We start from the raw sequence: 72,089 nt of genomic DNA on the forward strand, positions 1-72,089 counted from the left end.
GTCTAATTATATCTTCATTTTCATTTTACATATTTTTAAATTATAATTTAATTATGACGTGGAAAATTGACGAAACTGTGTGCATTATCTATGTACTAGTGTTTTTCCCCGTGCGCTGCACGGTGAAGTTTGATATTATAATTTGGACATCAATCAATATTTTGATTGTGAAAATGTTGAGATATTAAGAATGAAAACAATCATAAGAAAGAAGATATTTTAAAAATATAAATTGTGAAACTCAATTATAGTGTTTTGTGAAACTTAAGTTGAGACACTCAATTATAAGATTGTGTACTTAGTTATTCTCAATAAGTTGATTCTATTCGCTAATTTCATTGAAAGAGATTCATGTATAGACGACACTAATTACATTGTGTTCCGATAAGAAACTCAAGGGATACCAAAAGCATGAAAATCTTAGAGAATAATAGAGTATTATTTTACTAGATGGAAGATCAGATACATGGAAGGGAGGAAGTCTCCCTTTTATAGTGGTTCGACCCCTAAATCCTAGATAAATCATTTATTACATTGTTGGTTGACTTGTAGACAAGTTGCACCAATCAAGGAGGAGGTCATGACTATTTTCCTCAACCGCGTTTGAGATTGACGAACAACTAGCTCTCTTGTTGACCTCTCAAGATTTCCCAAACACAGTGTGGGCTTCTAGCTAAGTTGCACAAGGCCCAATAATCCATGACTCATCCGACCGGCCTAGATTCATGATGGTCCACAGCCCCCCAAGGCTTGTGGCTAGGAACTAGGCACAAAAGCCTTTAGAATCGGGCATGTGTTACTTTAAGTATGTTGTCTTTTGTTTTTTCCACTTTAAACTTATTTGCATCGTATCGTACTTAACACTTGGCACAGGGTCAAGCAGTGAGGCTTGACGCGCGGCATAGGGTCGGGTGAGTGTTATAAACGCACTTAGCACGGGGCTAAGTAGCGAGGCTCGACGCGCGACACGGGGTCGAGCGGAGGTTATTAGCGCACTTGGCACGAGTGGTGAGGTTCGACGTGCGACACGGCGTCGGACGGTAGTTGTTAACGCAGGGTGTAACACCCCGATTTCGGTGGCGTCACTTTAGTAACCAAAAGTAAACTTAATGCGGAAAAACGTAAATATTTTTTTTTGATAATAACTAAGACAAGACTGAATTAAATAAAACCCAAATGCGAAAGGCAACAGAACTAATATACAATATATATAGCATCCCCCGCTGTAAATAGCGACCTCGTCACGAGTAACCTCCAATGACGGAAAGTAGAAAAGTGTAACGCCCGTAGGCAAAATGTACAATCCCAAAATGTTAGGTCAAGTGTCAGCAACACAAGCCCTCAAAAATAAGAATAAGTCAGAGCTAGGACACTAACACCCAACCTTAATAGACTCTAATCACCCATCCCCCATACTTCCATCATCGACTCCCATCTGGTCATGCATGAAGTCCGGGTCCACGTCGAAGGCTCAATAGTAGTCATTTTGCTCCGGGTCTTCCCCGAACGACGAGGAATCACGGAAGAATCCACCAACGACATCTGACAAAAAGGGCATACATAGCCCCCCAAACACAGGTAGCACGTGCAAGGGTCAACTTACGGAATATAGGATAGAGAATACAAGACACCAGATAAAGTATAAGGGGTATATATATATATGTTGTCTATATACATATAAGTTCTGCATTGTCTACCCTAAGGTTTAAACATAGCATGTTATCAAATCTCTAGTACAATTCAATCATCAAAGCACATACGATATTTATCAACATCTACTCATCCAAATCCCCAACGAATATAATTAGAGTGCATGATATGTCAATGCAACGTCAATCTCGACGATTCCGGAAAGAGTAGGCTGGGCACGTTTGAGTCGGTCCTAACACTGGCATTGTGTCGACCATAACTCCCGAGTGTCACTTACAACCTTGACATAGCCGGGTCAGTCCTAACCCTGCGGGTCGACTTTTCCCTCCGCTATGCCCGACAATCAACAGGTCGATCCTAACCTCACGGTCGATCATATCCCCCGTCGATGTCCGAATTACCCGAAGGTATAAACTGTACCCGAAGGCATAAACTGTACCCGAAGGCATAAACTGTACCCGAAGGCATAACTGTACCCGAAGGCATAAACTTAACTCATGATGATTCCTCGAATCATCCGACTCATCTCCATCCGATGGTCAAAACTGCTCAGCGAGCAAAGAGTATCGACATACTCGAAAACTATCAGTCTCCCGGCTTATCCCTCGGATAGCCCAACGACATAACTGCTCCCACAGCACAAGAGTATCAACATACTCAAAACTTCTCAACTTTCTCAACACTTGGATCCGACGACACTTCTCGTTTTCCAAAACTAAGATCATCATCCTAAGCTTCCTTTCGAGTTTATTATCATTATTTGAAGATTTTAGAGGTTATTTAATGTCTTATGAGTTTTCTTTACAAAATGAGATCCATTTAATCTTATCGCGAATCTTATAAGTTCCCGGGATCTCCAAATCCCAAATGACTCCAGAGAATGTCTCGATCCATAAACACCATAACAAGGCCCGAATCTCATTCGTCCTATCGAACTTTCTCAAAACTCTCAAAATAAAATCGGCATGACCTGCCCGCTATTCTCACTATTCAGAAACTCATATTTCATTGCTAAAGCATAAATAACTCAGCACCATCAATCAACATGTCATATATCAACATAATAAGCAATAACCACATAGCACTTAGCATATAAGGCATGCACCACACATCCTAGATTACCCACATAGCACATAGCATGTAAGTCAATCTCCAAAAACATTCAGTAGATGAATCATCCACATTGTCAGCCGAAGCCTCAGAAAACTTTTCCCAGTCAATCACAAACAAGTGCATAAACAATAAATCAAGTCGAATTCGTCGACACCTAAAGCATTAGCTAGTAAGGTAAGTTGCCCTTACCTCTAGTTATTCCAGCGTTCTCCTCAAACGTTCCTTCACAATGAGCTCCTTGATCTTCAGGAAATTCTTCAAAAGAACCTTTAAAGTAAAACCACAGAATTCTATCAAAATCTATCGGAAACTAAGCTATCAATGCTCACTAAGGTTACACGAAGTAGTTCATACTCCGAGGTACGATAATCTAGCGCGAAAGGACAAGTTTTCGGAAAAGGAATTTTCCCCCTCCTCCTCTATAGGGCTCGGCCACTTTTCACAATTGTGGGGCTCGATTTTTCTTCGATCAAACTTGGTTCCTATGCTTTCATTAGCCGTAACTAAGGGTATTCTGAACTCGGAAAAATTATCGGATCAAAAACTGTCGCAGGGGTATTTTGGTCATGATTTTTAACTTAGAAATTTCAAAACTGAAATCCCAAAAACCAAATTTTGCAGGGACGTTACTAACGACGTTTATGACAACTAATCCTACTAACACTAAGCTAAGGCGATAGTTTTTAGCCTAAAGGTTGAAGCTTTACCTCAAAAACTCCAAAAATGGGTATTTAAGGCTAAAATTGATTCCGGCGGAATTCCGGCGACATAACGGAAAATCTAACCCGGCAGAAGTGATCTTGGGCGCATAAGGAAGAGGTTTAGAATCAGAAATGAAAGATTCAGGATAGTTTTGCAAAAACCCATAAACTATCCGCTCAGAAAACTCTACAGAAAAGCTATGGAAAAAGCGATCAGAGGTAAGGATTAGCGACTATACCTCGAAGCCTTGAAGTAGCAACTGATTGATCGACGATCAAGCAAACGATGAAGAAAATCTTCTCTTCTCCCTCCCTTGTAGAACTCGCAGCCTTGATGAAGAAAATGGAGGAAAATTTGAGTTTTTCTTCCTTTCTTTGCTATATATAAAGGTTGGAAATTCGCGGGAAAATGAAAGTTTCGCGAATCTGATTTTTCCGGCGTCATTCTCCGTGAATTAATAGATATGTTTTGGCAAAAGAATTCCAAGACTATAAAGAGGTCTCCTTGTATTTTTTGGCAACTAATGCATAGTCGGTATAAAACTATTTTACCCGATAAGTTGCTTTTTGCATCGAATGTCGGAATAGAAAACTTCCTTCGGAAGAAAGATTGAAATCATCAAGAGAAATGGGTGTACGCGTGTAGAATATTCATTTGAAGCTCTGAATAGATAAAGTCTTCATTGTCGAGAAATTCTAGGGTTTTGAAATACCAGGGATTCGGTTTCGGCAAACTTCCGATGATTGGAATCGGACGTTCGTAGATCCTAGAGTTTCGCCTCGAAACGATTGTGATATATGGAAAAAGAGAAGTTCTAACATTCTCTGAAGATTTTTGGAATTAACTTCCGTCGTGCTTATAAATGAAAATTAGCTATATATTAGGGTTTCTGACCTAGGTTTAAGCGTATAACGATCGTGCTATAACTTTTATCGACTTCGATACGATCCTTTGACTTTTCCTGAACTTTCTCCTTCATAAATTTATTTCATTTGGCAAACTCTTGTTCAGGTTTCCTTTCACGATACATCAAGCCTAATCGTAAATGGAAATCTCTTCCACTTATTCTAAGCTTAAAATCTTGGGTCTTACACAGGGTCGGGTGGAGGTTTTAAACGCACTTGGCACGGGGCCAAGTGGTGAGACTCGACGCGCGACACGAGGTCGGGCGGAGGTTTTAAACGCACTTAGCATGGGGCCAAGTGTTTAGGCTCGACGCGCGACACGGGGTTGGGCGGAGGTTGTAAACGCACTTGGCACGGGGCCAAGTGGTCAGCCTCGACGCGCGACACGGGGTCGGGTGGAGGTTGTAAACGCACTTGGCACGAGGCCAAGTGTTGAGGCTCGACGCGCGACACGTGGTCGGGCGGAGGTTGTAAACGCACTTGGCACGGGGCCAAGTGTTTAGGCTCGACGCGCGACACGGGTTCGAGCGGAGTTGTAAACGCACTTGGTACGAGTCCAAGTGGTGAGGGTCGACGCGCGACACAGGGTCGAGCAGAGGTTGTAAACGCACTTGGCACGAGGCCAAGGGTGAGGCTCGACGCGCGACACGGGGTCCAGCAGAGGTTATAAACGCACTTGGCACGAGGCCAAGAGGTGAGATGTCCGGCATGGAGAGTTGTGAGCTAGCTCGGCAATCTTTATCCGACGTTGCACTTTTCTAGATCAGCTGAACTGTTTAATATTTGAATGTGACCATAACAATTAAATCAATATCAAATCACAGTTAGAAATCATTCAATGGTAATAAATGATATTAATGAGAAAAAACAGATAATTGATATTTTAGTTTCCAATAATATTGCCAGCAATCAAGTAATATTATTTTCCAATAATACTGCTAACAATTCAAACATTTGAAACGTGTATCTAATGCAATTTAATGTAATTTATTTCATTGATAAAGAATCATTCATATTCGTTACCATCCTGTCACTTGATTCACTCCTCGTCAGGGGGATTTGTCAATCCTCATTTATTCTCCATATTTCTCATTTCCTCTCTGTGGAATTAAGCTTTAATCACGAGCCACACCCAAAGATAAAATATGATCCCCCTTTTATTGTTTGTACTAAGAAGCACCTTGACTTGATCATATCAATTTGAGCTATATATGCTATTTGTTACAGGAGGTTCTGGAACGAAACTCACAAACCATTTTCGTCTGAATGTGATTTGTAATAAGAATGACTTCCCACCTAATCGATCCTTGATCATAAAAACTCAAAGATTAGCACAGATCAAGGAGAAAGCAAATCACAACAATAGTTATAAACAGTTGATGGTCAAAAGAATTTATATTCAAGTTTTCAAAATGAACTTCCCCTTGTCGCTCGAAAAGTGCCCAAGAGGACTAGAATCAGAGCGTCGTGGAAAGCTTGAGTCCTCAAATCTCTTCTTCAACCCCTCCAAATATTGTAAGCCTTCCATGGTTGAGGTGTCGGGTGTGTCACTACCGAATATTTGCATGGGCAGAGTGCACCGCCAGGCACTCTACCTCCTTGATGACTCCATCGTCGTTGTCAGGATAAGCCACCATTTTCTATCTCGACACCCTCACGAACCAATCTCATTTTAAAGCATAGATCCTACTAGGATGCCCGGAAGGTATTACTTAGATCATGAAAGATCAAAACTTGATCCAAGGGGAAAAGGTGGAATGCATAAGAAATCAAATGGAGAAAGGCTACGAAGGTTAGTTCACACAAAGGAATGATATGAAAGATCGGAAATTATTCAAGAGACAACATGAAACATGCGTGAAGAAAGGTCCAGGAAAGAACAAAAAAACTGCTTAGTTAAGGTGAGGCCAGGGAAAAGTTATACCGAGGCCCCACGGTGGGCGCCAATAGTCCGATAAGAAACTCAAGGGATACCGAAAGCATGAAAATCTTAGAGAATAATAGAGTATTATTTTACTGGATGGAAGATCAGATACATGGAAGGGAGGAAGTCTCCCTTTTATAGTGGTTCGACCCCTAAATCCTAGATAAAGCATTTATTACATTGTTGGTTGACTTGTAGACAAGTTGCACCAATCAAGGAGGAGGTCATGACTATTTTCCTCAACCGCGTCTGAGATTGACAAACAACTAGCTCTCTTGTTGACCTCTCAAGATTTCCCAAACACAGTGTGGGCTTCTAGCTAAGCTGCACAAGGCCCAATAACCCATGACTCATCCGACCGGCCTAGATTCATGATGGTCCACATTGGTTCTTTTTTGATACATCGGATAATGATTACACTGGTTCTAAAATAAATGACTAAATTTAAATTAACCCAGCTTTTCAATGTAAAAAGAAAAAGAAATACAACAATGGGTGATCTACCTCGTGCCATGAAATAACTACTCTAAACCGAATATTAATTTCAAATACTTCAAGTCTTTCCAACATTTGCCATGAAAGTCCATAGTCTTGAAGTCATTCTCTAGTTCATCAAGGCACATAACTGCTTATCTATTTAAACATTCATCATTGCAGCAAACCTAAAAAAACAATGAAAAGCAACATGGATATAAAGCATTGGGAAAAATTCATCTTTGGATAATTCTCCAAATATTTGACAGTGAAATCAAAATTGAAAGACACATGCCCTCACTGGTTAATCTTTCATTCAAACAATGGTTGACATAGTTATACTCTTATCCACAACCTAGGGTTGCAAAGCAATTGACCAATCAACATGAACTTAATACTTGGAAAGACAGACGGGAGAGCCGTATAAGACAATTTGCAAGCCATAGTAAACCTCAAATTAGCATATATATATATATATATATATTTTGAAATCAAAAAGAGTCATATTATTACTGATAAGAAGCAAACCATGAGAACAACCCTCTCATGAAGGCTAGAAGAAAAAAACCAACCCACACAAAAAAAGAAAAAATACAAAAAAAAAAAAAGAAACCCCCACCCCAGGTTGGCGAATTAGACACCGAGGTGGTGAAAACAACTTGAGTTAGAGCCTCATTAAAACCTTCCTAGGAAAAACCCAGTGGGGAAAACCTTAGGGAAGGAAAAAGAGTACTCAAAACCCAAGCTAGCCATCCCACTACCCAACCACCTACCAATACAAAACCTCCTGGAAAAGCAATCCAAGGAGTTAATTACCAAAGCACCCCCAGTGTTTTCCAGTATGCAAAAATCAAACATGCATTGGACCGCTAATTGCAAGGCACTTCACCAAAAGAAAAACACCTCCACCCACCATGAATTGTAAGAAAATTCTCCTCTGCTGGAGCTTATCATGGCACATCAGCATCACCACTGCCTAGCATCCTCAACTTGAGTGCCTCATGAATAAACCTGCAATCTATACTAGATACAAAACACAAGCCCTTTACAACGACAAAAATCCGACGTGGCCTTCTCTCAACATTTTGCCACGCGTCAGTTTAGCAGCCTTCATTCGATTACTCTTCTGGCAATGGAGTTATATGTTTTGTCCCACTGTAGATACATATGTGTTTCGATTTCGTAGTGTTTGCTAGCTGGGACGTAGTTATATGTTTTGTCCCACTTTTGAATCTCAGTATTATTCTTGCATATTCTTCTTGGTACTATAAATAACGATGTAATTCTCAGCAAAAATGCACACCCTTCCATCCTCATTCACTTGTGTTCCATATCTTGAGTTAACCTTTTTCCGTCGTGATCCGGTATGGAGTTTGTTTCCAGACCATTTCATTTTCATGCCCATTTAGTCTTCAGTTTAGCAGAACAAGTTAGCCTTCGATTTCCCCATTGCGTTGCCCACGGAATTGCTCACCTATCCATTCCGGTTTTCACCCATTTCAAATTTTTTGGCGCTACTCTCTGATCTTCCGTTCTATAAATTGGAACGAACCCATGCGTATCATTGGTATCAACCACCCTACTTCACTAGCAGAGCATTTCCTAAATCGATTCCTTTGATAGAAATGGATGTTGTTTTCAATGACGTGTCTGAGCTTCGCTGTGGAAAGGAACAGTGGAAGATCATGGTGAAGGCTATTCGTATTTGGTACAGCCAAGGCTTTGCCAGTTCGAAGTTACCCCTTTTGCTTCATTCTCCGTCCTCCTCCTCCAACGGAGCCCGCCACGGTGACGGAAGGGGCCACTCTGGGTTTTGGCCACGATTTCGACGGTGAAGGTTATGGGGATTCGAGGTAGTAGTGCCTGAACATAGTGGGCGGATTCCTTGAAAAGAGGTATGTTGTTCTATTTGCATAAAGGAACAAACTTTGAATTGAATTTCATTTGGGTCGATTCAATTTTCTTTCTTTATGTCGTGTTATTTGTGTTCATCATCAAGCATCATGTGTTCATATAAAACTGTGTTCTTTTATAAATACATTGGTTTGAATTTTTGACTACTGAATAGAAATTACTGTGAAGTAATTAATGCATTTGATATTGTTGTCTAGGGTGAGTTCACAGAACAATGGTGTTGAGATCGTTCATCACTTCATCCTGCAACCTAACTTCACATACTTGCTTCCAACATACAAATTGTGTGTCAAACCTTCTTTCCAGCATTCCCAGCAGAAGTAACTTTCACTGAAAATTAGTACAAGGGTGGGGGTTTTAGCAGCCATGGCTTCCTTTATTTTGGGTGGAGAGGGCATTTTTAGTACACAGAGTGCAAATGCATCTGCCTTTGTATTTATGGCCCCTGCTATGACAGTTGAAGAGGCACAGAATGGAGCCAGGGTTCATGCACAAGATTTGTTACAAGGCATGGAAAGCAACATAAAAGGCATTGAGATTTGAGACATTTGGTTCTAATTTATTTGATCTAGATAGATAATAGCTTGATGCAATTTACCCCTGGTTTTAGCCTTAGGAATTATTGGTCACCAATATTGTGATATGCTAAGGTTACTTGCTTTAGAATTTTGAAGTTAGAGATAGGAATGACACTCATATTTTTATTTTTTCAAAGAAAAAAGTACAGAGAAGAATGTTATTTTAGGCTTATGATTTGAGTTCCATTGGAGTTTCTGTATTCCATCATTCATCACCAATCAAAGGGTTTATCCAATTTGTTTTCACGTTATGGTTTACCTCTTTTTGTATCTTATATAGTTTTGACCAAATCCTCTAAGGATCTAATGCTGTCATGAAAAAACAGCACATCTTTTTTTTCTTTTTCTTTTTCTATGATTGAGCCACTGCCCACTGGTTTTTTGTTTTGTTTAAAGTTAATTTGGTTATAATGTGCTGTGATTTACATTAGATTTCATACTAAGATCTGGCTGTACTGATCCATTATGTTTGGGATTTACTATAGTTTCATGTAGGCTCTATTATTTGGACAATACTGGCTTTATAGAAGAGATAACATGGTCATTATTTATTCATGTACTTTCAATGCAACTAAAGTGCTTAGTTCCAAGAAACAAATGAAGGGAAATTGTTATAAGTTTTGTCTCAAAGTGGTGGTTTTCATTTTAGTCTTATTATTCTAATTGTTCTTTATAAAAAGATATGTTAGTGTGGCATTCATATCTTTTGGGTGTTTTCTGACAGGTCAAATAATAGCTTGATGGCACTTCTTTGTGAGTCTGAAATGAAGTTGGCAAATGAGGGGATAGAAACAATTATTGACAAGGTGAGTTCTAGACATTATAGAATACTATTTAGATATGAATAGTCATTTGTATTGTGAATATTGTAATTGTTAACTGATTTTGTGTTGTAACCTTTTTTGAATCTTAGAGGTCTTACTTAGATCTTCAACGCAGAAAGATGAGTCTGCCTTATTCTTCTCATATGTTTTCAATAATAACTGAGATACATTTTAAGTAGTATTTAGTAGGTCTAGATGATTAAGGAATTAAATGTGGGTGTCTCAACTTACATGACAGATGTTGTCTGTTCTGAAATGAGGAGAAAGGGGATCGGATGGGCTTATCTCTATTGGACTTGCGTCAACTAAAATGGACCATTTTCTTAAACTTGCAAGTAATCCAATATCTTATGCTAATAATGTAGCTAAGATACAAGCTAGAGCTCCTGAAATCTTTGTTTCCAATCACTGAGCTTGCCAACTTGACTACGTCCCTGCAATTATTGCCTAAACAGGGCTGGAAAGATATCATAGTTAAGCAAGATCAGGCTGAAGAGAACCAATCAGATGAAAATATCTCTTCCATCCAATAGCATAGTGCAAGTAACATTGCTATGCATTCGCTTCGCCTTCCATGCATGTGGGTTGACTTCTTTGCCACATGGTTTTTATATTACTCAACATATCCAATTTTTCTTCAGGAACTGGTTAAGATATTGGTGAAACCCGTTAGGTTGAACACTATTGTTTCCAACCAGTTTATAATTTATTAGCATCTGAAACCTAATCTGGTGAAGTAATAATGCTTTGAAGTGTATGTGTTTTACCAGTTTATAATGTTCAATTTTTTTTTATGAGACAATATGAATTATTGTTAAGCACGAGGGCTGAATTTTTTACAGTCTTAAATTCGTAATCAAGGCCATATGGTGGTAAAGAGATTGGGGGTCGGGACTGTTAACAAAGGGGTCTGGCTGTGGATAGCATTCTATATATAAGAAAAAAGGAGTCATTGCTCTCAAGCTATTTTTTGTGTGTGAAATGTTTCCTGGTGGAGGCCGTAATTGTGATTGGGGACTCAAAGCTTTGGGGCCTTGTCGTTGTGGTATAACTTGCGTCTCGAATTTAGATTTGTGTTTGGTTCATCTGATGCGGATATGGTGATATTTGTAGAATTCAGGAATAATGGCTATTCGCGTATTGGTGTGCTCATTTGGGACAATTGGTGCTATGCTGATTTATTTGGTGTTGCAGTATGGAGGAGAGCGTGAGATGTGTGTGTACTCTATATATATTTATTATTTTTTAAATTTCAGGGTAAAAAGTTCTAACGGGTAGTGACATCTTACATTTTTTTTTACAGGAAAATACTTTCATGTTAAAGTTTTAATATAATTTAAGTATTTTTTTCATATTTTATACAGAATTAGAAAACATTACCATTTTTAATATTATAAAATTTTTATTTTTAAATTACAGTGTAAAAAGCTCTCACGGAAATGAACATTTACATCAAAATTCTTTCATGTAAAAATTAATAAAAATTAAATTTTAATAATTTTCAATATTTTTAAATAATATATATGCTTCTAGGATAAAAAATATATAAAAGTATAAAATATGCTCTACGACTCACAAATTTTTTAATATATATTAGTATGTATTGACTTATATTTTAATTACATAATAAACAACTCCAACGGGGAGTAACATTTTACATGAAAGTACTTTGAAGTAAAATTATTAAAAATATAAAATTCGAGAGTGAAAATATTTCTACAAAGATTAGAAAATATTAACATATATATATGTGTGTGTGTGTGCGCGCGCGCGCACGCGACGTATGTGTTAAGATTACAGAATAAAAAACTTTCACGGGGAAGAATAATTTACATGATAATACTTACATATTGAAGTCCTTGTGGGATAGTTCAATTGGTAAGAGTTGGAGGACATATGAGTTGGGAGAAAAAGGTCCAAGGATCAATCTCTGGTGGGTGTAATTTATATTTTTGATATACCAAAAAATACTTACATATTGAAATTAATAAAAATATTTCTGGTTCTATTAATTTGTAATGATATATGCTAGACAAGAGTTTTTTAAGAAGTGTTATCAAATTTGTTTTTCGTTACGAAATTTGATGTTTAACTATCATTGAAGATTGAATATGTACAGTACAATTATTCATAACTTTCGTAGCAAAATAAGGACGTCATCTACCCGTTAATTGACCATGGTGTTTTTTTTATCTCCAGTCAATATTGTCTTGTGCATATTCGAATATTTCTGTATCTTGCCTTTGTTAAATGTTAATACGTGCTTTTTTAGATCTATATGAAATGAGATGTTAAATTACATGCATTGAAAGAGGGTGACTCTTTAACCTTTTTTTTCATTAGTGAAGAAGTTGGCCTCATTGATGTATTAATACACGACGACACCCAGTAGCTAGGATGCCCTGTATGTTGTACTGTTAACTTCATTTTGGCATGTAATGACTTTTATGATGTACTGAGTTGTCTCTTAATACTATGGACCTGGGCAATGGAATATCTTACATTTTATAAATGAAGAATTTAGTTTGGGTAAGAAAATATGTGAAAAATTACTCACCGTGCAAAGCACGGGCTACTATACTAGTTGAAAATACAAAAACCAAGTTCTGTTAAAGCATAAACCACCCTTTCAATCAGCTCTCCAATCAACGTGAACACCACACCCACAAAGGCTCGTTACGATCACAGCCTGTCTTTGCCAAGAAATCAGGTTGACGATTAATCTCTCTGAAAATATGATATATCCGAAGGCACTCAACCTCATTACGCAATATATCAATCATGTGGAGATCATTATGGAGCTTCCATGGACTATTGGCCCGCTTGCTCACCCACCCCACCGCGAGCGTTGAATCACTCTCCACCACCACACGACTCAGTCCAAACTCCTTGCTGAACTCTAAAGCCTTCCGAATGGCCTTGACCTCAGCCTCAAACGCAAACACCACACCAAGAGACATGGAAAGAATCCACTAATCTCCCCTGTGGCATCCCGCACCACCCCACTGATACCCCCATGTCCGGGGCACCCCTTGCTGCGCCATCCACATTCCACTTCAGAATTCCTTCTGGCGGGCAAGTCCACACGACTTGTAGACATCTCTCCACCCACTGCCCCACCATAATCGCACCAAAGTTTTGCAGAAAATCACACAGGATAAAGGAGCAATGAGGCTTCCCAGCTTTGATCCACCAATATAGACGTGTTATGTGAATATCCCACACTGTCTCAACTGAAGCCTCTTCCCCCTTAAAGATTAAACCGTTATGAACCATCCAAACAGACCAAGCCAAAGCATACGGTATCAACCTCCATAATACCAGGCCCGACCCCTTCCTGAGGGAATCCCATTCCTTCAACATCGACAAAATAGATGCAGGAACACACCACATAACTCCTTCCCGCAATAGAACTCTGCTCCATAGCACCCATGAAAATTTGCATACCAATAGCAAATGTGTCACTGTTTCTTCTGCTTGGCCGCACAACACACACACTGCTTCAGCGTCGACTAAAACCCACCGATTGTGCAAGTTCACCATGACTGCCACCCTATTCTCAGCTGCCTGCCACAAAAATAAAACAACCTTTGGGGGCGCAAGTTTCTTTACACATGATGGGACCACCCAATTAGGATGACCATATAGCTAAAGTTCAACCTCCATACAAAACGTCTTCACTGTGACCCTCCATATATATATATAAATACTGAAGATGAGAGAACATTAGAGGTTAGAACAAAGACAATGAGGTTTATGGACCATAGAAATAGTGCCTAACACGTATTCTAGAATTAGGAAAATTGAAAAATCCCCTTATTTAAGTAAAATCCCTAGAAAGAAACTTCTCAAATAACATTCCCTTCTTTAAAGAAATGTTATAGAAGCAAGAAAATATAGCATTTTAACACAGTGAATGCCATTGTTAGAAAATGTGTGGTAAAGGCGTAAATCTAAACTACAAAGGTTAATACAAATCTTAGGCCAATATACAATTAGAAAGGAGCACAAAAACATGAAATCTAAATGAACTTTTGGAGCCTAGTCCTCATGAATTTGGTAGCCTAACAACACTCAATTATGTAATTACATTATGATTCTCTACCCACCATCTTGGCCATCACCTTTGATCCAAAATCTTTGGTATATTTTCCAAAGCACCAAATCTTGAAGACTTCCTCCTAGCTACCTCAGTTTTAGCATGCTTCTCAAAGTTGATACAAATGAATCATGGCACTTGATATAAAAGATCAGAGTTGATTCACATATAAATCTTTCAGTCCACTACTTTTCTTGTCCTTCACTTTGTTGCTGCCTCTACTGGCTGAGCACTTCTCTTTCTTGTTATGGGAAGATTGAAGTTCATGAAGTCTAAAATCACTCATTTTAGCCTTTTTTCTGTCTCAGTCTTCTCTCTATGCTGATCTGCTCACATAATTCTTATCCATATAATCAATTAGTAGGAAAACCAACATCCTTATAATCTGTTTCAAAAAAAAAAAAATCCTTATAATCATTGTACTTGTGAATAGTCTTGGGAATGCATAGGCTGAAATACAAAACTCCAAAGAGGTAAAAAAACCCATGGAATGAGAGTGAAAGAGGAAATAAATAGAAAAAGGTATAAAAAAAGTAAAAATAAGGATGATTCATACCTTGGAAGGAGACAAAAAAGCTTGAACTTGTACGTTAAGTAAGAATTCTCTTATCCACTCCCATTTATCTTCTTCGTTGCTCCTGCTTTGTTCATTCCTGAGAACATGTCTTTAGTTTGGATAAGATGATACAATAGAATCACACTGTTGAAAAATAGGGCTGGCTGTGATATCAATTTAAGACTCCAAGATAAGTTTACCACCTTTTCCTACTCATTCTACCAAGCATGCGTAATCAAAGGATCCAAAACCTTGCAACTGTTAGGTGAGCATTTAGATTTGAGACTTGATCCTTGGAATTGAGAAAATAAAAATAAACAAAACATATTCAATTAAAACCAAGAAGCTACTATCATGTACTTCTTTTAATCTTTCATTCATTAGCTTTATCACTATGTTAGAATTCAGAGGCATCATGCATATGCTTAATATGAATGTCAAAACCAAAATAAAAATCCAACAACATTGCTATGTGGTTCCTATTTTTCTTCCCTGTAACTTAAAAATAAATAACCATTCTTGATAATTATACGACTCATAAATTCATGGCAGCACTTTCCTCCATTCCACTCTCTACAAAAACCTTATTGTATGTTGTATAGTAACATTTTCTGAAAGCAGATTAACGATTTTACAAACCATAGCACAAAGCAAGTCAAGAGCTTTAGGGTTTTTACCGGAGCAGAAGATAATGACTGATAAGAACTTAGCCTCACAATAAAATCCGAAGAAGAGATAGGGTGGTGAAATCAGAATGGCGAACTGAAAATGAAAGGAGGACAAAAAAAAAACGATTCTTACAATGGGGATTGGCAACTCCATAACAGTAAAAAAACACAAATGCATAAAACATCAATTCAATTCTAACCTGTTTGAGAGGGATCTTCTCAAGTTAGATTAGCTTCAAAATCTAGAATGTGCAATACAACTAATAAACATGACAACAGGGCACATTATGAATCTGATAAAAAAAATTAGGATACGAACCAAGACTTAAAATATCTCAACCCAAAAATCCATATTTAGATAGAAAGCAAAAAATGGCAGGATAATAACACACACAGATCTGTTCATTAAACAAAGTGCACATTAGAGAACAAAATATGTTTTTGAAAATGCTCCAACATAATCTCATACCTACAACAATGCATACCAAGCCAATAAAGTGAGAAACAAAGGCATCAATTAAAGAAGAACACTGATAAACAATATAACAATAAAATCCATGAAAATCCTTTTCATAGAGCTTTTATTTTACCTTGTTTAAATCTCAAGATTTCTTCTCTCCTGGGTTAATAATTTCTTTATTGTGGTATGTCTTCTAGCCTTTGAAATTCCAAGTAAAAAAAATATTAGAATTTCAAAAAATACAAAAAGATGACGACACTATTAGACCAAAAAACAAAGATGAAAATGGAAAAAAGTATATGGTATTGTCTCATTAATCAAACTTCAAAGGTTGTTAAGCTTTTTAATTATATTTGTGCAGATTGAAAAAGTATATGGAATTCTCTTAGCATATATTGTATTTGACTACCATATTGCTTATGCAGAATATGAGCCAAGTAAATTGCATTTCCACTATCTAGCTCAATAGCTTTTGTATATCAATTAACAACTTGGGCATTTTTTAGCTGAAAAATTTACCCACATGATCAGCAAGTCTCAACAAAGAGTTGTGTTAAAACAGTAGCAAAAAAAGCACAAAATACACCATAGAAACAAAGACAAATTAAGAGACAAACTCCAAAATTGATCAGAACACACAAAAGAAAACGGAAAATCGGAACCCATTTCAATAAAGATGAAAATAGAAAAAAATTATGTGAAAAGTAGAACACGGTAGGTCAAGCAGAAAGATAAGGAGAAGAGGTTTACCCAGAAATCAGCCCATGGAAACTCTGGGTTTCCTTCGGTCCAAAATCTCATATTTGTGTTCTTCTCTTACTCTTGTTCTGGAAACCCAGATGCACCAATGAAACACAACAGAGGGGGAGGGATTCGATAGATGTTGGGGGATTGGAGCTCGACGGTTGAAAAGGCATCAGCGTTGGTAGTGGCAGAGTCGCCTGAGAATGGGGGACGTTGCTGATGACGACGACGTCGTCGAACTTGGGGCTCTCTTTCAATTGGATTTCCCACTCCTTCCTCTTCCAGCTCTTTAACCTCTCTTCGAATTCATTCATCATAGAAATTCTGGTTCACGCACAGGACATATGTCGAACCAAATGTCTAGGACATCTGGTACAATGTACAGCAGAAGTGCAACACAGTATTAAATCAACAAAAAACATGATAACTTAGCCAACTCATATCAGATCTGCAAGGAGACATGTCATAGTTAAGATGTTACAACATCGTGTCCGACATGTTGGCAAAAACACACTTAGCTAAAACGCAGACAATCATGAACAAAGGAACAAAAATCATAATGAAGAGTCGTAGCTTTGCCCTGTCTTTAGGTCAAAGAAGGAGGACGCAAGATCCTTGCAGTGGTAGAGCTCGGCGGGAGTGGACGTTGTGGAGAGAGTTCTGGTCAGATGAGCGTGTAAAATGAAAGAAATAGGGAGTGAAACAAATTTGTGCATATTAGAGAGCCACATAATTTTGATTTTGAAAAACAAAATTTTCATAACCTTTCCTTGGGACACGGAAGAGGAGTGGGGCTGAAGAATTTTTATTGGACATTGATGGAAGGGATTAATTGGAATGGAGAAAAAATAATTATGGAGGTTTGGCATGCCTTTGACATGCGTGAAGCATTCAAAAAGGGGTTAGTTTCAAAAAAAATTCAAAAAGGGGTTGGAATTTGTTTAAAAAAAAGGGGGTTGGAAGAAAGGGGGGTTGGAAGACACGCATTGCACTGTAGGGGTGCATATGGGTTGGATTGGATGGATTTTGGTCAAAATAAAATCCGAATCGATCAAAATTGTCTGGGTTGGGTTGGGTTGGATTTCACGAATTTCTTCTTCGGACCCGATCCGAACCAACCCGACGAAGTTCAGATTTGGTTGGATGGATTGATTGGGTCACTATATTAAAATAATAATATATCTGAAATATGAAAAAATCTTGCAAATATTATTATAAATTCAGAAAAAGTTTTAAAAAATACTAAATATGTTATAATACTAAATAGCATGAAAATGACACAAAAAGTTATACCAAATAGCATGAAATAATACCACATAAATGACATGTAGCCAAATATCTTGAAAACATAAAACTTTATTACCAAATGACATGAAACAATCTAACATAAATAATACATAAAAAGTGAAAAGCAACACTAAATGTCATGTCATGACACCTAGAACTTAGATGTCTCCAACATGCCAAATAATATATATAGACATGTAACAAATAACTTCGAACAAATACTCTAAGTTCAAATATGACAAATAACTACAAATACTTAAGTCTCAAAGTTTCAAAAAGTCATCACTCCGACACTAGCACTCCAAGTATGAGTAAAATTATAAAAAAAAATTATTATTATATGTATGGATTATGGGTTGGGTTGGATGGATTTGAACTGAATCCGAAATCCGATCCGAACTTGGTTGGGTTGTAGTCAAATCCATCCGATTAACCCGATTACCCGATCCAACCCGCACTTTTTCTATTAGATCGGATTGGGTTGGACGGGTTCATTGGATTTACCCGGCTCATGTTCACCCCTATTGCACTGTGTGGAAAAGAGGGATTTCAAATCTATAACTTTAAAAATGAGTGTTGGAAGTTGGAACAACAAAACTCATTTTGAATTGGGATTAAATGAAAGAGAGAGAAAGAGAAGCTGGTCGAGATATATTGGAAAATTGGGGAAGGAGTGCTGGTGTGGATTTAATGAAAGGAGATAGTGGGAGAGAGAAAGAAGGAATGAGATAGTGGGAGAGAGAGAATTGGTGAAGGAATGAATAAATTTGAATATAATAATACAAAGAGGACACGTGGTAAGTTGTGGTTTAAAGTTAGGAGAATAAAATATTGTAAAATATTCTTGAACTGAGGTTTTTGATAATGACATCTTGGAAAGTTACTGCTTTAATATATATATATATATATATTATAATTAAACACTTTGAAATAAGTGAAAGATTTAATATATATGTACATACTAGTTTTACACATGCCTTCAATCACATCTCTCCTTTTTATACTTAAAATATTTTTAAATTAAAATTAAATTATGAAACGAAAAAATGATGGATTATTTTTGCCACTTCTCTCAAATATGATTGACTGACTATGTAAAACTCCTTTACACGATCAATGCATAAAAATTTTTCTTTATTTACTATGGATTTATTATATATGTACAAATAGTGTAAAAAGTTTTACACAAACATTCAATCACATTTTTCTATTTTCCATTTGAAATATGAGCGTTGCTCAAGTACTCTTCAAGATTGAGATAGTTCAATACCCTACAAATTATTCTTTAGACTATAAATGACCAAGTTGCAAATTTAAATTTTTTATTAGAAATAAAATTATGACAAATCAATGCAAACATATACGCAACACCCTCCAATTTGAATGAGTTCCAAAAATAATTGTCTTGAAATATTTTTAAATTTTCATTTAATTATGACATGATAAATTGATAAATTATATTTTTTGATACATCGGAAAGATAAATTGCGTTCACGAGTATTGATCTTTGGTTCAATCAAAAATTGATAAACGGTGCCAGAATGATATTTTAAGTGGTAAAGGGTTGGGGGACATATGAGTTGGAGATGGGAGATCAAGGATTCAATCCCTAAAAAGTAGGGCTGGGCACCGGTCGGATTTGGGTCGAATCCTCGGTTGTGGGCGGGTTTGAATCCTCAATTTTTTCAATCCATTTCCGACCAAATTTAAGCAACAGGTGATTCGGATTTGGGTTGAACGGGTCTCGGGTTAGCAGCGTGGGTTAACGCGGATTTCAAAACAAAAAATTGAAAACATTATTCATAGGAAGCAGAGAAGAGGAGGACGTCAGAGGTCGGAGGTGGCCTTCCTCATACAAAAACAAATACAGAGGTCAGAGGCAACAATCATCAAACAAATAAAACAGAGATTGAAAATCAGATCCCAAGCGAAGCAAGATAAGAGGACGGATTTGTCATCTGATGATGACAATATCATCGATTCCTCATCAAGGTTCTTCATCGACTTCCCCCTCTAACAGATCTGAGAAATACATCGACATTGAGCAGCGGTGATATGTTCTTGGATCTTGATCGACAACGCTGAGGGGAGTAGAGAGGTGAGGAAGTGAGAGCCGATAGAGTGGATGTGAGAAATAAGAGATGAGAGAGTAAAGAACCCTTGTTGTGTGGCCGACGACCGTCGTTGATTGTCGCTTCCTTTGAATTATCTGTTGAATTAGGGTTTGTCGTGTGGCTTCAGGTTCTTATGACTTATCTATGTGGGCTGAGCTTATGACCCTTTAAAAAAAATCTTAAAACTATATATGGGCTCGGTCGGGTTCGATCACCGCTGTACAGGGTTTCTTGGACAGAACTCGACTGGTTCAAACCTGTTGAACCCAATTTTCTCACCCGATGACCTGTTTACCCGCTTCGGTCTGCCCGTTAGCTGCGGTTTGGACTCGATTAAGCCGGTTTCGAGCCAAGCCGAACTTTTTGCCCAACCCTACTAAAAGTATAATTTATCTTTCAAATTTAAAAAAAAATCATTTATTGTTGTGACAATAATTTTTTTGCTTTAACAGTGTAACACAATCCACAAATCAAATTTAAAAATGTGGAAAAAGCATATTTTTACTTAGTTTTTTTTTTAAACTACATATTTTTATTTAGTTGATGTGACACATGATTAAAACTTAATTAATTAGCTGAATGAAAAACATTACAAAAGCCATACATTTTTCTCTATTATTTTCTAGAAATTTCTAAACATAATTTCTTCTCCGAGGGGGGAGAGAATATTTCTATTCTATTATAATCCCCAAATTAGAACCCTAGTTTCCGCCATTATCGCAGTCTTTTCCCTTTCTTCACGTGTGCGAAACGAGCCTGTTCTGTTGTTATTTCACAGGATCGCTCTTCACCTCGCGTCCAAAATCCACGAATCTCTGTTGTTGCACAGAACGCTTTTCTCCTCGCGTAGAAACCCATTATCACTGTCTTTCCCCATTATCTAAGCTTGTGGATTTGGAGGCTTTCATTTTATTGATTCTCTAGCTATGGTACCTTCACATATCCCTCTCTTGTTCCCATCTTCTATTGTTTGTCTGTTTTTCAAGTGAATTAGATGAATAAGGGCATGCTTGATAATCCTTTGTTGTTGAGCTTTTGTGTATTAAGAAATTTAGAAAATAACCCTTTTGTTGTTTTCTCCATCTCATGAGGTTTGGTTTTAGAATTTTGAAAACAGATTTTATTCATGTTATGGTAGCTAGATGTTTAGTTTGTGTTTCTTAGCAATTAGCATCATATTAGCTCCTTTTGTATGCTGTGATTACCATTTGGGCATATGTCAGATTATTGGGTGTGTAATAGGTTGAAGACACGGTAGTTAGAAATCTTTGCATCATAGCTTCTTTTTGATGCATGTGTCAAAAGAAAAATATAAAATTTGATGGAGATGTATTGACTGATGAGGTTCCAAGTGGATAGAAATCTGTTATCAAATGATTGTTGTAGTACAATTAATTTTCTGGAATGTTCCCTATTTCTAGCTAAACTTTGAATGAACTTTATGCAGGCTTCAAAGATTCTTGCTAACTTGATTGTGATGGGTGGGGGAATCTTGGTTAGAGCAGTTGCTCAGGCATATCGTCAAGCACTTAACAGTAAGTTTTCCAAATTCGTGACATTTGCGATTTGTGCTGCTAATCTACTATTGAATTCCAAGATTGCTAGGAGTTTAGATTAATTGTTGTTACTTCCCACCTCCACCATCATTTTTCACTTAATTTCTAGATATTCAATTGTTACTTCATTAATTTAATAATTTAACAATGAAGTTAGGTGTGTAAAGATTTAGGGGAATTGTAGTTTTTCAGTTTGGCCAACATTTGGTGTGGGATTTCATAGGCTACATAGGGAATGAACCCATTATGGGGCATGAAGTTGAGAAGTTTGAATCATTACATGGGATGAGCATAGAATGATTTTTTGGTTGTGATTGGTTTGCATCCCTATCATATGTGGAACCCTCACTTCTAGACTATTGAATAGAATCCTTGTTTTGTGGAGTTGATTAAGTAGCAGGTTGTGAGAAGAGCTTAGGAGAAGGATTCCATGGTTCATGTACAATTTTTTTGATCAATTTCCTTTCTTCTTGATTAGTAGGTATAATTGGCTCCTACCTCTTCGCTTTTAGGACATGCTTCGGTAGAATTACTTTTTGGGCTTGTTTGATGTCACGATATGATAAGATCAGATAACATAAGAAAGCTGGATAAGAGGAGGATAAAATATGATAAGTTCCTATTCTATCCGAAGTTTGATGTGAACTAGAAATATGATATGATTGTACACATACCTAAATTACCTCAGTGTCATGAATTGAGAAGCCCTCCCCTTGTTTGAGAATATTTTAAATAGGGGAAAAGGGTTTGGGGAATATTTGAAAACCCTCGAAGACCCCTCTAAGACCCTCATTTAGTTATTTGGTGGAGTTCCCTCAAATTGGGTCATTTGGTAGAATTTTGAACTTCCAAAGTAGGGGAGGGCTTACCCACCCTTCCCCTCAAAGCCTTCCCTTCCCCTCCCTCAAAAACTCCCAAACAAAGCCTAAAAGGAAGTTAGTTGTTGAAGTGAAGAAGTCCATAAAAAGTCTAACTAAGGGGATTCTAGTTCCAAACACTTCCACTGAATTGCATGCAGTAAAGCTAAAAGACTCCTAAAATATTATAAAAACAGAAATCAAAATGTAGAAGAGATCTGGACAGAAAACTAATCCTGCAGTGTATTGACAATATGCATAAGTAATCTCTTTTTAATCCTCCATTGTCTGCCTTTTTAGACAATGGAATCTTGCTCCTATTAGTAATTTGTGATAGTTGGAAATGGTGCAGATAGATTCATGGCCTTTTTGAATAGTAGATACTAGATGTCACTTTCATCCTTTTTTCTCTTTCATTTCAGCAAAAGCAACTTTGACTCTGACCTCTTTGAATGATCTCCTAGTCGGTTCCTTTTAATGCTTTCTAAGTTGCTTGTTGAAACCTTCTAAGTTTGTCCTTCAGCCTGAGATTCAAGGATCTAAATATGAGCTATGTGAGGATATTCATGGATGGTTGAGATTTTCTCTAGTGGTAAATTCAGCAGAGAGGATCTGTTCCTATTTTCCATTGGTCATATGAATATCCGCTGATTTGTCAGCTTGTCCCTTACGACGGATATCTTTTTGGATGCAGCATTCTGACAATATTCTTCTGATGTCTTCTAATGAATTGGAGTGCAGTGGCATTTTTTGTATACTTCATCTAGTGGATGTTGACCTTCTTGCACTATTGATGAATTCTATAAAATAGTTTAATTGCTCAAATGCTTCCTTGTCGCCTCTGCCATATGAAGCTTCCTTGTAGTATGGATGTTCTGAAATAAATGCCTTCTGATGGAGCACCCTTCTGACTTAGCTTTTTAATATGAGGGTTCTCTTCTGATGCTTGCTTAGTTTCAAATTTCAATGTGGTAGGTTCATGTTCATTTACTCCTTTCTTAAGGAATCTCAACTGCTAACATTAGTTCCATTAGATTCCGAATGCTTGAAGTTTGATCATATAGTTCGTATCATTAAGACTAGCACAGTTCAAAAGGTTCTTTGACTTGATACACATATTTAAGGCATCTTCTCTCTTTACCACATGAACACGGAGGCAATTTTTGACATCATAATCAGCCCTTTTGTCCTGTGATCCACTCAACTGAAACTTGTTGCATATAAAACATTTCTTTTATCTCCAGAAACCTGTATATATTGGGAAATATATGGAGATTTGTCATTGCCTGAAACATAATCATGTTCATTTGAATTTATTATACTCCTTTATGCTGCAAAAGTCTTCAGAGAATCTTAGGGTCTTTATTGTTAGGCTTTCATAGAACCTATGGATACTGTACAAAGATCTTGCTTTCTGCTGTGATAACACTTCATATTAGTCTCCTTATGTAACACATGCTCTCTGACTTGGTTCTATAACTTAATGGTGTGACTTATCAATTTTATTTCTCTATACTTAACAAAATTTTGGATATCACCCTTGTTCATAAAGGGTTAACTAGTTTCCTTTCCTTTGGACATTGGGTATTTGTTTTTTCCCATTCATTAGATTTGACTCGAAAGGCTAGCGAACTAAGCTATTCCTTCTTTTCAGTATACCTGCATATACATCAGTGGAGCTTTAATACCCTTGTATTCATTTTCTTCAGGGTGTCCTTTACCTCACCTATACAGAATTGTTAATGATAAATCATTACTTTCTTAACAACCTTGGTCTCAAAACAGCAATATGACATCTGATACTCACTTGAAAATATACTGAACTAGCTCCTCCATCTTGTCCATGCCTTCTTTGTTATACTTAATTTGTTTTAGGTCCTAAGTCTTTCTTACTACATGTCTTCTCATTTTCTCAACATTATGTTGTTCCAGATGCGGCGAAAAATGGTGTTGCCCAAGAGACAATACAAAACACTGTCCGCCGAGTTAGCAAAGTGATGACAGAGCAAGAGGCTCGCCAGATTCTTGGTGTTGCTGAGGAAACTCCCTGGGAAGAGATTCTGAAGGTTAGTATATCATCCGTGCTGTGGTTGCTGCCATTGCCCAATGTTGTTTTAATAATCGCCTAAACACAATTTAATTTTTTTGGGCAGAAATATGACAGATTGTTTGAGAATAATTCCAAGAATGGGAGTTTTTACCTCCAGTCCAAAGTCCATCGAGCTAAGGAATGTCTAGAGGCAGTCCACGGCAAGAGTGAGGGTACCCCTAGTTGAGAATTAGTTTTGCTCTATCTTTATACCCTTGTGTAATGGTTTTGGCCTCCTAGTTGTATACTATTTTTTCACTCAAGTTTCTGGAACTAAATTTGTTGCTACTATAAAAAGTTGTATATTATTGGTTGGGAATTGATGGAAAATAATGAACTGAAGCTATGTTATTACTTTAACAGTTTAACGTGGTCAAAATGAGAATTGAAGTCAATAATATTGATGTGAGAAACAACTGCATGTTTTTGAAAACATCATTCTGATGGGCTTCTGCATATTGGGCCAGATATACTAATCCCAGATTGATTAATTTGGGTTTTATTAATTCCAGTTTGTTAGAGTTTTATATCTCTAGAATAGTCCCTCTGTTAAGATTGACCAAATAAGTGGGTTTGGGTGTTTTCTCTGCTCTTTTCCCCCTTCTCTTCCTGCCTCCCACTACCACAACTCTGTCTTCCACCTCCATTGCCGGCCACCGCGCTTCCTTTCCCTACGGTAGTTGGTTCTTCAACGATTGTGGCATTGCGCCCCCACTAAGCCATGTTCATCCCTTGCCTAGATCTCCGTGCATCCTTCTCCATTGCAATGTTGGTGTCCATTAGATTTCACTCTTCTAGGAACGCCTTCATCCTCCTCTAACTTTGATCACCTGCGAATATTGTCGCTGCTGCTACTGATTCAACCGTGCTACTGGTTTAACCAGAAACTTCTCCTTTCTCCTAGTTTTCAAATTTGCTGGATGACCCTTGTTTTTTGCAACTGAAGTCTGCACCACTTGCAACACCGGCAGAGCCAGTTGTGTTGTTGCTTTGGGAAGCGCCGATTAAAAAAGATACATCCTAACTGCTTAGAAGTCATTAGCTTTCTGTTAATTTGGATTTTGAGAGGCTTTTGTACGGCTTTTTAGGGTTTTACTTCATGATTTATGCTGATTGTGTAAGCTGAGTGTGTAAGCTGAGTGTACATGTTTGAGCTTCATTTTCTTATGTTTTTGTGCATTGCTGTAGCACTTCCTGAGATTTTGTCTCACATGTTGTAAATGTCGTTTGACAACCCTTCTAGGACTTTAATTCCAATCACCATTGACAAAAAACAAAAAGATTGATCACGCCTTAACTCTAGGGAGCTAGTTTAACAATAAATTGTATTGAATTCTAAATGATGAGAGCCCGATAAAATTGAGTTGTGCTTTCAATTTTCTTATTTTGATTTGATGCTTTCATTGAGAGTCGAACTCAAGAGTTTTGTTAGATGAGAAGAGTTTTTCACTATATATTATGGTTATCAAAACAGGGAACATGGTCTTCGTTACTTTCATCCTTATCATAATAAATACACCAAAATTGTTTTAATCTTGTATTTTGACTTTTGCGAATCACACAAAAATTGTCGCACTTTGAAAGTGCTGGCGAAACAAATATTAAAAGTCTTTTCATATTTTACGAATTTAAGAGTGTCTTAAATTGATGAGCGGTGACATCAATAACAACTCCTTTTTTTTTCTGAAAGCTAAATCAAAGTTCCATTAATAGGAAAAAGACCATGGGAACAACCTCTCCCATGTGAGGAAAATCACAAACCGATTGTGCCAAAATACAAGTAACATGGGATTGCTACAGCACACCCAGATAAGAGTAAAGACAACCCAACACAAATTAACAAACACCCTCTAAAAGCTTACTAAATACCCCACATCAGATCCACGAATATAAGCACATTCCATCTGCTAAGGCAGCTCACCATTGCCACTAACAGAACCAATGCCATACAGTAGAAGAAGTAAGGAGCAGCGGACCCTAACTTGGAGTAAATCACTCACCCGCGACCCAAGTTCAGATCCCCATATCAGCATTAGCAACTACAGCCTGCAACCCCTCCATATCAGTCGGTTCAGGGGCACAAAACCAAATTGGAGAGGCTCTAAAGCAGCCTTTATTGGCCAGAAAGTCAGCCTCCTCGTTGCTCTCCCTAAAGATATGCCTGACTTCAATACAGTTTACCTCCTGAACTAAGAAGTCGATGTGGTTCAGCACATTTAGAAGTTTCCATGGCCGCTTCTCATTTGATCCAACCTAACCTACCGCTACCGTTGAGTCACTTTCGATTATAATGTTTATGAAGAGAAATTCTTGGCAGAAAATTAATGCATTTAGGATGGCCCTAACCTCAGCTTCGAAGGCCAATCCGTGACCCGAGTTCAAGGAGAAGAATCCTAGGATGTTGTTGTTTTCATCTCGAATAATCCCACCTACACCACTTGGACCCGGGTTCCCCTTGGAGGCTCCATCAACATTACATTGTATCAGACTAGGAGAGGGGGGAGACCATGCCCAAGTTCTTGGAGGTTTGATTCTAGGCACAAATCTGATATCACTAATATGCTGCATAATGTGACACAAGACAGTCCCTCCACAAGCTTTTTACCCACCACGACAGCTTTAGCAAGTGGGATTCCCATATATCATCAACTCCTTGTTAAAGTACCACGTTTGTGAACACTGATGATACTGGAGAACGCAACGATCTTTTTTTATCTTTCAAAATACGTTCAGAATAGAGTTGTGATATTTAAATCAGGCTAGGTGTTTGAACATTCATTTTTGTGGGGGTTTCTAACCGCGACAAAGTGAAAAATGTGAAAAAGAAAAAAAATAATAATAAGTGTTCTGTGACAGTTTATGACATAGATGTTCGGAATGTTTACCACCGTAGAGGCCAATATTTTTTTTTCTAAATTTAATATTACAACTTTGTTGATAAGTTGTGGCCTCTTGGATCACGTGTTGAAGGAATGCGATGTTGGAGATGATGGTAGTCCCCTCCCCTTTGGGGGTTGGCTTTGAGCGGAACCCACTACTCGTCCATTCTATGGACGCCGTGAAGGAGGTGGTGGTCTTGGGGATGGCCCATGGAGACACGAACAACAACCTAAGAAAGAGGATGGGGAAGGAAGTTCTAAAACAGTTACAGTAAAAGAGGTGGAATAAGTGGAGGACGGAGGTGCTGATTTGGAAGGTGATGATCAATATTTTGGTGACCAAATTGAGGTGGACGGTGATGAGGAAGAAGGTGGTGACCAGCTTACTGGAGATGCAAACGTGGTGGACAGTGGGACCATGAGCAACATTCCATCTTCTACACATCACATTGAGACCACCAAGGGCAAGGCTAGTGTGGATGGGGACCAAGGAAAAAAAGAGGTGCCCATTTTGGGACGGAAGAGGGCAGGTGACTTGACTTCGGCATCTGCTCGCACGGGGGTTTCTCCTCCTCTTAAGAAGTTGAACTCTGACTCTGGATTGGGATTGGCGGGGACTGCTACGCAGTCCCGCCTACCACAATGAGGCTCCTGGCGTGGAACTGTCGTGGGCTTGGGAACCTGCGGGCAGTTAGGGAATTGAAGATGCTCATCCACACAGAAGCTCCTGATGTTTGTTTTCTTTCCGAAACTCGGTTGTTTTCAGCAGAGATGTTGCGTTAGAGGGGGGTGGGAGGCCTCTTTAATATATTTCCAGTCCAGTGTGCGGGTACCAGACAATCTAGAGCTGGTGGTTTGTGTTTGCTTTGGCGAGAGGGAATTGATGTGGGGATTATTAGTTCTTCTTTGAATCATATTCGTTTTTCCGTCATTGATGCGGAAACTCAAGCTTATATGGAATGTATTGCAGTGTATGGCTTTCCTAAAGAGCAAAATAAAAGGAGGACTTGGGAGATGATCCAGAGGTTAAAACCGGCGGACTCTATCCCATGGTGTTGTTTTGGGGACTTCAATGATATTTTATCCCCTGATGATAAACTTGGAGGAGACCCACCGGACTTGAGGAGGCTTCAAGAGCGTGCTTTGATTCGCAGTCAGTGTGGTTTGTATGTAGTGGATTACTCGGGGAACCGTTTTACTTGGTCAAATAACAGCCATCCGGGTACTATAGAGGAACGACTTGATTATGTGTTGGTTAATAAGGATTGGGAGGAGCTGTGGCCGGTGACTTATGTTCTTAACCGAACTCATTTTAAGTCCGACCATAGCCCGATTCTAGTGTATTGTGGGAATCGCAAGAGAAGGGCAGAGAAGAAGATGGAGAGGAGGTTCAGATTTGAGGAGCTATGGTTGCAACAGCGTGAGGCATGTACCGAGGTGGTGGGTGGTGTGTGGGGAAATTCAAATATGGACCTTGCTCAGAAAATTGCGGAGGTGGGTGTGGCGTTGGATTCTTGGGGGATGGACACTTTTGGGGATATTCCGAAGAAGATCTCGGAGGCTAGGGTTGTTCTCCAACGCCTTCAAAGAAGGGTACCGTCTGAGGAGGTTCTTAGTGAGATTCGAAAGACTGAGAGAGCTCGCTGTGCTTCTGGAGCAAGAAGGGATTGTTTGTAGCCAGAGATCGAGGGCAACTTGGTTGCGCCACGGAGATCGCAATTCTCGTTTTTTTCCATCAGAAAGCCTCCCAAAGGAGGCGGCGCAATTTGATAGAGTGCATTCGGAATGCGAGTGGGAGAGAAGTGGAGACGGACGAGGAGATTGCACATGTGTTGGCTACATATTTTCAGGATTTGTTCACTTGTTCTAATCCGTCTGGGATTGAGGAGGTCGTGGATCTTGTGGCAAATAGAGTTTCCCCCTCTCATAGGGAGACCCTACTGGAGCCTTTCTCGTGGGATGACGTGGAGGAAGCTTTATTTCAGATGCACCCAACGAAAGCTCCAGGAGCGGATGGCCTGCCAGCTCTATTTTATCAAAAGTTCTGGAGTATCATTGGTGATGATGTCTCCCAATTCTGCTTACAGGTGCTCCAAGGTTCTATTGAACCAGGTATTGCTAATCAGACCTTGCTTGTTTTAATTCCTAAGATTAAAATACCTGAGCATGCTAGCCAGTTTAGGTCCATTAGCCTTTGTAATGTAATCTTTAAGATTATTACAAAGTGCATTGCGAATAGATTAAAATTGATTTTGCCTGATTTAATTTGTGAAACATAAAGTGCTTTTGTGCCTGGTCAGCTTATTACGGATAATGCGTTAATTGCATTTGAATGTTTTCACTTTATGAAGAAAAGAATTCAGAGCCGGAATGGCATTATGGCACTCAAACTGGATATGTGAAAAGCATACGACCGGGTTGAGTGGCCTTTCCTTCAGTCTGTTATGATATCTATGGGGTTCCCACAGTGTTGGGTGAATTTAATTATGAGATGTGTTTCTACTGTGAATTTCTCTATCTTGCTTAATGGTAATAGGCAGGATCCTTTTGTGCCCCATCGTGGTTTGCATCAAGGGGATCCTCTATCACCTTATTTGTTTATTTTATGTGGGGAAGTCTTTTTTTCTATGATTAACAAAGCTGTGTTGAATTTCTCACTACATGGGGTTAAGATTTCCAGGATTGCTCCTGTGATCTCACATTTACTGTTTGCAGATGACAGTGTAATTTTTGCTAGAGCAGATATGCAAGAGGCGGAGTGTATTCGAAATATTCTCTCTTCCTATGAGAGAGCTTCAGGACAAGCTATTAACCTTGATAAATCAATGCTTTCAGTTAGCCGAAATGTGCAACAAAATTCTTTTCATGAGCTGAGACAGCTGTTAGGAGTAAAGGTCGTAGAAAGCTTTGATAAATACCTAGGCTTACCGACTATCATTGGAAAGTCGAAAACCCAGATATTTAATTTTGTTAAGGAAAGAGTTTGAAGAAGCTTAAAGGGTGGAAAGAGAGGACTTTGTCTAGAGCAGGTAGGGAGATCCTTGTGAAAGCAGTGGTGCAAACCATTCCGGCTTATGTAATATCTTGTTTTGTCTTGCCGGATGGACTTTGTGATCAGATTGAGGGCATGATTAGTAAGTTTTATTGGGAAGGGGATGTCTCCCGCAAAAGCCTTCATTGGGCTTCTTGAGACAAGTTATGTCGAGCTAAAGATGATGGAGGACTTGGTTTTCGAGATTTTAAATCCTTTAATTTGTCCCTTGTTGCAAAAAACTGGTGGAGGATATATAATTACCCAAATTCATTGTTTAGTCGTATTTTCAAGGCAGTGTACTTCCCTAGTGGCAATCTCTTAGGTGCGAAGAAAGGATATAGACCTAGCTATGCGTGGTCTAGCATTTTGAAATCTGGTTGGTTGTTCGAGAAGGGTGGAAGGTGGAGGCTTGGGAATGGAGCTTCGGTGGATATCTTACGTGATGCTTGGCTCCCTCACGGTGCTCCTTTGATTTACCGTGAGGACCTTTTTGCTGAGTTGCATCAGGTAAAGGTGGCGGACTTGATAGACAATGGGAGATGGAACGAGAACTTGGTGGGTATGGTGTTCAACCCAGCCTCTGCAACGATGATCCTTGTTGTCCCTTTGCCTCTTCAGAGCTGTGATGATCGCCATTTTTGGCCTGGAACGAGTGATGGCTGGTACTCCTCTAAGTCTGGTTATGAGTTTATTCGGATGGAGAACAGGGACTTGTTACCGTCGATATCTTCAGCTGCAGCGGTGTCAAGTCTAGTTTGGAAGACGGTGTGGAAAGCTCCTTCTCTACCTCGCTGTATGGAGGTGGTGTGGAGAGCTTGTGCGGGTTACCTCTTGGTGAGATCAGCGCTTAAGCGGCGGGGAATGGACGTTGACCCGTCATGTCCATGGTGCGGTTTAGAAGATGAGACAGAGGTACATGTTTTAATTACATGCTCAGCTATTATGCGTGTATGGTTCACTGTCAAGGGACTTGGGGGGATGGAAAATTCATATTTTCATGAGGTTGTGGCTCAGCTATGGGATGGCGTGAGTGATGAGGTGGTTGGAAAATTCATTACGTTAGTTTATGTAATATGGGAGGCTAGGAATGCATTGCTTTTTCAACAACAAGAGCTTTCCATTGATTGTATTCTTGCTCGAGTGGTATCCTTGGAAGCTTTACCTCGACCAGCAAGCGTGCAACATAGTCCAAGGTCTGAAACTGTATTATGGAAACGTCCAGCTGCGGGCTGGATCAAAATAAACTTGGATGCTTCTGTCCGGCGAGCCTTGGTTGGTTTCGGTATGGTGGCGAGGGACGAGGAAGGTGCTTTATTGGCGGCAGCAACATTTGCTCCGGTTATGATGCAATCCGCCGGCCTTGCGGAGGCTCTTTGCTTACGGTGGGCGATGCAGCTTGCATTTGACCTTGGTTTCTTCACTGTTTGTTTTGAGACAGATTCGTTACAGCTCTATCAGTGGTGGCGACGTCGCTCCAGAGGCTCATCTTATCTTGATTTAATTATTTCGGATTGTCGTACTTTAGCTTTATCTTTTGCAAACCTTGATGTTTTATTTATTCGTCGTTCCGGCAATCGTGCCGCTGACTTCTTAGCCCGGGGGGTATCCTCTTTTTTGGTTTGGATAGAGGAAGGTCCCCCCGGCCTGGATGCTTTTGTTACTGTTGACGCTTTGGCTTCTATGCCGGCTTGATTTAATGGATTTATGTTACTCTAAAAAAAATGATGCTGATTTCCGGTTGTTATAACCTGCGTTGTGGATCGGTTCACGTGTTTTCCACGTGGACACAACTTCAAGAAACATGCAAAAGATGTTAGTAATAGAGAAAAAATAATAGAAAGTATATTAAACTATTAGTAAATAGGTAAAAAAAAAAAAGACAATTAGTAGATGGACATTAGGAATGTGATTTTCCAGGAAACTAACATGCTATGTTGTTTGAGCGAGACGTGATTACATGTGAGCTGATTAGTTAGCTGGAAAACCAATAAGCTACTCCCTCCGTTCCAATTTGTTTGTTGTTTTAGCATTTGCACACAGTTTAAGAGCTAATCATTAAATTAATATTTTCACAAAAATACCCCTATTTATTTTCATTTATGTCAATTATTTCTTCCTCATTTTCCACACTCACACTACTAATTTCACATTTTTTCCATTGAAAATATAAGAGAGAGAATGTGAATTCAAAATTTGAGTTACTACTACAAAAGAGAAACTTGACCAGAATAATGGCTTACATTTTCGTAAATAGGGAGAGTAATTAATAGAGATAGTGGGGATAGTTAATTTAGGTGGTAGGTTGGTTTATTGAGAAACTTTAAATTAATTATTCAACAACGGTATAGAGGGAAGAAAATGGGAAAAATGCATTAAATATATAAAACAACAATCATTTTAAAATTTCTAGCAAAAGCTAAAACAACAAACAAATTGGAACGGAGGGAGTATAATTTTGTTTGCATTTTATTGTATAAATTGATCTCGTCAGCATGATAATAATAAGTTTCATTCACGAGGTCTTCCTTATTTTAGCATTTTTGTTTTCTTTTTTTATCTTTGACCCTATTTGAACACAAAAGTGATGTGTACGTTAAAAATTGAAATAACATGTAATATTTTTTCCACAAAAGTAAAGTTTTGGATATGTCCCTGTTGCTAACTTTGTATAGTATTGACTTATCTATCAATCATTCTTGTACATTTAATAGATAGATTATTTGATCTAGCATGAAATGAAGTCTGATAAAACTGTAACGTATAAGCTACTTGAAAATATTTAGTTCACTACCACAACCACCATCACTACCGCCATAATCACCATATCTACTATCACCACCACCGTCATTGTCGCTACCACCACAATATTCCACACCACCATAGCCACTACAGTCATTGCCGCCAGCTACAACACTTCAATCACCACCACCAACACTACTATTTCTACTGCCACCGCCACCATCATTATAACCTCATTTGGCCCACCACCCTGCACACCTTCATCGCCACTACTTCCACTACCACCAGTGTCGCTACCACTACTATCGCCACAACCCTCACCTTCCATTGGCCACCACCCGCTACAACATCACTCTACCTCCATTATAAGCCTTTACTAAATATATGAACGCATTAACTTAAATATTACAATAATTATAATTATAATGTATGACTAAATATTATATAATAGTAAATTTTTATCAAACATGCCTTATACAATTAGATTTAACACGATCAGACTTTATTGCTGTGTTTGGTTTGAGGAAAAGAAAGGGGAAGGAAAGAAAAGTTTTTGTGGGCCCCACTGAGAAAAGCTTTCCTCCCTAAACTAGACGGAAAACACAAGTATATTGCTTTATAAAAGAAAATGGCAATAACGCCCCTCCTTTAACTCATTCACGTGCATGTGTGTAAGAGTTAAAAAATTCTCCCACTTTTGAAAACGTATATTCTATAAAAATATAAAATACATACTTTAATAATTTTTTCATGAAATACGTAATGTATATATAAAAAAATATATTAGAATAATAAATTTTTATGAAATTTTTAAAATTAGTTTTAATTACTACTTTTATTTATAGAATTGGATATTTATGTCATTTCATAAATATGATCTTTTATTTTCTTTCACTTTTCTATCCAACCAAACAACCTAACAAATCATCTCACTTTCATTTCCCTTTCTTTTTTTATCTTTCTTTCCTTCCTCTTTTCTTTCCTCTCACTTTCTCTTTCAACCAAACACACCCTATACTTTTTGCATATTGCGAGAGAATTGCAGAGTTTTGGACAAAAATATAAATTAATTCAAGTCACTAAAACCGGGACAGTGATGAAAAGATTGGATATTGATATAATGATATATGACATTTTTTTTTTGTAATAGATATATGAAATTCATTATATATATTTTATCGTCACTATTATTATGACATATATAAATATATCTAATGTCATGTTTGAAGAGTCATTTGCTCCAAGAAAAAAAGGTTTGAAAAATCATAAAGGAGATGTTTTTGTACCTAATCCATGGAGTATTTTTCTGCAGTCAATGTTTTCATTTAAAGAAATTATTACTATCTTTTATGAATTTTTCGCACCATTGTCTTTGTTTGACTTGTTTATTTTTTGGTCAAGTTTGTTTTCCTATTTTAAATGCACATCTAGAACTAGAATTAAACAAGGTATATTTTTTTCTGGTCCAAAAACAAGGTTTTCATTGGATGTAATTCAAAGACGGGTGGGGTCAAACTATGAAGGGAATTAGATTTCCCACCCCCTAATTTAGAATTGCCACCCCATTTAAAAGTGGGGAAAAATCAAAATTGTCCCTCCGTGTTTTACTCCGGAGGTTGAACATTCAGACTCATCCAGAACTTCAACTTTCGGACTCTGTTAATATTAGAACAGAATTCATATTCACTTTTAGAACAGAACAAAACATCAACACTCGGAACTCTCAAGACGTGCGACTCAGAAGCGACATTGAGGTACCCAAAAGCGACCAAGAATCGCGACCAAAAGGGTATTGTAACCATGTCTGTTTGTCCCATATTATTGTCACTGCATTTTCATGTTTCTGTTTTTGTTACAGTATCTGGTTTGAGAGATCTGAATCTTGAAGTTTCATATTAATCTAGTACAACAACTTTCGGACGTCTTAAAAAGGGGGTGACAAATTTTATTATCAATCAGTCATGTTATTTTTGCTGCAATTGGACTAAAGTCATGTTATTTTAACTGTAATTAAAGCTTCCGAACTTATAACTCTCGGACTAGTCCAAAACATCAACAATTGGACTGATATAGAGGTTTAAGTCCCGGAGGGTAGTCCCGACATTTTTTAAAAAAGGCTAGGGTGGCAATTCTAAATGATGGGGTGAGAAATCTTATTCCCAACTATGAACTAGGCCCAGCTTGGTTACTTTAAATAGAAAATTGTGGGGGCTTGATATATGATAATAAAAAAACAACATAATTAATTCTTGCATGAGCATTCATGCATATTCCAAATAAAATTAATTACAAGTTAAAATATTGTGTTTTTTTTTTCATATGCAAACAAATGCTAGTGGTTAATAATATTAGTACGTTAGTTTTTTCACCAGAGTTTGAACCCCGAGCCCTTTATTCCTTCCCCCCAACCTTTAGTTGTTAGTATTAAAATATTGTGATTATTGGATATAATTTTTTTATTATTTTAATATTTCAACTTTTATTCTTTACATTTAGTAAATATTACTCACTCCTTTCCAAAATTGTTTTTGTTTTAGCTTTTCATATATTTTCCAAAATGGTTGTTGTTTAAGAAATTCAACACTATTTATTAATTACATCTACTTTCTTCTATATCCTTCTTTGATATTACTATATCTCCCACCTACCACCTCCAATTCTTACCAATCACAATTCCCACCAATCACTTAATGAATAACTATCATTTTCTCTTTAATAAAATTCAACTTTAAATAAGGGTGTCTAAGAAAATTTTATATCAATTTTCCGATGGAACGAAAAAAAGAAAATTTTATATCAATTAATAAATTTTTAAACTGTGTGCATACCTTAAACAACAATCATTTTGGACATTTTGGAACTTAGCAACTATAATTCTTGACTTCTTGTGACATCCAATAATCACATAAATAGTGTATGTGCACTATTTGTACGTCCACCGGCTGACTAAAATCCAAAATAGTAATTGGTAGAATAAAATTATTTACCAACTATTTTACATGTTTTTTTTGCCTAATTATTCCTTTAATTTAATGGAATTAAAGGTATATGTCACTTGCATTGAAATGATCTATCTAAATGATAATTTGCCAATGTCGAAGCTCTTGGGGTTATCTAAACAACACGAAAAAACTACATATAAAAAAGAAAAAAAGTACTCATACGGAGGAAATAAGTTTGGTGGTCTAACAGCAACAGCTGCAACTTTTTTTAGAATTTATAATAAAACCCGGTTAATTATGTCATCAATAGTTATGTCATCAAATCCTTTGAATTGAAACATTAGGAAAGGTTTTCATTTGAAATTGTCATAAACATTTATGATAAACAATTTTTGACCTAATATTCATGATTGTGACTTGTGAGTACAGAATAACTTGTGATGTCTTTTAAAAAAATTATATTACCACGTTTTAAATCGTTACCAAAGTTATAGTTCCATACTCCAGATTGTGTCAATTATGATATAAGCTGCCTACTACTGCTGTCGTGTGTTATCACGGTTAGTAAGAACATATCACTTCTGTTTTCAAAAAGAAAGAACATATCACTTCTTTTTAGAAGATTAAGTATTCAATTTTTATTATTAATATAAGAGTTGTGTTAATGAATAATTTACAAGTATTTTTATAAGCAACATGTCAACTCATCATGATGATGCTGGAGCTGAAACCCACCTAAAACTGTTTTTATCGAAAATATTAGCCACCTACTTAAATCTCGTTTCAAATGCAAAATAATTTAGCATTACTTCGTCAACTCCTCAGTCTTTATGTACCCAAAAAAAAAAACTCCTCAGTCTTTCTATATATATCAATAATATTTTTAATTCAAACGGGTAATCTACACTGAAAAGTGAAAAGTAGGTTCAAGTTTGATCAGTTCAAAACTGCACTTTAAAAGCTTATAGACTAATTGGCATTCCAAAATATCTTTTGACAAGTTGATAATTTTGCTTTGCATAAATTCCTTTCCCTTCTCAAACTGAGAATCCATGATTTGATTGATCCACTTTATGAACTTAATCTCCAGTTAAAAACAAAAATGTTAATAAATTAAAATTATAGAGTTAGATAAGAAAGAAAAGATAAATAATAAACCTGATATGATAAAATAGATAGGAAATAAAAACTGAGCTATAACTTTCATCTAAGTCGAAAATATTCCTAAAGTAAGAAAGAAGTAATATCAAAAGAAAAGCTAAAGCGTCAAAATCTTTAGACATAGTATGCTTCAAAGAGAGATATTTCTAAGAGTCAAATCTTCATATCCTACTCTCTCTAGATCAAGAACACAAAGTATACCCCAGAGTCAAATCCTCAAACACTTTGTAGTTCTCGAGCTTTGTAATTTCTGCTATCCCTCTTGTGAGAAGAGAACCCTGTAGAGCAAATGGTCTTGAAAAAGATCTTAGGAGAAGTCCTAACCAATACTTGACCTGGGAGAAGTCCTGTCTAATACTTGTTATGAGATGTCCTGTAGAATACTTGTTGGGAGGAGTCCTGTCGAATATTTGTTGGGAGAAGTCTTGTCTAATACTTGATGTAGGAGAAGTCCTTGATACTTGTTAGTGAAAATTTTGGTTAAACCAAGGTCTGGACGTAGCATCATCGTTTGTGGGTGAAGCATGATATATTGTTGTGTGCTTATTGTTTACTCCCTTACTTTTTGTATCCACTGCACCAAACGATTGCGAAAATATTTTCATAAACTTATAATCGTTTGAAAAACTCAAGTTTTAACTGAGCGCAATTCAAACTCCTCTTTCTTGTGTTAATTTTTCTGATATGAGTGTGATGAGTTTCTGAGTCTCCTCCAATCTCTATTTTTTCCACTCTAGCAAACTCCTTTGGTCTTACCCTAGTGGTTATGCACTTAAGCTTACCATTGATGACAATTTTGATACACGCAAACAACTAATTGGTTTTGGCGGTCTTGTTCGTAATGCTTCTGTAAGACCAAGATTTTGTTATGTTCTACATCTCTAGGTTTTGATAATAATAAGTATATATTTGTGTATCAACAACTTTGGTACTTCAACGTTTGTCTTTTATGTGTTTGACAAACAGGTTCTGATTCTGATTGAAAGTGGAATTCATCAGCAGTCAAAGACCAAAGATTGACCAATAATCCGCTTCTGCACTCACTATGTTCTGATGAACGGTAGAATATTCCTTCAAATTCTAAAGATGAAGCTCTGATATTGGGTTCTGAAGATCAAGGGCTGAAGACTCTGAAGACCAGAAGTTCTGAGTGAACGGTCAAAGACTCTGAAGACTTGAAGATTCTGAAGACCCAAAGAAAGCTGGTTCTAAAGACCAAGTGCTTTAACCCTGAAGACCAGAAGTTCTGAAGTGAACGGTCCAGATGCTGAAGACTTCTCTGAAGATCCAAGTAACCTCGTGACTCTGATTAGAAGCTTCACAAGTTCCAATATGAAGCGCCTCTCAAGATCAGAAGTCAAATGCAAAAGGCAAGAGTCACTATCAAATAGTACAAGAGCAGTGCACTATCCTGACCGCCACCTAACGAGGATCAGCCATTGTACGATCTGGAATTTCCAGAACTACCCTCCAACTGATAGAATTTCACAACGAAAAAATCACTCAAGGCTTGGAGTATATAAAGGCTGAAGAAAGGAAGAAATGACTAAGAAATTATTGCAATCAACTCACACTCAAGCGAATACCTTAGCAATATATTTCTTCATTGTTCTAAATCTGTTTACACCTTGCTTGTTTTAGAAGCACCCTTTGTAAACCCAAATTTTGATCATACTGTTCGTAATTCCTTAAGGGACCGATTAGGTCAGGATCCTTGAGAAGACTAAGACTTGTGTGTCTTAGTGGTTGCTAGTTCTTAGATGTGTTAGTCACGTAGCAAGTTGTGCTAGTGCAGTTGTAACAACCTTTGATTAGTGAATTACCTTCATTCAACGAAGGAAGAAATCACCTTAACGGGTGGACTGGAGGTAGCTTGAGGATTTGTTCAAGTGAATCAGGATAAAATCACTGTGTCATTCTCTCTTTATCCTTTGCACCTTTAGATACCGAGAGATTTACATGAAATCTTAAAGGAAACGTTTTTATTGCAAAACCCTATTCAAATCTCTCCTTTATAGTGTTTTTCATACCTTCAGCTCCTGCTTCTTGGCTGGGTGGTTTTTCGGGTTTCTCCATTGAGTCATGTGTGTTCTTGACTGAGTTAGTGGTTACCAGAACATGGCCTACTCTTAGCTCGGAGTTGGTTTTTCGACACGTTATATCTGAGAGCCGCTCACTTGATGCTATCTAGGTGTTGGATTCTCCCCCTTTTATATCGTATTTGGAACTCTGCTAGTAGAGATTGCTAATATTTTTACTTGTTTGTGCGTGTAGATTCTCTTCGTGTCCCGCATGACCTAATATGTGTATTGGCAGGCTTGCTTCTTTGGATTTGCACATTCATTTTGGTCTCCAGAATTGATCATTGTCTTCATCAAAGTTGAATTTGGTCCTGCGTCAAACCGACGTTGTTCTACTTTTCATGTTTAGTTTGTTGCTTATCTTTAATTTTATTTTATTAAGAAAATATTACTCTGTTTAAGAAAAGCTAATTAATGGTAAGACAAGTTAGTCACTAATATAATACATTTATTTTTCTTAATCGGTAAGATTAGAATAAATGATCTCATCCAAATAATCCAAAAGATAAAGAATCATGACATCACTAAGTTCACCCCAAAATATTATTAAAACACACAAAAGTGTAGAAAGATTTGAAATAAATCTGTGGCTGTAGAGCAGATAGCAGACAGTTTTAGGAAAAGTTATGGGTTTCTACATCTTTCCACGGGTAATGCGAGAATGTAAACATCAAATCCATTTTGGAATATTAGCGAATAAACTAACCCTAAAACCTAGAATACTGCTTTGTCTTTACCCTGAAAATTCTACAATCACACCTTCACTTTTTGTCACCAAATAATCTTCTTTACAAAACCATATAGTAACAAAACAATAGTCAAGTTAAAAACAAGGTGTACAAGAAATTTAAGAACAACTAACAAATGATATTCTCACCCTCATAAATGATATCTCATTTCCTATCTCAAATCAATGAAGATTATTTCTTATCAATTAAGGAATGCATGTATTCACCATTTTTAACTTCACATGTACTACTATTTTTAATTAACGTGATACAATTAGTTGAACAAAGAATAAAACATCATTTAAACAAATATCATGTCTTTTGTCTTTTTCCTTCTTCTAGAAAGAGTGTATGAAAAAAAAAAGGAAATATATGTGGGAAACTGAAGCAGTGAATCAACCATAAGGTGGTCGATGGCCACTGGTATCTGACCACGTTGACGGAGTAAACTGTCTTCCACCGCTGCTGCTGCCGCCTCTTCCGCCACCAGGGAGGTTTCCCGGCGGCCGGGAAATTCCCAGTTGTTGACTAGAAAACAGGGGAAATGAAGCAGGGGAAAGCTGAGTAGATGGTGAAAACTGTGTTGTTGTTGTTGTTGATGATGATGATACAGAAGAAGAAAAAGATGGTGATTGAAGTGTAACCAATTGTGTGTCATAGTATAGCTGTTGAAGCAAACTAGAAGATTCTTGTTGCTGTTGCTGTTGCTGAAGTTGAAATTCACCATAATTCTGCAGAAGCTGAGAATATTCCAAATAGTCTCTCATCAATTCAGGCTGTCCCTGAAATGGCGGCGGATTCTGCAGCTGCGGTGGTGGTAGAGGGTCAGGAATGGCGAGCCGGGTGGCCGGAAAAGCTTGAAATTGTTGTTGTGGCGGCGGTGGTCGTGGTGGTACTGCTCTAACATTTTCTGGGAAGTTGAGTTTTGCTCTGTTTCCCCTGAACCTCAATGCAGCTTCATCATATGCTCTTGCTGCAGCTTCTGCTGTGTCGAATGTTCCGAGCCAGACTCTTGCTGCTTTGTGTGGATCGCGGATTTCTGCTGCCCATTTTCCCCATGGCCTCTGCCTCACTCCCCTGTACTTTCTTCTCCTCTCGCCGGTGTCTTCGTACGATGGCGCAGCAGCGGATACGGCGGTAGTGGTAGAAGGAGATTCTTCTGTCACTAGTTAAAGGGAAAAGCAAAGAAAATTATACAATAAATTATGAGAAAACAATAAAAAGCTTAAGGAAATGTAATATCAGTCAAATTGATAAGGTTTGGTCTTTAAGGATAAAGAGGAGAACTTTTATAAGGAGTGCTCATTAAGGTAGAATACAAAAATACTCAAAATACGATAATGATAATGATGATATGAATGATATGTTTGATTTGATGTTATTAGCAAAGACAAAACACAGGTCCTATTCTTCTAAGGTATTCTAAGAACTATATTGTTATGGTCTGTTTATTGAATCTTAATTTGTTTCATTTGTCTTTGTCATGACATGCTATTGCTTGGAAAACAAAAAATGTTGTGATAAATAATTTTAAAAAATTGGGTGCATGCAAATATGAGATAGAAATCATATTTTCCAAGCGGTTGTGGTGATAAATGAAAGGCGGTGTAGTAGGAAAAGGAAATTTGATGAATACAAGGGTAAGTAGTGAATGTTAGAGTTCATACTTTGATTGTGATAATGAAGCTAAAATCATGATGGATAAACACAAAAAAATTGTAAGAAGTTGCTAATATTTGACATGATCTAGTTTTCAAAGAGTTTCTAAAGATACATTTATTAGTACATGCATTTTCTGTTTAACAAGTTGGTATGTTTAATAACAATGAAAATAAATTAGTTAGAAAAGTTCAATTGATGTAATGAAAAAGATTTTATGGACTATGAATCATTAATTTGTTTCTTTATAAAAATTTGATCAAAAGGATGAAATTGTATGTGATAATTATCTTTAAAATCAGATAATTAGGCCTAACTACAACTTAAAAGTTAGCTCAACGCCATATAAACTTATGTGATCATATCACCAATTAATGTGAAACTTCTCAACAAAAATAAATTATCTCAAGAAAGTGTTTAATGTTTTGATAAAGTGAAATATGGAAGAGGATGGAGTTGCACCTGAAGATGATTCAACTGGAGAAGGTACCATGAAGTTACCAACAGTAGTTCTGAAGAGTCTAGGAATGGTTTGTTGCTGCATATACTGATGAGAAACACTGCTTTCTTCTTCTTCTTCACGCCCTCTTTTGTTGCCAACCCAAGAACCAGAAACAGAACCAGAGGACAAACCAGAAGAAGACACTTGTCCAAAACCTGACATCATAGGAAAACCACTTCCCTGGAACAACTCATTACCAGACCCTGAAGCCACTTGTGTCAGAGCTGAAATCATTTCTGTCTGTTCTCTTGTTCTGTTGTACCCTGAAACCATTGAACCTTGCATTGTTGCCTCACCTTGCCGCCTCACCACCGCTTGATTCAATCCTAGCGACTGAGATTCAACGGAGCCGCCAGAGGTTCTACCTTCACTATCACCACCGCCGCCATGCTGTGCCGTGAAGCTGAGCAACTCACTTGAACCCTTTTGATGCGCCAGTGCCACGGTTAACAAGGACATGTAAAATATTTATGTTGTGTTTTATCTGTATCAAAAAATTACTATTAGATCAAACTCTCAATTAATTTCCCTTATTTCAGAGACCCTTTGAGATGTTATATAGAATGAAACTACATAATATATAATAACTAATAAGGTGTGTAAGCTAAGAGAAATCAAACACGAGGAGCAAAACTATAAGCCCCAATTAAAATAGTACTATTCTCTATATACTGCTTTTGGTGATACAATGCATACCCACCATGCATACACACCACCTTTTCTTACATTTTTTGTTTTTGGTGGGGCTATTTTAATATTTCAGAGTGCACAAATTCTTTTTTGAATTTTCCAAAAAGTACAAAAGAAAAAACATTTTAGATTTTGTATTAATAACATAAGAAAAAGGTGACCAAACATGGTTTTGCCGCTTGTTAGAATTATGCTACTATGTTCACACTTGAACAGGTTTCGACAAAAAAGAAAAAAAAAAGGTGCACGATTGAATTAACACCTAGATGCAGTCTTTTGGCGATTACTGTACTTTGTCGGTGACCCTTTTAAAGATAGATACAGAATTGGAGACCATGTTTGAATTGAATTCTATAAGCATAAGCAGTCAATTTTATTTTATTTTTGTTTAATATAATTATATTGTACATGTGTAATGTTATGCTCATATATGTTTGTTTTCTTTTACCGACATGTTGCAATTTTGAGTGGGTTAATAATTTTGGGCTCCAATGATCATTGTTGAGTAGCCCATAATTAACTTTAATGGGTCTTGTGTGGGATATAAACAAATGGAAATGAACCACAAGTTACACAAGTTGGTGATTGCTATATATGGATTAGGCTGGAAATCACTAAGAGGAGGTGCAAATTGATGCTGCAGTATTTGAATGCAATTTGCATGTAGGCCTAAAAACATTCCTTTCCCATCAATGAGGCACATTTAATTACTCATCTATATCACTACATGTGGTGTTACACGAAAGATAGAAGAGAACAGTTAGCTAGGTATTGATTTAAAAAAAATACTATAATTAATGGGGCGTTGTGAAAATATTTTTCAGTAGCAAATGGGTGAAAATTTTAATGAACCTCAATTGTATGGTCAAAACACGTCTCTCGGCTCTTGTGCTCATCAAGAACAAGATTCAAACAGGACCCATTCGTCAATTGTAATACTCCCTCCGTTCCTATATAACTGATACTTTAAGGTTGTGGCACAAATATTAAGAAGTAGCAATTAATATTCTTGTTTTACTAAAATTACTATTTAACTTCCTATTATATCTTCTATCTCTCTTATCAATTCTAACTTTTCAATTTTCCTACCAACAATAAATGAAGGGCACAATTGATAAAGTAGCATTAATGTTCTCTTGAAATTGTAAAAGTATCAGTTAAATAGGAACAAAAAAAAGAACCAAATTAGTATCAGTTATTTAGGAATGGAGGGAGTATATCCTCTGTTCTCATGTTTCTTTTTATGTCTCACAAATTAATTAGTATCACACAAATTAAAAATTAAAAATGAGATTATAATTATCATATTCATTTGACACATATTTAATTGGTAGGAGAGAAATGAGATTATAATTATGTCAGGTAAATTCTGTGGTACCCTGAAATTCTTTTGGTTACGGTACCCTGATTAGATGAAATTGTGAAATTGAAGGGCAGAGAAAGAGAAAAGTTTAAACCTTTTAACTTTTGTTAGAATCTTAGACATCATGCCAGTTGTTGTAGCTCTTTTAAGTCAGAAACTAGGGGTGGAAGTGAAATTGTATACGAAGAAAGAACAAGAGAGTTATCGACCACAATAAGGGTGAGATATGGAAATTGGTGTCTGACGAACGACAAGATAATGAGATAATCTATTAAAATGCTCATGAATGATTATGCTAGAGGCTTTTAGAAGTTAAAAAAATTGGAGATTAAGAGGTTTTACATCATTTAAGGTACCGTACCCTCATTTAAATTAAGGTACCACAGCAAACACCATAATTATCATATTTAATTGGTAGGGAGTATTGAATTACGACATAAAAAATTTATATATTGATTTTGAATTGTTCAATTTGGTTGAGTATTGATGGCACGGTTTCTTTTTTCGTGTGTGTTGGGTATTGTTTAACACTTTATATTAAAGGCGGTTTAATGAGGAAAGTCAACTCGTTTACTGGGTCACCTTATCCTATCTTGGATGACCTGGGATATGCTTTTTAATTTTGGGTTTTCTAAATTATCCATAATAAAGTTTGGGTTAAATAACTCATCATCCAATCACATTGAAGATAAATGAGTTGGAAAAAATTAATAAATAAAATATATAAATTCCAATTCATTTATCTCCAATGTAATTGGATAGTGAGTTATTTAACTCAAACTTTATCATAGGTCATTTAGACAACCCATTTTTATATTGCTAAACTTATAAAACGAGAAACGATTGCTTTCGTTGTAGGTAGGTTGGTTCATCAAAATGAACTAAATTAATTAATGATTAATTACACATGTATCATATGCATAAAGTGTTGGTGCGTGTCTTATAAGAACCTGCATTAAGGAACATAGTCCTTTCCTCATCAAGTAATCACTTGATTAGCGAATGACTACGTTGATTTCTTAGCTGACCTAAATGGTTAACTAGTCCCAAAACTATTTGTAAACTGACAATTAGATTAATAGCAGTTTCTTTTCTTGCTATCACAATAAATCGATGCAGGTTTGGTAAATGTAATTTTGAAATCATCAAACACATAATTGTGCCACTGAATTTCAAAAGTCAAGTGACCAAGAGCTCTATACTTTGCCTCAGTGGAGGATTTAGTGACCGTCCCTTATTTCTTAGATTTCTATGAAATGAGTGAAGAGCCAAGCAAAACATAATATCTAATAACTGACCTGCGGGTATCGGGGCAGTAAGACCAATTTGAGTCAGCAAATCCATGCAATTTCAAAGAGCTAGTTGTATAGAGACTCTTTGCAGGAGATGACTTTAGGTACCTAAGAACTCTTTGAGCAGCTTTAAAATGAGTGGGCAAAGGGTTGGAAAGATATTGACTGAGATGCTGGACATAATAGGATATATCTTGCCCTGTATTTGTCAGATATATTACCTTTCAATGAATTTCATATAAGCAAATAAATCAGTAAGAAGAGGAGTGCCTTTTGTAGAAGCTAATTCGGTGGAAGGGTAAAAAGGAGTAGCAGCAGGTTTGGAAGCAACAAAACCAATATCTTCCAATAATTCTAAAATATACTTTCTTTGATTGAGCAAAATAGAAGACTTGGATCTAGCAATTTCAAGTGCAAGAAAAATCTTAACTTTCCAAGGTCCATGATGCAAAAATTTTGATCTAGAAATGATTGAACAAATTGAATCTCTTGAATGCAATTCCCTATTAACACTATGAAATCTACATAAAAAAGCAATGTTATGGAACTATGTTTTTTGAGAAAGTAAAGATATTTTTCTGAAAACTACTAAGGGATGAGGACTTCCATTAATTCACTAAGGTTATCGAAAAGGAATAAATTCACTAATGATTTATGTAAAAACTTGATATCTTGCGTGAATAATGAAAAGAGTTTTTAAATTAGGGGTCTTTTATTCAAGTGCGTTTGAGGAAAGAAAGATGAACATGAGGACTCGTCCACCTTGAGCGGGGTGAATCATCGTGGTGAAAATTCGGTTACTTGGATCAGAGTGCAACCATTGATGATTTGGCAGTCAGACTCCATACGGGGGGTCCCCGATACAACTATTTTTAGTGAGAAATGTGAACATTGGTGAGGGTGTTCCCGTTTGTTTGGCTAACCTTTATTCACATCATGCATACATACATTCTGTCCAGATGGTGGAGCGGTCATGCCTCTGTTATGAGGATGATGAAGTGGTCATGCCTTCAACTAGTGATGACCAAATGGATCTTTTAAGAGACATTCACTAGTTAGAGGTCGATATTGGATCGAGTATCAAATTGGTTGAGTGTTGTCTCGTATACCATGTATGGAGCAGACATTTATATCCGGATACAATGAGCATTGCCAAGCATGACATATAGACTTACCATAGGTATTGACTAGGTATGCTTGTATGCTGGGCAGAGATGTGATAACATGATTCTGATAGTGGGGTAGTAGTGTATATATAGTAGGGTAGTTGTCTACTACAAGATAGTAAGGTGTTTAGTTGCTGACCAACAAATGTATGAATTTTGAGGAAGGGTAGGTCCCTGACGTATTACTTTTTGTGTGATTCTCCTGCATGGGAATCACAAGGAGTAAGTCGAACATGTAAAGTCTTGAGCTTTGGATACTGTATTTGAATTTGACTACATTTTTTGTTCATATCATTGTTTGTTGAAATTTAGCTCATTATATTTTGGGCTAAAATCTTTAGTTTATTAGGATTTGATTTAATGTGGATTGTAAAAGGTTTTAAGAGATTGTTATAAGATTTATTATGATTTTATTGTAAAATAGAGATCAATAGAATCCACTATAAATAGGATAACAATGTAACCCTAAAAGTTGTACTTGGTACCACATGTTTCATGCCACAAGTAATACAAAAGAGCTATAGCTACTCTATAGCCGCAGAGGTAGGCACAATTTGCTGAACTGCGTGACCAAAGATGCTGTGAGCTTTATCTGTGATTTCTCGCTCTACTACTCCATGCAATCGAGGTGCTTGAATCCCCTACAAGTGGTATCAGAGCCGATGGTTCGTGGGACCATGGTAACAGCTGGACAACTTCCGCAGAGGGGTCGATGGCATGGTAACGGCCGGGTAACTTCTACGAAGGGGCCAATGGTTAGTAACCATAGTGACGGTTGATATCTTCCGCTGCGAAGGGAGGTCAACAAGGATTGCAGAAGTCGTTGTGAGAGGAGAAACCGACAGATCTATAAGATACGGAACAAGGTGGAGATCTGTCTACTTTCAAGAGGTGATGGCCACGCCGGGGAAGGAGAAGTGGATGGATGCCAAGGTGGAGGAGTGAAGCAACAGGGTGTTGAGCAAGATGGAGTTCAATCCAAGAAAACAGAATCAGGAAACTAAAGCAGCAGATCTTCATAGGGGGAGTTCAAAATTCGCCAAGGTGGAGATTGTTGAGATTTGACTCATTATATTTTGGACTAAAATATTTAGTTTATTAGGATTTGATTTAATGTGGATTGTAAAAGGTTTTAAGGGATTATTATAGGATTTATTAGGATTTTATTGTTAAATAGAGATCAATAGAATCCACTATAAATAGGATAACAAAGTAACCCTAAAAATTGTACTTGGTACCCAGGGCCGGTCCCGACATTTTGGAGGCCCTGAGCAAATAATAAAATGGACCCATAATAATTTTTTTAAAGAACATTATCTATTTAAATTGTAAATAGCATCAACAAATTCAAAAATATGTTACACTTATTTAAGAAATTTAGCAGATAATTCGTCGCTACTTTTGTGACGAAAGTTTCCGTCACTAATTCCGTTATATAAATGTTTAAAATAAAAAATTTAAAAAACATCATACAAAATGTAACAAGTCAGATTCGAACCTGGGCACTAAGGGAGGAGATGTTATAACTAGCCTTAATGTTGCCAACAGTACTAACATCTCTTACTTTAATAATTTAGCGTTTTGTTTTATGATAAACGTTTAATGAAATTTTTTATTTTGGGGCCCCTTCTTTTTGGAGGCCCTGGGCTGTGGGCCTGCTTGCACAGGCCTAGGGCCGGCCCTGTTGGTACCACATGCTTCATGGCACAAGTAATACAAAAGAGCTATATAGCTACTCTATAACCGCAAAGGTAGACACAATTTGTCGAACTGCGTGACCAAAGATGTTGTGTGCTTTATCTGTAATTTTTCGCTCTACTACTCCGTGCAATCGAGGTGCTTAAATCCCCTACATTATTGTATATTGTACTACTAATGGACGACTGATGTTTGCATGTGGGCTTTGTGGAATATACTCCCTCTGTTCCTATATAACTGATACTTTAAGGTTGTGGCACAAATATTAAGAAGTAGCAATTAATATTCTTGTTTTACTAAAATTACTATTTAACTTCCTATTATATCCTCTATCTCTCTTATCAATTCTAACTTTTCAATTTTCCTACCAACAATAAATGAAGGGCACAATTGATAAAGTAGCATTAATGTTCTCTTGAAATTGTAAAAGTATCAGTTAAATAGGAACAAAAAAAAGAACCAAATTAGTATCAGTTACTCCCTCCGGTCCTATTTATAAGCATGAAAGAGAAGAAAAATCTTGGTCCTTTTTATAAGAACCAAATGAAAGTTTGAGCTATATTAATTATTTTTTTCCAATGATGCCCTTATTAATTCTAGCTTGTAAAATGTGTCTCATTAATTATTCTCTCTCTTTCCCACTTTCCAACACTAATAACAAAGGGTAATTTTGGAAGTTTATTTTGATTCAAGACATATTTAATGCATTTTATCTAGTTTAACTACATTTCTTAAACTATGTGATTTTTTTTTTTGCTGCTTATAAATAGGACCGGAGGGAGTATTTAGGAACGGAGGGAGTATTTATTTATGGGTTTATAATTACTTATTGTCGTAAGCTGTGCCTGTGCATGATATTGTTAGGAAAAACACTTTGAAAATGAAAAAAGTTATCCACGTTTATGGTTTCTTGAGAAACTTCAGCATATTTATTTTAGAAAGACTACAATTGTGACCTGTGAAAGTCGAGGTGCTACATACATTGGTTAAGACATAATGTTATTTCACTAAGTCATCCAAAATTTACCCTTGTTCTGATACATGCACCCGTAACCAAAAAATTGAATTATGTTTTGTTCATCTCTCTTTTCCACATACATCTTAAAAGATTAATAAGAAAAACAAAAAAATGAGTGATATAATACGTGATGTAACAAAAAAACGCAAAAAAATATATATAAAAAAAATGTGTGAAAATTAGACAGGAGATAGAATAAAGTGTGAATAAGTTATTACTAAAAAAATTATGTTTAATTGAATTTTAAGGGTACGAAATATTTGGTGTTAACAACCAAAGTACACTCATTCTTTGGTAGCTGTTACCATGCATCCTTGTAGGCTTCTACGTAGACCTATAACTACCCAAGTCAATCCCTGCCATGCCTTTCAAAACCAGTAGGAAGAGCCAACAACAATTAACAGTTGACGCGTGTATATTATGCCATTATGGATTTATGGTCTTTTCTCTCTTCTTCAGCCCCACAAAAGTCCAGGGCTCGTTTCCATGACCCATAATCATTTTCTACTATTATTTCTAACTCTTTATTTGTTAGTTCAATTTCCACTACACCAAAAAAATGGCTTTTACAGCGCTTTTTTTTGCCTTTTACAGCGGTTTTTAGCGGTCCAGAACCGCTGTAGATCTCGCCGCTGCAAAAGCCTTAACAGCGGTTCTAACCGCTGTAAAAGATGCATTATTTACAGCGGTTGATTTAATAAAACCGCTGTAAATACAGACCTACAACAGTTGTTCTCTAGAATAACCGCTGTACTTGAGTCTTCTTTTACAGCGGTTTCAGCCGGTAACCGCTGTATTTGATAATATATATTACAGCGGTTCCACCACGGAACCGCTGTAATTTGTTTTTGTTTTTGTCTGTATTTGATAATATATATTACAGCGGTTCCACCACGGTTCGCAAATATCCATTTTCAATCCATATTATCCCAATCTACCAAACTAATTATGAACAACAATTAACAAAAAAAGTTAGACGAAAGCATGAAAGATAAGGCATCAAATAATAAAAGGAGAGTAGCAAAACCACGGACTTGACAATCAACATTCAGCTATTCAATTATGGTCTCATAGATTGCTCAGGGAGTACCTTGGATTAGTGCTCCAATCATAAAAAGAGTACTGTGCGTATGTAAACATAGTCTAAGGCTACTATTGTTTTCAATCCCCTGTTAATTTCCAATGACTACAAGTACACCAAGCTTAGCAGATTAACATAAAACCAATTAGTTTTCAAAAAATCCTAAATTGTATTTACTCATGACCAAGCAGGAACAAAACTAGGAAACTTAATGAGGGGGAAAAAATTTACAAAATGCTAAATAAAATTTACAATGAAACAGCTATAAAAATCAATTAAAGTACAATTAACTTTAAATGTATGAAAGGTTAAATATCAAAGCAGGTACTAGAGAAAGCTAGAAGAGATGATTTTCTCTTTCACTCCAATGTACTCATGTTTTGCTGCCAATTGCAATTGAAGCAATCAAATGAACTATTTTCTTTACCAATATTAAACTGGATATACCAGTATTAATTATCATCTCTTTTATTCTAACAAGGTAGAAACAATTATTAGAGCAAGGCTAGAATTTAATCTCTCATGTGTAATATCCAATCTCAACCAAAGAAGTACTAACTAACATAATCAATTCAAAAACTGTAAGAGGTGTGCTGGATTTATCCTAGGGTTGCTATTGAAGACTAGGACAAAGTGTGATCAAAAGAAGAAAAGGACGTGAAAATCAGTTTCACTGAAGGTTTATAGAATACAAAACTAAGCAATCTCATTATACACATCAAGCAAATGGTAAGTAACTCTAATTTGATATTAGTTGAGAAAGGAAAATTACCTTATTTACTCCACAAATCTTCTTAGCTCTATTATTTATCTCCTTCAGTTTCTTCCTTGACTTCTCTATCTTAGTCTCAAGACTATTCTGAAACAGATACACATGTTAGTTTGAATGGTGTAAAGCATGATCCTTGAGCAAGAAATAACCTGTCTCAAGGTTGGAAATTGAAAATTCCTAGCAAGGTCCAAGTTCTTGTAGCGTTCAAAGAAGCTTGCAAGAGTAAAAGCTGCATAGTAAGAACAACCATCAATACAACAAGCATGACCCTGCAGGAAAGTCTTGAACATAAAATACAATTCACATTGAACAATAAGAATGTGACTGAAACAAAGCATCATTGAACTTAAACTTGTATGATAGCTTCTTTTAATATGTTGAGCCTTTACTGCATCAGATCTTGATATATCCAAGAACCACAACCTTCATTATTTAGTACAATTTAAAATCCAAATAAAGTGGTAAAAGTAACAAACTAAACTAAGATAGACACTACCACGTCCACAAGATTTATGATTCCATTATTCAGGGGGCAGAATATAATCAATATATCTTGAAGCTGTGCTCACTTTGATACCTGAATGATTCAAAAACTGTTTTTAGTTAGAGAAGTAGTTAACAAGAAACACTTCTTGATACATACATAAAACTGCTACTATATGATAAGCACATATCAGGGCCAAAGCTTGTATTAAGGGAGTACCTGAATGAAACAACTAGTGAGTAGTGACTAGGTATGAAAGATTACCTTCCCAAGGGATCAGATAAAACGCTTCCCATCTGTTGGCTTGTTTGATACAACAAAACTGTCAACAGAAAAAAACTACTTACAATTATCTAAACGATTTCCTTTACAATGAAACTTTGCACCATTCACCAGAAACAAAAGAACAGAACTGGTAAATCTAAGAAATTAAGAAATTAAATAATTTAATCATAGAATAAACCCAATTTTACACCCAGTCGCCCATCAATTCACCTAACTCCATATAGCCCCCTTAGAGAAAAGGTTAGAGAAGCAAAGCAAATAGGGTTACCAGCTACAGAAAATTAGAGAGAAGACAATGGTTACCAGTTTTGGAGAGGAAATCGTACAAGTATGATGGCTGTCACAGAGAAGAATAGATGTGTGCGCACAGAAACGGAGGAGCCGCGCACAGAACGGAAGAGAAGGAGTGGCAATAGAAGACGTCTATAGGAGCTGCCCACAGGAGACTCCATCGAACTAGGGATTTGATTCGCGCGAGAGAGTAAAGGGTTTGATTCCTGAGAGAGACTCCATTGCGTTTCTGAATTCAAAGAGACAACGGGGCAGCAGGGACGGAGGCGGCGGCAAGGACGGTGGAGGCACAAGGTGCAGCAAGCTTTTGAGAGATGGAACAGAGGTTAAGATGGCAAGAACCGTGCACAAAGGAACACAAAACAAGAGCGGGAAGGACGGCGGCGGGAAGGACGGCTCCGACGCCGGCTAGGACGTCTCCGGCGGCGGCAAGGACGGTGGAGGCAGAGGTAAAACGCGTTTCAGAGAAGGAGAAGAGGTTAAGAGTCGAGAGAGTGAAGTGTGGTAAAGAATAGGGTTTACAGTTACTGGGTTTTGTTAGTGGGGTACGAATTCAATATAATATACTTATATATAAAAACCAACACATTTAATAAAAGCTCACTCGAGCCCAGTGGTAAGAAGTCATGCAATTTTTTGATGTACCCGGTTTCGAATCCAAAATGAAACATTTTTTTAATTTTCAGCATATATTATTCACAGCGGTTAGTAGATACACGCTGTAAATAGTGGAACCCAAGTATTTACAGCGGTTTAGAACATAACCGCTATAAAATCCTATTATCCGCTCCGCGTTTTTGTGTTTACAGCGGCTGCAAAATTAACCGCTGTTAATAAGTAATGATTTTACAGCGGTTTATTGTTTAACCGCTATTAAATCCTATAATCCGCTCCGTCTTTTTGTTTTTACAGCGCCTGCTAGGCGAAGCGCTGTAATAGGGGCGCTGTAAAAAGCCATTTTCTGGTGTAGTGTTCACACAAAGAGAATTAAACCAAACTCACATTTATCACGTGGTGTCGAGGTCTTGAAGCTAGCATGGAGTTCGGAATCATTCTCCATCATTGTACAATGTATAAAATATTTAGGGCCCGTTTGGTGCGATGTATAGTATAAGACCTGGTAGTATAAGACCTGATAGTATTAGGTCTGATAGTATAAGTCCTGATAACTTTCTTATACTATCCAGCGTTTGGCCATACTCTGTATAATTTACCATATCGTTTAAATTAATGCAATTTTATGTGTAATGAAGTATTGAATAATGATATATAATAAAAATCAAATATGGAGATGATTTTAACGGTAGTGGCGGTGGTGATGGAAGTGGTGGTAGGTTGGTGGTGGTGGTGGCAATGGTGGTAGGTTGGTGTTGGTGGTGGTGGTGGTGACAGTGGAGATAGGTTGGTGGTGGTGATGGCAGCGATGGTGGTTGTGGTGGTGGCGATGATAGGGTGGTGGTGGTGGTGGTAAGGCGGTGGAGGGTCGAGGCAATGGTGGTGGTGGTGGCGATAGGGTGGTGGTTGTGGTGTCGGTGGTGGCAATAGAGTGGTGACGACGATTATGGTGGTGGTGGCGATATGGTGATTGTGGTGTCGGTGGTGGCGGTAGGGCGGCGGTGGTGGTGGCGGTGGCGGCAACACCGGTGGTGGCGGCGGTGGCGGTGGTGGTGATCAGGTGGTGGCAACGATGGTGGTTGTGGTGTTGGCGACGATAGGGTGGTGGTGGTGGTTGTAAGGCGGTGGCGGCGACGGTGGAGGGTGGAGGCAATGGTGGTGGTGGTGGCGATAGGGTGGTGGTTATGGTGTCGGTGGTGGCGGTGGTGGCAATAGAGTGGTGGCGGCGATTATGGTGGTGGTGGCGATAGGGTTGTGGTGGCGACAATTATGGTGATGGTGACGGTAGGGCGGTGGTGGCGGCGGCGGCGGTGGCGGTGATCGGGTGGTGGCGGCAACATTGATGGTGGTGGTGGTGCCAATGGTGGTGTAAGTTGGCAGCAATGGAGGGTGGTGGTGAATGGTGATGGTGACTTATACGTCACAACCTTATCATGCCTTATCCATCACTCACATGATGGATTAAATAATACGTCCTTTTAACGTATAAGAGGACTTAGATGGATAAGCTTATACAATACAATGTCATCACCAAACAATGGATAAACTCATAATGTATTGTATAAGCTTATACTATCATGTCTAATACAGCGTGCCAAACGAGCCCTTAGGTTAGAATGGTTTAAAAGTAATATGCTAATGTAATTTGTAAAATATTGTTATTTTCTACAATATTTTCTTTAATTTAATTAAAATGATTTTATCTTTCTAATTAGTTTGAAAATAGCCTCCAATGATAGCTCAAGTGGTAAGAGGTAAGAGACATATGGGTTGAGTTGTGAAGGTCCATGATTAAATTCTTGAAGGGTGTAGTTTATCTTTCCCATATAAAAAAAAAATAGTTTGAAAATAAAATCTGCATTCACTATTTACCAATCTCATTTTCTTTCTCAGAAGAAGTTACGGAATCGTCCTTTGTCCATGATCTTCCCAATTCTGGATATTGCTTGATGCCATGTGTCATCAGTTTGGTTAAGCATTAATGCTTAATGATTATGGGTTTTTTTTAAGGGGTAATGATATATACACACCTCTTTTTTTATAAACTTCATTTTCACCTATTTTTATTTATATCTCTCTCCTCTTATCATCTATCACATCTTATACTTTCTCACTCTTACTTTTTCTTTTCTTCCTATCTCTCTCTTCCTCCACCTCATTTCACCTCATTTTGAGGTGTGAATAAATAATTATTGTTTTTTAAGTAGTCATAATAATGAAAAAGAAATGAAGAACCATAGGTTCAAACTGTGAGGATGACTAATTTATTACCATTACTAACAACGAACATTTGTCTATTAAAAAGAAGAAGCTATAGAGGCAAGTACATCAGTCTGAATCAAAGAAAAAAACTCTCGGCGGCGCACCTCTTCAATTCAAACTATGTTGGCGAAATTTGAAGAGTTCTGGGTCAAGTAATCAGCCACGATAGAAGGCGAGAGAGGCGCGAAGGGTAGGTAAAGTTATATTTAAAGCACAAGGGATAATTAAGGGGCTAGATAGTTGGCACTAATTGCTAGATTTCTTTCCATGTATTAGTCATCTTTATCGGGATGGTCTAACTAGATAACTTTTCCCGATGTTTTAGTGCAGTGAATGAAGATTTATTAGCTGTTCCAGAAGTTGCTCTTTTCTGTTGGAATTGGTGTTAGAATTAGGGATGGCAGAGAAGCCCGAACCCATGGGCACCCGACCCGACCCGACCCGATTTCTTGGGTGAAAACCCGAGTTAAATGGGTTCGGGTTCGGGTTCGGGTTTTACCCGATCACTTTCGGGTTCGGGTTTGGGTTTGGCCAAACCCGCACCCGAACCCTACCCGAACCCGGATCTGTATAAGTGAAACCTAAGTATTCTGCTTGTGCAATACAATATATGCAGCATCTTGCATATTAATTTAACAGTAACATGGCAATTACAATGTTACATTACATAATATAGCTCTCTTCACAGTCTTTTTCAGGTCGGGTTTCCGAGTTCAACTGTTTGTTTGAGGTTGTGTGCGGGTGTGGGTACGGGTCGGGTGAACCCGAAACCCAATGGGTTCGGGTGTGGGTTTAAGTTCACCACCCATTTCGGGTTCGGGTGCGGGTGCGGGTGTGGGTTTTTAATTTCGGGTTTGGGTTTGGGTTTGGCAAAACCCGCACCCTACCCGACCCATTGCCATCCCTAGTTAGAATGGACCTCTTTTGCTGCTGTATCAGATATGGTACTTTAGAATCTAACCCCGTACGCTATGGTTTGGTCAATTTGGATCTACATAAATAACAAACAATTCAATGATCATCAGGTCTAGCGTATGCATATCCTAAAGGTAGCATGGTGGACAAAAGCTCTTTGGAAGGATTGCCCATATGATATAAATCAGTTTCCTTCTAACTTCTGCAGTATAAAAGTCAATAAACTAATAGCTCGTCCAAGGGTAGTAGTTTGGTAACCCCCATGTTTGGGTTGTCTGAAATTGAACGTCGACGGGGCATCACAAAGTAATCACGGGCCATGTGGAGTAGGTGGTGTGCTTTGCAACCACAACAGTGACATTCTGGGCTACTTCTCTAAGAGTATAAGTCACATATTAGCTTTTGAAGTGGAGGTTCAATCCATTCTGCCAGCCCTTCTTTTTTGTCATCATTTCTGCTTTAGCAACATCTGCATCGAGAGCGATTGCTCAATGGTTGTGGGCTGGGCAAACATGAAATCAAGATGACCAAGGGCCTTGTAAAATGATCTTGAACTAGATTGATTTCTTGGTTAAACAAGTCAATTGCCTCGGGATTCAACATATTTACCGACAACAAATGACATGGTGAACAATCTTGCAAAATGTGGTGTTTCTAGAGATGAACTCTTATGGGTCTGCTTGGAAATGAAGGATTAATCTGCTACTGCAATCTTCTACTAGATCCAGTTTTGAATTAAAACTGAGAATTGGTGGTCTCCTGCAAGTTGTTCTCGTGTGGAATTGAGTGCTCCCCTACAACTCTCCTTCTTCTACTTTTTACATTAGCGAGTTGTGTGGCCTTGGGCAAGTTATTTGTTGTTGTTTCGTGTTTCAGTGCTTTGTGGCTGTTGTTGTTTTTATGATTGTTTTCCTTTCCATTTTGCCTCTTTTTCTTTTCACTTATGCTTTTGCTTATGGCTCTGTGTGGCTTCTGCTTTTATATTTTCTTCTAATAGCTTGTTGTAGTTTTTATGAGTTATGTTCAGTTTCTTGACTCTGTAATATTGGGTTGAGGCCTTTCATTTATATATTTGGTATTTCTAAAAAAAAAATCGTTAAATACTATCCCATTCAAAATGTGCAATTGTCTCAATCACCGAAAGTAAATATTGGGTGTTAATTTTTAAGTGTCATGAATTGAATTCTTTATGATAATGTCAAAATACTAATATGCCCACTAAATTAGGTTAATTTTACTCGAAATAAATCTCGGGTGTTATTTTTTTTTTGAAAAAAAAATTATTAATGTAAGGGAAAAGAATACACAATCCTTCAAGAAAGGAAAATAATCCCAAATTTAGAACAAACAACTTAGCCAAACACGTGTAGAGGAAGGGAAGAAACAAACCCCCTAGGCCACACCAAGTAACCTATCCGGAGAACGCCACCTAAAATACAAAAAACTGAGAAAGAAACATCTCGAGAGCTAATCAAACAAACCATATCACTACACAAAATAAAACCCTGAAATATGAAGTACCTTCTCTTCAATATATATATTTCATTGCCTATAAAAAAAAAACCCCAACAAAACCCTCATCTATCTCTACAAGAACCGATTTGCTTCACAAAACTCTAAACGATAACCTCCTTTGAACAATTTAAAAGCATTGCAATTGTAAGACTCTTATTTTCATATATTATAATAATTATATTATTATTTTTTTGACAGAAAAAGATATATATTATTGAATAAGATTTCATGAGAATAACCCTCTAACGAAGGGGGGCGCAGGCCAAGGGCTTACCCGTCTACTCCTCCAGCGAGGCCCAACCGAGGCACTTACACATGCTAGGCCCAGCATTTGCTAAATAACACATGAAATTCAGTTATATTCTCTCTCTAAGTGCAATCTCTCTAGTCTAGGGGCTATACCATCTCTCAATGTTCATGGCAAGAACATTTGGCGCCGTCTGTGAGGAACTATAAAATTTATACTCATGGATCACGTGGATTGGTTGCACAGTTGAAAGAAGCTCTGATCGCTGTCAAGTTCGTTGACTTCTGCGAAATTCCTTGATTCTCAATATTCTTTAAGCAATTTATGATGGAAACTCGCAGTCGACAACAACGCGTTCAATCGGAACAGGGACAACGCGAGGAGGTGTGGCTGAAGCAGCCGGTTCCTCCACCCCCTCCATCTTCTCCGACTCCTCCGCTATCGCCTTCTCCGGTTTCATGGCAGGAAACTCCGACGCCGGTTTCGTTTTCGTCGCCTCAGCTGACAGTCACACAAAGAGACTAGCGATGAATGAATTGTAGTGTCACCGACATTCAACGGCGAAATGAGTGTTTGCCAGCACAACTCCATTTCCTACGCCTTGAACAACAGGACGAAGGACTTCGCGAAGCAGTAGTGGTTGCTGAGTTTGAGCCTTTTTCAGTGGAGGTGCGAGGAGTTGTCGTTCCAGATAACATGAAGAACCTAGTGCTGGAGTCTTACAACAACCGAACTGATCCGAAGGATCACCTTCTCTACTTCAATACAAAAATGGTGATCAACGCGACATCAGACGCAGTCAAGTGCAGGATGTTTCCTTCAACGTTCAAGGGAACGACGATGGCGTGGTTTACGACTCTATCACGTGGCTCTATCACCAATTTTCGTGACTTTTGATCAAAATTCCTGATTCAATTCTCAGCGAGTAACGTTAGGCAAGTCACGATTGATGATTTGTATAACGTTCGCCAATCGGAGGGCGAAACCTTGAAGCAGTACGTCGTTTGTTTCAGTCCAACTTCTATAATAATAGAGGAATCCGAGCCACGCGCTTCTGCGTGAGCGTTCAAGAATGGACTGTTGTCAGGGCCGTTAAACAGCAAGCTAAGCAGAAAGCCAGCTCGTTCCATGACAGAAGTTCGTTCCCGGGCGAGTGTGTATATCTTGGATGAAGAGGATGACGTATTCAAGCGTAATCGCGCGAAAGGAGAGAAGAATGGAGCTCCAGTTAAACAACCTGGGAAGAAAAAGTACGGTGGTGAGAAGGAAAAGTTGGTGGTGAAACCGATCAAGGAGCAATTGGCGCCACAATGGTGGCGGGAAAACATGGAACGACGTCGCCGCTGGGAGCGGCAAGGATCCAGCTGGCGGGCGGAGGTGGATGTAGTGCTCAACACTAACCTGGCAAACATTTTCCGAGAACTAAAGGTTGTGCATATGATTGGTGAGACATGGTTGCCCAAACACCCGCCGAGAGACATTGATGCGACAAAATGGTTTGAATATCACTATGTAGTAGGCCATGACACCAATGACTGCCACGCCTTGGGAAAAGGCATTGAGAAGTTAGTTAAGGCGGGACACTTGAGACATCAAGTCCGGAGTGATCGTCGTCGAACCTCATCAAGGCGACAGGAAGTCCTAGCGGTTGCAGGGCAGGAATTAGAGTCGCCAGCCAAAGACATTAACATGATAGCTGGAAGGTTCGGGGGCTGCGGAGACACTTGTACGGCGAGGAAATTAAATATGAGGGCGGTAAACTCCGTTCAAGAGAATCCCTTTGGTTTCAAACACCCTGATATCATTATTTCAACGGAAGACTTTGTCGGGATCAGGCCTCACTTGGATGACCCAATCGTGGTCCTGCTGCGAATCAATAATTTAAATGCCAGGTGTGTGCTCTTCGATCAAGGCAGCTCGGCAGACATCTGAGATGCAATAAAGTAACACAAGAAAGGGGGGTTTGAATTGTGTTCTTGAAAATTACTTTTTAAAACTTTGTTTTATGAAAAGAATATTAGTTCTTAGGCAAAACGTTTAAGAGTGACTTTTCACAAACTGTTTAGTGCAGCGGAAGTAAAATAGTAAACAAGACAGAACGATCAGCACACAGAGATTTATACTGGTTCACCCTAAACGATTGGGCTACGTCCAGTACTTGGCCACCACCAAGATTTTCACTAGCAAGTATCAAGGACTTCTCCAATACAAGTATTATCCAGGACTTCTCCAAGTATTATCACGGACTTCTCCAAGTATTCTGCAGGACTCCTCCTATAAGTATTGTACAGGACTTCTCCTAAATCTTTACAAAGATTTATGATACTCTACAATGGTTCTCTTCTTTCAAGAGTGAGGGTAGAGACTTTATGGCACTGGAACTCTAAGTGTTTGGGTTCAGATTTGACTATTGAATTCACTTCAGAGTTACTACAGAAGTGTGAAGAGAATAAAAGAAGGTACGAGGTTTTCTCTTCCACTGGGCAGAATTTATGACTTGTGTTTGACACTTGGGAATATTTGCTCAAGCTTTGAATGTTGTTGAGAAGTTTGAATATGAATGCTTGAATGCTTGGATTCTCAGAGTTAATGCTTCTTGTCTTCATATCTTCAAGGATCCCTTAAATACTTGTTTGCTAGTGTTGTAGCCGTTGTGAGACACAATCCAACCGTTGAGATAGCCGTTGAGTTTTGATATCGGTCCGTTGATTCAATTGGCTTGGTTGGTAGCTTCATTAAATGTTACTTCTGAAGCAAGTCTATCCTTTAGCTTGAAAGGTGATGTTTGTCAGCTAGTAGGTGGTGATAGACTTTGGGCTACTTTTCAGATAAGAGACAATTTGGCAATTTGTTGTTGACGGCTTGTACTTTTCCTCATTGGTTAGCGTGCCTTTTGCTAAAGCAAGTTTTGTCTTCATCTGATTTAATTTGAATGAAATTCAAGTGATTGTCATAAGATTTGAATGTGAGACAACTGGCTGAAATCAAACTGAATCTTTGGCGCTCAAAATATTGCTTGGAATATATGACTAATGATGTGTTATTGAACGATCAGAATTTTCATCTAGGGTACAGTAGTTGCAAGGTTCCTTCTTTTCCTGGAGAGAAAAATTTCTTCTTAATAAGTGACAGAACGTTGAGGCGTGTGATATAGAGCCAAGTTTCTCCTGTAATTAAGAATGTTATCAGTGAATAAATTTTTCAAAGAAACTTCTATTATAAAATTGTTATGATCAAAATAAGATTTTAAAAACGTTATGATGCGTTTGAACTTAACAACATCATCTATGGAGATGCATTTGACCAGCTTGGTTTAACGGATGGTGATTTGACTCCGTACACAGGAAATCTCGTGGGGTTTTCTGGTGAGCAAGTTTGGGTGCGGGGTTTCCTTGATTTAGACACGACTTTCGGCGAGAATGAGAACGCCAAGGTGCTGAGGGTGAGATATCTGGTCTTGCAAGTGGTGGGGTCTTACAACATGATCATTGGGCGGAACACCTTGAACAAAATGTGCGCTGTAATCTCAACGGTTCATTTGGCGGTCAAATACCCGTTGCCCAATGGTAGAATCAGAAGAATTAGGGTAGACAAAAAACGAGCTAGGGAATGCTACAACAATGCTTTGGACTTGTATGGAAAATAAAATGCTTCGATGGGTCACAGGTGCCACCAGATTGAAACCCCAGAAGACAACTCATTTTTGGAGAAGAAGAAGAACTTGGTCAAAGTTGAAAGCCTCAACTACTGAATGACCAACTAAAGGAAGGACGTTGAATTGATAAATCTTCTGAAACAAGAGTGACTGAAGCAAGAGGCATCGTCTGTTGAAAAGAAGAATGATGAGTATAGAACGTCTGAAGCAACCAACGTCTATGAAGACTGCAGCATTTGAAGAAAGAAAAGATGAATGACCTCAACAGAAGATCATCTTAAAGAGAGCAAAATTATTGAAGAAATATCGTCTGAAGAAAGGAAAGACGATAGAAGCAGAATGAGCATCTGAACAAGAAAGTTTACTCAAAGAAAGTCACAAGTCAAGTCAATACACTTCCCGTTGAAAGAAGAAGCCAAGAAAGTCTTGTGCATAAATCTTCAAGATGACCCCAAGATCTGACACAATTGTATGATGGAGAGAAAGGTACTGTGGTGTCACTATCATATTTCCATATCTCTACACCAATGGATAGAAACTCAGACATGTGCTACCTGCTTATTGACAGAATATTTCCTTACGGCAAAAGGTCTCAATCAAACAGTACTACATTCTGAAGTACACTATATACTGTTTGATCCAACGACTAGAACCTTTGTGATGAACAAGCCCCAACAGCTACAATCTACCACACAGAAGATTCTAAAGTATAAAGGGAAGAACTGAAGACTTTGGAAAGTTGGCAATGCCCACAAAACTCTCAAGCTTATAAGCTATCAAATCCAAAATATCTTAGAGTTCATCATGAGAGATTCTGACGATACACTTTAATGAACAATCCTATATCATTGTATGCTTCAACATGGGGAGTAGATATTCTTTAGAGTCAAATTCCTTCTACTTCTATCATGTAACTGAACATAAAGTATATGCTTAAGAGTCAAATTTGACAAACAATACTTTGTAGTTCCTAGGCTTAATTGATCTACTATCCCTCTTAGAAGAAGAAACTTAGAGTATAAGAAAGTAATCTTTAGAAAGATTGTTTCGGAATAAGTCTTGTATAATACTTGTTGTAAAGGAGGAGTCCTGATAATACTTAGTGAGAGCAGTCCCGTCTAATACTCGTTCAGAGGAGTCCTGTCTAATACTCATTGCCTGGAGAGGCAGTGCTGAAATAATACTCAACTGCCTGAAGAGGTTGAAACAAAGAATACTTGGTATGCCTAGAAAGGCAGGGACAAATCAATACTCAATGTCTGGAGAGGCAGTGCTGAAAGAATACTCGTTGGGAGGAGTCCTGTCTAATACTCAATGCCTGGAGAGGCAGTGCTGAAAGAATACTCAGTTGCCTGGAGAGGAAGGGTTCAAAGAATACTCATTTTCTTGGAGAGGAAGGGTTCAAGAAATACTCATTTTTCCTGGATAGACAAGGTCCAAAGAATACTCACTTTGCCTGGAAAGGCCGGGTCCAACGAATACTCATTTTGCCGGAAGAGGCAGGGTTCGAATAATACTTGTAAGGAGAAGTTCTTGATACTTATTAGTGAAATCTTGGTGCTGCCAAGGACTAGACGTAACACTATCGTTTTGGGGGTGAACCATGATAAAATTGCTGGTGTGCATCGTCTACTTCCCTGCCATTCATTTTCGCCGCACCAAATGATTTCAACAAAGATGATATATCTTTCAATCGTCTGAAACTCCAAGTTTTTGATGGAACAATTCAAACCCCCCTCTCTCTTGTGCTACTTGATCAACTACATCTTCCTTTTTTTATTGGCCATGAAGCCCTTCCCACTAACCTTCATAGGAAATGATGTAGTTTCAACGTGAACTAGGTTGTTGCCACTGTGATGATCACATGGAGGACTTGCACCACTTGTTCACTTGCTATCTTGACTACATGGCTCTTTGGTCGCATTGCCCAGCCTTGCTGCCCATTGTTCGTTGTCCCGACTCCATGATTGTTTGGACATTCTAGTTGATACCCACGTGGGTATGGGCACACATTTCCCTTTCATGAATGGTTCGTTAGGCTGATGCAACAAAAAATTCATGCTATTCAGGAACATATATACTTAGCCTTTTAAGTTTTTGATCAGACATGCCATAGTTTCAGTGCAAGAATTCAGTCGGTGGGGGAATTTGACAAATGGACCTACAACTTGAATGAGTCTAAACCATGGGAAGAAGAAGAGTTTTGCATCTTCTTCTCATTTCTTTATTTAGAATACTAAATGTAACACCCCGATTTCGGTGGCGTCACTTTAGTAACCGAAAGTAAACTTAATGCGGAAAAACGTGAATATATTTTTTTTTTTGATAATAACTAAGACAAGACTGAAATAGATAAAACTCAAAAGCGAAAAACAACAGAACTAATATACAATATATATACAGCCCCCGCTGTAAGTAGCAACCTCGTCACGAGTAAACCTCCAGCGACGGGTAATAGAAGAGTAGCGCCCGTAGGCAAATGGTACAATCCACAAGAAAGGTCAAGTGTCCGCAACACCATCCCTCAAAACTGAGAATAAGCTGGCCCATCGGCCTGAAGCAAGACCTCCTAAGTCCAACCAACTCTCTGTGATTCCCGTAAAGAAACCACACAAAAAGCTATAGGTGGGAAACTACCCTGTCCCCAAAGAAAACAAATGATGTTCAGAGCTAAGACTCTACTCCTACACTAATCTCATCTCGAGGAGCTCACACCAGCACTAAAACCTACATGCTAGCATGATCGTCGTCCGAATCTGAATTCAGAACGACCTAGTCTAAGTACACCATCCGTCCTCCTCTCGCTACCGCGATGCGCTCCTGTTCCAGTATCTCAACTCTAGTTCCCCCCGAAGGGTGAACCATCATGATCTAGTCCGCCGTGGACATCTGACAAAGGGCGTTTGTCCGCCAAAGCACACACAGAAGACGCGAGGGTCAACTCCAAAGAATTATGTAAATAATAACATCGATAGATACAGATAATAGAATAGCCACTTAGGCTTATAGCTAGGGATAACATCCTAGGGTTACATATTCCATAACGAACATAAATGACAATAAAAACACTTAACATGTTCCAAATAGGATTAACAAATAACAATCACATTCGACAACTAAGTCAGTATGCATGTTGCATGAAATGATATGCAGGTTAACCCAGTCAACCAATATGCAATCCGGAACGGATGGACATCAACGGATCAGCCCTAGCACCAGCCACGGTGGGACCATTTCGGCCCGCGTGCCTCTTATTCCAACGACAGCGGTAGTCAGATCAGCCGTAACCCGTAGGTCTGCCATTTCGGTCTGCTACAAGAGACGTCTACAGACGCTCTTACACGGAAATCCGGGTCTTATGACCATTTTGGAATCCGACGAGGTCCAGAGTACGTCCTGTGTTAATACCTCATTAATGTTGCATGAATGCAGGATGATTAGACAAACAACGTCTCCGAATCTCACTCGACACGTCGCCACGTGTTCTAGGTAAATTAAAGTCTCTAAAAGCTTACCCTAAGGTAAAGTCGATTCTGCGACAAAAGACACTTCTCAACAACAACACATAACCCACGATGATCTCCAAATCATCCGACTCATCTCAATCCGATGGTCGCAACTGCTCAACGAGCACAGAGTATCCACATACTCGGGAACTATCAATTCCCCGGACTTATCCCCAGGATAGCCCAACAACATAGCTGCTCCAACAGCACAACAACAAACGCGGCTCCAACAGCACAACAACAACACATACTCAACGCCTCTCAACTTTTTCAACACTAGGATCCGACGACACTTCTCGTTTTCCAACTAAGATTTGCATCCAAAGCTTCCTTTCGAGTTTATTATCATTAAATGAAGATTTAAAGGTTGTTTAATGTCTTATGAGTTTTCTTTTCAAAATAATATCCTTTTAGTCTTATCGCAAAATCTTATAAGTTCTCGGGATCTCCTAATCCCCAACTGACACCAGAGAATGTCTCGATCCATACAACACCACGACAAGGTCCGAATCTCATTCGTCCTATCACACTTCCTCAAAACTCTCAAAATAAAATCGGCATGACCTGCCCGCTATTCTCGCCATTCAGAATCTCAGATCTCATTGCAAAAGCATAAATACTCAGCACAACCAATCAACATGTCATATATCAACATATTAAGCAATAATCACATAGCACTTAGCATATAAGGCATGCACCACACATCCTAGATTACCCACATAGCACATAGCATGTAAGTCAATCTCAAAAACATTCAGTAGATGAATCATCTACATTGTCAGCCGAAGCCTCAGAAAACATTTTCCAATCACACACAATCCAGTGCATAAACAGTAAACAATGTCGAAAACATCGACCCTAAGTATTAACTAGAGATTCAGTGAGAAGCCCTCACCTGTAGATTCTCCAGGATGAACTTCCAACTCTTCCTCACAATCAAAGTGTTGTTCCTCAGGAAATTCCTCAAAAGTTCCTTTAAAACAAAGTCACAGAAATACTATCAGAATCTATCAAAAACTAAGCTATCGATACTTAATAAGGTTACTCGAAGTAATCTATACTCTAAGGTACGATAATCTAGCGCGAAAGACAAGTTTTCGGAAAAGGAAATTTTCCTCCTCCTCCCCTATAGGGCTCGGCCACTTTTGGTAATTGTGGGGCTCGATTTTTCTTCGATCAAACTTGGTTCCTATGCTATCATTAGCCGTAACTAAGGGTATTCTGAACTCGGAAAAATTATCGGATCAAAAACTGTCGCAGGGGTATTTTGGTCATGATTTTTAACTTAGAAATTTCAAACTGAAATCCCAAAAACCAAATTTTGCAGGGACGTCACCAACGGCGTTTATGACAACTAATCCTACTAGCACTAAGCTAAGGCGATAGTTTTCAGCCTAAAGGTTGAAGCTTTACTCCAAAAACTCCAAAAATGGGTATTTTAGGCTAAAATTGATTCCGGCGAAATTCCGGCGACATAACGGAAAATCTAACCCGGCAGAAGTGATCTTGGGCACATAAGGAAGAGGTTTAGAATCAGAAATGAAAGATTCAGGATAGTTTTGCAAAAACCCATAAACTATCGGCTCAGAAAAGTCTACAGAAAAGCTATGGAAAAAGCGATCAGAGGTAAGGATTAGCGACTATACCTCGAAACCTTGAAGCAGCAACTGATTGATCGACGATCAAGCAAGTAATGAAGAAAAGCTCTTCTTCCTCTTCCTTCTATGGAGCTCGCGGCCTTGGAGAGAAAATGGAGGAGTTTTGTGTTTTTTTCTCACTTGTTTGCTATATATAGAAGATGGAAATTCGCGGGAAAATGAAAGTTTCGCGAATCTGATTTTTCCGGCGTCATTCTCCGTGAATTCTAAGATATGTTTTGGCAAAAGAATTCCAAAACTAAAAAGATGTCTCCTTGTATTTTTGGCAACTAATGCATAGTCGGTGTAAAACTATTTTACCCGATAAGTTGCTTTTTGCATCAAATGTCGGAATGGAAAACTTCCTTCTGAAGAAAGATTGAAATCATCAAGAGAAATGGGTGTACGCGTGTAGAATCTTCATTTGATGTTCCGAATAGAAAAAGTCTTCATTGTCGGTTGATTCTAGGGTTTTGAAATACCAGGGTTTCGGTTTCGGCAAACTTCCGATGATTGGAATCGGACGTTCGTAGATCCTAGAGTTTCGCCTCGAAACGATTTTGATATATGGAAAAAGAGAAGTTCTAACATTTCTCTGAAGATTTTTGGACTAAAATCATACAGTGTTCCAAGGGTGGAACATAGTGTTATTTCCTAAGATTCTTGTCTTAGGTTTTTAAAGCGAATATTAGTCGTGCTATAACTTAAATCGACTTCGATACAATCCTCAGACTTTCCCTGAACTTTCTCCTTCATATATTTGTTTCATTTGGTAAACTCTAGTTCAGATTTCCCTTCACGATACATCAACCCTAATCGTGAATAAGACTTTATTCACTTAGCATAAGCTTAAAAACTTGGGTCTTACACTAAATAACAAAGTCCATCGACTATCAAACCATTAGGAGCATATTAGACCATTAGGTTCTAAACGTTCCCACATTTGGAAGAAGGAACCCATAAGTAAACACTAATGAATTTCTTAATCAAAATGAATTCCTATGGCAGAGAGTTGATTCATAATACCTTGAAAATTATTCAAACGATGTATTTGTCGAGACCGTTATGATATTTCAAGTCCAACCTCTTATTGATAAAAAAATATTTTGTTACGTTGTTCCCTATCTACATTGTGTACAACTAATCGAGAAGGTCCCACAAGGTACGGGCATGTGTCTCCCAACTAATGTTGTTCAACATGTAGTCGTCGGTCCACTGACGAGTGTATTCACACACTTGTATATGTAGTAGTGACCAATCTTAATTTGTCTTAATTATTTGTGGATTTCTCTGTAGCTAACAAACAATTGATGATAAAATTTCTTCAATAAAGCACGTACATGCGACATTTAAGATCACTATTCGACTTGATTAGATTCCATTGGTCACCACAAGATAAATAAATAAAAAATAGCCCAAATCTTTAATTCCAATTGTTGGTACAAGAGTGCAAAGCGAAAAATTCTAAGCACAAAAATTATTCTCTACTTGTGAGAATATAAATTTGAACAATCAAACAATATTAAGGGCAAAGCACAAATTAAATAAAATCACCAGCAATTTTTACGTGAAAAATTCTTCCAATGTGAGAGAATAAAAATTCAAGTGACAAAGCCAATATATCTTTCAAATTATTGAATACATTATTATTCTTTTGAAATTAAATTAGAAAGGTAATAGAAAACAAAAGATAAGGATGATTAGGAAAACCTTTTTCTTTTTTAACTTGTATCAGCAGCAACTTGGAACGGGCACGACGCGCACCTTTCAAGCATTATGGAGTTGCCTGAGAGCTGGAATTTTCAAGGTAAATTTTGATGCAGTTGTTCAGAGTTGTTCTGGTAATGCAAGGATGGGTTTCATTGCTCGAGATTGCCATGGTGAGGTCCTTGCTGCTGCGTGCAGCCCTCTTGGCCTTGTCACGTCCCCTACCGTGGTTAGGGGTGGAAATAGGTCGGGCTGAGCCAGGCTTTGCGCGGCCCAAGCCTGCATTCTCTTTGTGGCCCAAGCTTGGCCTGTGGCCTATTAATATGCCAAATTTTAAGGCTTGGCCTGACCTTTTATAATGTCTGACCTAGCCTACAAGCCTACTTAAAAACATATTTAACATTTCACCAAAAGAAGGTCGTTAGGCTAGCGGGCTAATAGGTCTTTTATATATCATTGCATTTTCTTTTCAAATAAATAAACATGTATATCATTGTATTTCAAAGAACAAAACCTCAATTATTTAAAACAAACACAACTAAAATTAAATTATATATAATTAAATTATATTTATTTATATTATTAATAAAAATAATAGATAAGTAGGCCGGCCTATTAGGCCAAATATGCTTTTTTAATTGTTTGAGCCTAACTTTTTTAGTTAAACAAGCCTTTTAAAAAGCCTAAGTCTGGCCTTTTTAATAAACGAGTAAGGTCAGGCCGAGCGTCAGACGAGCCGAGCCATAGGCCTCTGGCGAACCCCCTGGTCTATTTCCACCCCTAACCGTGGCCAATGCTATGGCAATGAGGTGGGCTTTGGTTATGGAAAAGGACCTTGGTTTTTGACGGGTTGCCTACGAGACGGATTGTTTGGTTTTGTTCGATGCTTGGTGTCGTGTTGGTGGTTTTTCTATTTTGAATTCGGTTGTTCAGGATTGTTGTTATTTACTTGCGAATTTTGATGTTTATGATTTGCTTTTTGTCTGTCGTTCGGGGAACCGAGTGGCGGACGCGTTAGCTACTTTATCTTTTTCTTTAGGTGACGTTGTTTGGATGATTGAGGAGATCCTTCAACAGTTATTTGGCATTGTCCAATCTGATGTAATGATTTTTAGACTTTCTATTTCTTCTTAATTGAATGAAGTTGAGTTTTAAAAAAAAAATTGTGCGTTTTTTATCTATTAAAACGCACGTGGTGTTATAACTCCATGGGTAGAGAAAAGGAATAAGAAGGAAAAGGAAAAGGAAAAAGTGCATGAATGACAAGGATAACTGGATAAGCACATAAATATGTGTTGTTTCTTACCAACTAATGATCAGCACAAATTTGGTGTTCTTTCTTATCGATTAATATTCCACCACATAATGGACTGAACCCAAAAATCTCGGACGATAAAATGGGAATGGGATTATAAATGCTGTAGTTTTGGTGACTAGAATTGAGAGAATTAAGTCAGGTTCAATGGTTAGATCTTAAAGGGACCCATTACCAAATGGAGTAAGACACAAGTGATTGTCTTGCATTCTTTATGAAATCGAAACTTAGAGATGAGACCAAAACGTGGACGCGTGCGGAACACCGATTCGAAGAAGTTGTGGAACTGAAAACAATTATTACAGAATGGAAAATGAGTAACTAGAAATAAAGTCCTATGTATAAGAAGGAAAAATTAATAATTCACACACTTAAATTTTTTAGTTAAAATAATTAAGCGCATTAAATTTATTCTCCATTAATTAAACTTTTAAAATTGCTCTTAGATAACGTTTGCTCCAACTTTTTGCAGCTTTAAAGTTACTTTAAAAAGTTGTTTGCGAGTTTTTATTTTTTAATAGTTTAAAAGCTACTTTTAAGTTCAAAATTGTTTAGTAAATTTTTTTTAAAAATTTTTTATTTTATTTTAAACTTTTTTTAAAAAAAATATATCAACATTATTGCTTCTCATTCGCAAATCGAAAATCCACACGTGTCTGCTGCCTCGCAAAGCCACCCCTCACCACCAACTTCACTGCCACCGTCGTTGCCAGTTTTTCTGCTTGAGCTTGTATCTCGTGCATTGCACGGGCTACTTACTAGTTAAAATTAAAGATAAATTGAATGAGTATCAGTAATTTAATTTTGCAAAAAGCAACCCCCAATAATTTTTTGGGCTGGTTTAGGCTTAATCATTTCCCATTAATTTTTTGGCGTGAAATTAATCTCAATTATTTTAAGATTTTAACATTGAGTTACTCAGTTTATATTTTATTTGAAATTCACAAATTCTCATGTTTTTTTGAGCTCGTTTGATAAGCTGTATTATGCATGATAGTATAAGCTTATACAATACATTATGAACTTATTCATTATTTGGTGCTCACATTATATTTTATAAACCTATACATCATGAAGAGAAAAACTTAAATACATTACCTTATGTACTGTTTTTACTGTTATTCAATCAAAATGAAATATTTGGATTATAAAAAAAAAGACTAAAAAGCATTTTTGACCCCTGATGTTTCAAGTTTGTGCAAATTCTGCCCATACTCTATTTTTGTCGATGTTTCTACCCCTCATGTTTTCAAACAGTGCATCATCTACCCCTCCATCAGTCAAACGTTAAAAAACTAACAGAATGAGCTGATGTGGCTTTTTTATATATATTTTTTGGAACTGCCACGTGGAAATTACAAGTGAAATTGGAAAAAAGGGGCAAGGGAGATTCAAACTCAAGACTTGTAAGTAGCAAAACATGCATTTAACCAGTTCAATTACATGCATAATTGATATATACATCAAGCAAATTTAATTTATATCATTTCTGTAACACCCCGATTTCGGTGGCGTCACTTTAGTAACCAAAATAAACTTAATGCGGAAAAACGTGAATATTTTTTTTTTTGATAATAACTAAGACAAGACTGAATTAAATAAAACCCAACAATAACAATAATCAGAACTAATATACAATATATAAACAGCCCCCGCTGTAGTAGTAACCTCGTCACGAGTAAACCTCCAGTGACGGAAAGAAAAGTGTAGCGCCCGAAGGCAAAATGTACAAACCAGATCTAAAGGTAAGTGTCCGCAACACTATCCCTCAAAACTGAGAATAAGCTGGCCCATCGGCCTGAAGCAAGACCTCCTAAGTCCAACCAACTCTCTGTGATTCCCGTAAAGAAACCACACAAAAAGCTATAGGTGGGAAACTACCCTGTCCCGAAAGAAAACAAATGATGTTCAGAGCTAAGACTCTACTCCTACACTAATCCCATCTCGAGGAGCTCACACCAGCACTAAAACCTACATGCTAGCATGATCGTCGCCCGAATCTGAATCCGGAACGACCTAGTCTATGTACACCATCCGTCCTCCTCTCGCTACCGCGATACGCTCCAGTTCCAGCATCTCCACTCTAGTTCCCCCCGAAGGGTGAACCGTCATGAACCAGCCCGCCAAAGACATCTGACAAAGGGCGTTTGTTCGCCAAAGCACAAACAGAAGACGCGAGGGTCAACTCCAAAGAATTATGTAAATAATAGCACCAATAGATATAAATAAGATAATAGCCACTTAGGCTTATAACTAGAGATGTCATTCCTAGGGTTGCATGTTCCATATCGAACGTAAAGGACAACAATAACAAGTAGCATGTTCCAAATAGGATT

General features: G+C 37.8%; 3 protein-coding genes and 1 long non-coding RNA gene across 15 annotated transcripts; 1 reads left to right on the top strand and 3 right to left on the bottom strand.

Moving 5' to 3' along the window:
• Positions 1-13,981: 13,981 nt before the first annotated feature.
• On the bottom strand, positions 13,982-17,488 carry LOC130738136 (uncharacterized). Of its 6 annotated transcripts, none has more exons than XR_009019228.1 (5): positions 16,618-17,488; positions 15,608-16,065; positions 14,943-15,501; positions 14,740-14,836; positions 13,982-14,568 (listed from the first exon to the last, which is right to left on the bottom strand). It is a non-coding gene; the product is annotated as an uncharacterized LOC130738136 (long non-coding RNA). The 6 variants fall into 6 exon arrangements; XR_009019225.1 differs by having other exon boundaries at positions 14,740-15,501; positions 15,608-15,667; positions 15,998-16,065; positions 16,618-17,487; XR_009019227.1 differs by having other exon boundaries at positions 14,740-14,997; positions 15,417-15,501; positions 16,618-17,487.
• Positions 17,489-20,650: 3,162 nt separating this feature from the next.
• LOC130738137 (mitochondrial import inner membrane translocase subunit PAM16 like 2-like) lies at positions 20,651-24,874 on the top strand. Of its 2 annotated transcripts, XM_057590050.1 has the most exons (4): positions 20,651-20,941; positions 21,460-21,547; positions 24,358-24,491; positions 24,579-24,874. In XM_057590050.1, the coding sequence occupies exons 1-4, from the start codon at positions 20,939-20,941 to the stop codon at positions 24,699-24,701; spliced, it is 348 nt and encodes a 115-aa protein (XP_057446033.1). In that variant the 5' UTR covers positions 20,651-20,938; the 3' UTR covers positions 24,702-24,874. The 2 variants fall into 2 exon arrangements, with proteins under 2 accessions (XP_057446033.1, XP_057446032.1); XM_057590049.1 differs by lacking the exon at positions 20,651-20,941 and having other exon boundaries at positions 21,430-21,547.
• A 15,396-nt stretch (positions 24,875-40,270) lies between these two features.
• Positions 40,271-42,923, bottom strand: LOC130738138 (ethylene-responsive transcription factor ABR1-like). Its single transcript, XM_057590051.1, has 2 exons — positions 42,200-42,923; positions 40,271-41,243 (listed from the first exon to the last, which is right to left on the bottom strand). The coding sequence occupies exons 1-2, from the start codon at positions 42,696-42,698 to the stop codon at positions 40,474-40,476; spliced, it is 1,269 nt and encodes a 422-aa protein (XP_057446034.1). The 5' UTR covers positions 42,699-42,923; the 3' UTR covers positions 40,271-40,473.
• Positions 42,924-49,266: 6,343 nt separating this feature from the next.
• LOC130738139 (uncharacterized) lies at positions 49,267-52,914 on the bottom strand. Of its 6 annotated transcripts, XR_009019233.1 has the most exons (5): positions 52,392-52,914; positions 52,068-52,125; positions 51,816-51,896; positions 51,469-51,548; positions 49,267-51,406 (listed from the first exon to the last, which is right to left on the bottom strand). XR_009019233.1 is itself a non-coding variant. In XM_057590052.1 (4 exons), exons 1-4 carry the CDS (start codon positions 52,538-52,540, stop codon positions 51,287-51,289), a joined length of 384 nt encoding a protein of 127 aa, XP_057446035.1. In that variant the 5' UTR covers positions 52,541-52,914; the 3' UTR covers positions 49,267-51,286. The 6 variants fall into 6 exon arrangements, 1 of the variants encoding a protein (XP_057446035.1); XR_009019230.1 differs by having other exon boundaries at positions 49,267-51,548; XM_057590052.1 differs by lacking the exon at positions 51,816-51,896 and having other exon boundaries at positions 52,415-52,914.
• Between the last annotated feature and the right edge of the window lie 19,175 nt (positions 52,915-72,089).

Source organism: Lotus japonicus, chromosome 2 (genome assembly GCF_012489685.1).
Source record: "Lotus japonicus ecotype B-129 chromosome 2, LjGifu_v1.2".
NCBI lineage: Eukaryota > Viridiplantae > Streptophyta > Magnoliopsida > Fabales > Fabaceae > Lotus > Lotus japonicus.

Bases quoted from the DNA above. Each gene is read 5' to 3' on its own strand.
- LOC130738137 (XM_057590049.1), top strand. From the start codon at position 21,445: ATGAACTTTATGCAGGCTTCAAAGATTCTTGCTAACTTGATTGTGATG. The intron at 21,548-24,357 runs GTAAGTTTTCCA...ATGTTGTTCCAG, and splicing joins ATATCGTCAAGCACTTAACA to ATGCGGCGAAAAATGGTGTT. The intron at 24,492-24,578 runs GTTAGTATATCA...TTTTTTGGGCAG, and splicing joins CCTGGGAAGAGATTCTGAAG to AAATATGACAGATTGTTTGA.
- LOC130738138 (XM_057590051.1), bottom strand. From the start codon at position 42,698: ATGTCCTTGTTAACCGTGGCACTGGCGCATCAAAAGGGTTCAAGTGAG. The intron at 41,244-42,199 runs GTGCAACTCCAT...CCCTTTAACTAG, and splicing joins TCCAGTTGAATCATCTTCAG to TGACAGAAGAATCTCCTTCT.
- LOC130738139 (XM_057590052.1), bottom strand. From the start codon at position 52,540: ATGGAGTCTCCTGTGGGCAGCTCCTATAGACGTCTTCTATTGCCACTC. The intron at 51,549-52,067 runs GTAATCTTTCAT...CTTACTATGCAG, and splicing joins TTATCTGATCCCTTGGGAAG to CTTTTACTCTTGCAAGCTTC. The intron at 51,407-51,468 runs GTTATTTCTTGC...TATCTGTTTCAG, and splicing joins AATTTCCAACCTTGAGACAG to AATAGTCTTGAGACTAAGAT.